The sequence below is a fragment of the Schistocerca piceifrons genome, chromosome 6, assembly GCF_021461385.2.
Source record: "Schistocerca piceifrons isolate TAMUIC-IGC-003096 chromosome 6, iqSchPice1.1, whole genome shotgun sequence".
NCBI classification, from domain to species: Eukaryota; Metazoa; Arthropoda; class Insecta; order Orthoptera; family Acrididae; genus Schistocerca; species Schistocerca piceifrons.
The window spans coordinates 408389663-408461751 of NC_060143.1; the positions used below are offsets into that span (position 1 = coordinate 408389663).

Here is a 72089-nt window from a genome sequence, read left to right on the forward strand (position 1 = left end):
AGCATTTACCTGGGAGTCGTGTGAAGCAAAAAATGTAAATTATCCAATTCACTGTTTGCACCTTTTCTTCACAGATGACAGTTTCGAAGAAATTGTTAGTGGGACTAATATTTACATATATACCATTCATTCTATATATTCCAGAGAAAGGAATATTGCAGACTATTTTTTGAGTCACCGGTCTTTTGATGCGGCCTGCCCTGAATTCCTCCCTGTGCTAACCTCTTAATTTCAGAGTAGCACTTGCACCCTACACCCTCAATTATTTGTTGGATGTATTCCAACCATTGTCTTTCCATACAGTTTTTACCCTCTACAGGTCCCTCTCGTATCATCCAGGTTATTCCCTGAAGCCTAAAAAACATTCCTATCATCCTGTCCCTTCTTTGCAGTATTTTCCATGTGTACCTTCCTTTGCCAATTCTGCGGAGAACTACCTTATTAGTCCACCTGATTTTCAGCATTCTTCTGTAGCACCACACAGCAAGCACTTCATTTATCTTCTGTTCCAGTTTTCCCAGTGGCCATGATTCACTATCGTACAATGATTCTCAGAATTTTTTTCCTCAAATTTTTGATACCGGTATTCTTCTCCTAGCCAAGAACTTCCTCTTTGCCTTTGCCAGTCAGCTCTTTATGTCCTTGCTTCATCTGTCATGGATAATTTTGCTTCCAAGGAAGCAGAATTCCTTAACTTCATCTACTTCGGGATTGCCTATTCCGATATTAAGTTTCTCGCTGTTGTCATTCCAGATACTTCTCATTACTTTCGTCTTTCTTTAACCTATATATTCAATCCACATTCTGTACTCATTAGATGGTTCATTCCATCCAGAAGATACTGTAATTCTTCTTCATATTCACTAGGTTGTGAGATAGATTTGTAAGCAGTCTCCATTGTAGAATGATTGCATTTCCCCAGTATTCTATCAATAAACCAAGTCTACAACCTGTTTTATCCACGACCGAGTCTCGTTCGTCATTCCACTTCATATTTCTACAAAATGTTACACCCAGGTATTTGTATGAGTTGGTCAATTACAAATGTGTCACTAGAATGCTCTACTATAAGGACTCCTTACCAACCTTGTGGTCTGCATGGGATCACACTGAATAGCACACATAGCTATCCCTGGTGGTCACACACCCTATTATGGTCTATATTTCACCTTTGGTAATGTCAGGCAAACATCATAATTGTGATGACTTCAGTGTAATTATTATCTTTGAATAAAATTCTCATTTCTGTTTCTCTCCTTGACTGTTTCGTTCAGTTACACCCCCCCCCCCCCTTCTTTTTTTTTTTTTTACTGTTGCAGTTCTTTCTATGTATGGTTAAAATTTCACTCAACTATGTTACTTGGTACATGTGAAAGTTACATTTGTCCCTAAGGTTTGCATACCAGTGTAATATGACCTCATGCTGCCCCCCCCCCCCCCCCCTTCCTTTTGCAGAAATTGAAAACATTATATTTGTTGTGAATGCAGTAAATGAAAACTAATCTTAAACTTTTGATGCTGATTCCATGTTTGTGTTTTTTCGTTTATCATGGTTCCAGTAGAAGTGATAAATATTTAGCATTATGATGATATTTTGCATGGTTGCAACTTATTTGGGTTACATTGGAATAAGTATTATGCTATGTCATATGAAACTACTATCACGATAAAAATCATTAAATGGGAAGATGTGGGTCGGACTTCTTTTTTCTTCAGTCAAGTTATAGTTGTTAACACTTCAGAGTCTGACCACTTAGAAGAATATCGAGCCTAGGAAACCGACCACTTATGCTGTTACATTAAATGAATTTGCAATTGCAAATAAGGACAACTATCAACTGTAGAATGAAATGATGACAATGAAAATTTGAGCTGGACCGGGACTCGAACACGGATTTCCTGATTGTTGTGAGCAGTCGCCTTACCACTTGGTTATTTGTGCAAGGCCAGACCCAAACTTCCATATGTCATCAACCATGTATCTACAACCTGTACTTGTACATCCATTATGTATATTCCCGTACAGGTCAGACGTTGTACTTGAAAGTCACTCGCCCGGTATCTGCAGATAAACACGATATTGGAGTGCAAGCATGTATGTCCAAAGGAACACACACTCGGCAACTACAGCCATTACAAAATACATTAAATGATGTATGGGAATATACATAACGGACAAAAGAGTACAGGTCGTAGATGCATGGTTGACAACATATGGAAGTTTAGGTCAGGCTGTGGGTCACGTACAGATAGACAAATGGTAAGGTAGAAAATCCAGGTTCAAGTCACTCTCCGGTACAAATTTTCATTGTCGTCATTCACTTCTACAGCTAATGGTTGTCCTTATTCACAATTGCTATACTTGCCGCAGTGCCTGTTCCTTTGGACATGCATGCATGCATTGGATTATTGTACTTAAGCTGTTATTTAAAGCATTACTGGCACATTTGTAATTGATGTATCTTCAAGAGTAATACATGCAAAAAAAAGCACCAATCCTCATGATTTATTTTTCACATTTACTTTAATTTTTTGATACATTACATATTTTAAAATAACGGTGACAGAAAGTATAATCATCCTCCTAAGAAAAAAGTATGTGGTAACTGAGTAATTACTTCCTCTTGAGCTTCCAAAATTTCTTACTCACACAACAAATGTGATGTATTTGTAATACAGTTACGCAAAATGTGAAACCTAACAAGTACATGCACAAAATTATGTCAATGCAATCGTACTGGGCCAGCCATTCATGACAGCAGCTGTTAAAGTTTGCTAATGTTCCTTTCGAAAAAATTATAGAAATTGATAACAGAAGGCAGTACCAATCGAGGGACAAGTAGCGAGATGTCTGTACATTGCTCTTACACAAAACAAGTCCAGTTTTCAAATGACAGGTGGCTCACACCTTGAGAAAGTCACAGTCCTACCTATACTCGGGCACAGTCCCTTAACACAAAGTTGTGGCCTGAGGTATGCTCAGGCCAGGTCTGTGAAGTGTTAAGTCAATGTATAACGGTCATTCATTTTGTACAGCAAATGTGTTGTGAAGCTTTATGTTGGAAATAGAAATCTGTGTGGAATAATGTTAGTAGAATAGTTTTCACTAATTATGCTACTGAAACTGATAAATATTTGTTAACCATTAGAAAAGAAAAGTTTTGTGTATAGCGAGACCATGTAAATTACTCTCATCATGATCAGGGCAAACTAAGGTTGACTATGCACTATTAATGATGAGAATGTTTTATCTGCAATGAAGTTTTCATGAGATGGATACTGATACACTAATTTCATGATGTTTCAATTACGTGAGAGGTTAAATACTGAGGATATGTTATGAGGTGATATGGTTATGATGTGTTACGGTTCTTCATGAATAACAACAAACAAGATTCTGCTGTATTATGAAAGATGACAAGGGATTATGAGTATTATTGAAGCATTGTGAGGAATATGAGGAGGAGTTTATGAAATGTAGGGGATTAAGATCATTGAGTCATGAGGAATGTATTTACAGTGAAGTAAAGACAATTTGAAAATATAAGTGACAAGATGAAATGTTACGTGATATTTTTGAATCTGTGGGCTTTGTGATGATAATGAGTAGTAATGCCTAGTTTAGACTTACATATTAATAAGTATGTGGCATAATGAATGATGATTAGACGAGTAATTAATGAAGTAATGATGTTATCTATGTTGAATACCATCCCAGCCCATCAATCTTATCACCTTAAGTAATGTAGAAACATAAGCTGACAGACAAAACAGTAACCACTGATATGTTGACAAGTGAATAAAATAATGATCATTGTTCTTTCTGTTATTAATGAACAAACAATTGTCTATTTTATTTCAGTATGTCAGCCTGTGTACTAAGATGCTTTGCAGTTTTTGTAATAATTACAAACCTATTCCAGCACTGAGAGGAGAATGTTTAAGCATGCTAAAGTGCTGTTTTACGAAATGTTTCAATTCTCATATAAACTTACATCATCTTTCAATAACGTGAATAACTTCGTGGAAAAACATAATTTGTTTGCTCACACAGTTAGTGCTCAGAAACATGTCACCCACAGTTGTATTTGTAATTTAATTATTTTATATATAAGTAAATAAATATAGCAGTACTAATGGAAAAGTAGGTGAGAACTGCTTACTTGAGTTGATGTGCGCATTCTGCTAGCACTATATGTTCATTAATATGTTTAGAGATGTAAGTATATAGCTTTGTTTGTGATCACATTTTAAGTTACCACTTACTGTATTACACAGATTGACAAAGTTTTATTCGACATTCCTGAATACATACATTATCCTACCTATACACCATGTTTATTTTATCTTGGTTTGATTTGACGCTATTTATACTGCACAATATGAATACAATTTGTAAGACTAAAGACACTTCTGATGTGAAGTCTATGTAAGATGCATGCGAAGGAGATGAAGATGAGAGACTGCCCCCCCTCCCCCCCCCCCCCCCCCCAAAAAAAGATGAAACTTAATATTTGATGTGTCATGCACACTACAAACATTTATATAGTTAGTTTTTTTAGAACAAATACTCTTTGCAGGCATACTTGTAACAAATAAAAACCCTTGCTGATTCAGTATCTACACAACTTATCTACGAGGGCCGTTCAGAAAGTAACCTCCGGTTAATTTAAAAAAAATACACCAAGTTAAATAAAAATATTTTAATATATACATCTTACAACTACATCTTTGCACTATTTTTCTACATAGTCTCCATAGCGATTGAGGCACTTATCGTATCTCTTCACAAGCTTTGAAATTCCTTCTGCATAAAAATCACCCGCTTGTGCCTGGAGCCAGCCTGTGACCGCATCTTTGAACTCTTCGTTGTCATCAAACCGCTGTGACCCGAGCCATTTCTTCAAATGCATGAAGAGGTTATAATCACTTGGCGCCAGGTCTGGGCTGTAAGGTGGATGGTTGATAACGTCCCACTTGAAGGACTCAAGAAGGGCTGTTGTTCTGCGAGCAGAGTGAGGACGGGCGTTATCGTGCAAAAAAACGATACCGGAAGTCAGCATACCACGGCGCTTGTTCTGTATAGCCCGTCGTAACTTTTTTATTGTTTCACAGTACACGTCTTGATTAGTGGTCGTACCACGTTCCATGAATTCAACCAACAACACCCCTTTGGCATCCCAAAACACCGTTGCCATCAGTTTTCTGGCAGAAAAAACTTGCGAGGCTTTTCTTGGTTTGGTAGGCGAATTTGAATGTGCCCACATCTTTGATTCTTCTTTTGTCTCAGGGTTCACGTACTTAATCCAGGTTTCGTCACCGGTCACGATTCTGTTTAACAATGGTTCTCCTTCGTCCTCATAACGTGACAGAAAGTCTAATGCAGAGGCCATTCTTTGAGTTTTGTGGTGGTCGGTAAGAATTTTGGGCACCCATCGTGCACAGAACTTACGGTAACCCAATCTTGCTGTCACTATCTCGTACAAGAGAGTCTTAGAAATCTGTGGAAAACCAGTAGACAACTCCGACATTGAGAAACGTCGATTTTCACGAACTTTTGGATCAACTGTCTGAACGAGTTCGTCAGTCACCAATGATGGTCTACCACTCCTCTCTTCATCATGAACGTTTTCTCATCCACTTTTAAATAAACGTACCCATTCACGGACAACTCCTTCACTCATAACTCTTGGTCCGTACACGGCACAAAGCTCACGATGAATAGCTGCTGCAGAATATCCTTTGGCTGTAAAAAACCTTATGACAGCACACACTTCACATTTGGCGGGGTTTTCTATTGCAGCACACATTTCAAACTGCCACAAAAACTAAACTAGCGCAGGTACGACGTTCACTCGACCACGGCTTGATGCCGACTGACCTGTTGAGTGCGTGAACGCACAGATGGCGTCGCTACTCCCCCCACAACCCGCACTGTGACCAATCGGAGGTTACTGTCTGAACCGCCCTCGTATATTGACTGACCCGTGTGCATGAATTTTACGCACAAAATTTTTGTTGGTGTGTGTAAAGTAAGAGGCAGGATTCAACTCCTGTACTATACGACACATTCAATTACTAAACATCAGAATACAGAGTCATTTTGTTATTTAAACACATATTTACGATAATGTCTTACCATACACTAATCATTGTATAACAATATTAGAAATACTAATGAATAAATAAGAAAATGTATCCACACAATCCTATTAAAATGACATAATTGTAAACATAAGGAAAGCGTTTCTGAAGAAGAGAAATTTGTTAACATCGAGTATAGATTTAAGTGTCAGGAAGTCGTTTCTTAAAGTATTTGTATGGAGTGTAGCCATGTATGGAAGTGAAACATGGAAGATAAATAATTTGGACAAGAAGAGAATAGAAGCTTTCGAAATTTGGTGCTACAGAAGAATGCTGAAGATTAGATGGGTAGATCACATAACTAATGAGGAAGTATTGAATAGGATTGGGGAGAAGAGAAGTTTGTGGCACAACTTGACCAGAAGAAGGGATCGGTTGGTAGGACATGTTCTGAGGCATCAAGGAATCACAAATTTAGCATTGGAGGGCAGCGTGGAGGGTAAAAAGCGTAGAGGGAGACCAAGAGATGAATACATTAAGCAGATTCAGAAGGCTGTAGGTTGCAGTAGGTACTGGGAGATGAAGAAGCTTGCACAGGATACAGTAGCATGGAGAGCTGCATCAAACCAGTCTCAGGACAGAAGACAACACACACACACACACACACACACACACACCACACACACACACACACACACACAATTGATTGTTGATGACGTAAACACTCTCACATTACTACAGTTTAGCGTGATTTGGAACATTTTTTGTATGGAATGATAAAAATGTGGAATTAAGAGTTACCATTACTGTGGAGAGTTGAAATACTAATTTATTTTTAGTGAAATTTTACATAATTTAATAATAATTTGTAATGTGCTATAATTTTATGAAATTCAGTATACAAACACTTTGCAATATGTAAAATAATTAATTGTATTATATTTTTCACTGTAATTTTCATAAAAATTGTAATAACACCAAAAATACATTGCATTGTCAGCATTTTATACACTGGCTGGTGTTAGGGCAAAACCATTAGTGTTAGTCTGTTAATGGTAATACGAATGTGATTGTCAGTAGTAAATGTTTAATGTTATTTTGGCTGTAAGAAGAGTATTCAAACAGAAACATTCCTACTACCACATACGAATACAAAAAGTCACCCCACGACATTTACAGTGAATAAGAATATTTACCAGTTGAATCAACAATGGTCACCTTCAATTCATCCAAGTATTTACGTGTCAATGAATTGTTCCCTGCTTCCAACCTATTACATATGGCTTTCCAGAAACTTGATATAACTGAAGAGCACAATGCCATGTGTGAGCTGTAATTTACATCATATATGTGTACAGGAATGTTTCACAGTATAGTGAAACTGATATTAGTTACAGTTCATTCTCTGTAAAGTCATCTCCCCTTTTATGTTTAGTATAAATTTCAATTTTTTTTTAGAATATAATCTCTAATCTACACTCATAGTACAGCTGTCATTCATAACTACACTTTTGTGAAGAATTTAGATCAAATTCTTATGTTGGTTGCATAGCATGTATTTAATTATTCTACTGCCAATTGGAAATATATCTCTTGAGTGTGATTGGAAACGATATGTATGAACACGACATATATTTACATGTTTACATTTTTCAGGTTTTCCTTGTGACAAATTTAAGACTGACAGTTGCTAAACACTATACACAAAATGCCAACTTGGATGTGAATCGTGCCAGTGTGTTTCCTTATGATAAGCTAGTCCAAAATGCCTGTCAAAAAGTCATTTGTACACAGATAAGATGTCCTTAAAAATATTATTTATCAAGTATATGGAAGACACAGAGTGCCAAGTGCTTGAAATGTGCAAGTAGTTCAGTAGCGCTATCCAACATAGATCCTCTCTGAAATAATAATCATTTTTTGGCTCCAAATCATCTGAATTTTTCATACTGTGTTAAAATTGTGTTTTGGTAGACATACCACATCCCCCCAGTGCTGCATACTGTCAAATTAGCTCCTACAAGTTATTTATATACTTACTTGCATCAGAAGCATTTTGTAAATAACTAATAACATATAATGAAATTATTAATGATGGTTTACAGGTTGAGAATAATTAAAATAATGGTCATATATGTTTTCAAATGAGTACAAGGGGCCAAAGAACAGGATGAAAGCTAAAATAAACATCACAACGACAAAGCAATACAGAAATTAATATTAGTACGTGAAACTATGCCTTCAAATTGTATTCACTCAGCAACGGGCTACATATACAGTGTTGTCACTTGCAATCAATAGGTCACATCTGAATGTAAGTTGCTTTTCACAGTGTGCATGAGGAAGCTGGTCTTTTCTTCTTAAGGTACACAGGGGGTTGAATCAATAGTGAAACCCCATCTTGTCAGATTGTCCTTTATTCTGCCCTCCTCACAGCCTGTTCCATGACTCCCAACAGGCCAAGATGGGGTAGGTGGTACAAATTCTTGTGAAAACTTACACATTACTGATGTTTCCCAGTTGTCTTCCATAGTTGTAAGACATACTGTAGCAACCTGAAGATACGTGACACAGGAATACTAGGTAAACTTCTTAAATTTAAAAGTGTTTCGTGGGAGTTTTTGTCCATGTTGTGTGGGCAAGAATAACACACGTCAATGTTGGCTCATTATGTTTAGTGAATACAGGTAGTTTGTTTATAATCATTAATATGCTCCTGCCATCTAATTGTTGTTTGTTTTGGAGAATTAAAATCTCATGAACAGAAAGAGGGAAATTTATGTAAAGGGCAGGATAAGTCAAGATCTAATATTACATGCGAACTACAAAAATACTCTGATATTTTAAGTTAAGTCATTACAATGTCAAGAAGTATGCACATGTATTTAAAAACAAAGATGATGTGACTTACCATACGAAAGCGCTGGCAGGTCGATAGAAACACAAACAGACACATACATACACACAAAATTCTAGCTTTCGCAACCAACGGTTGCCTCGTCAGGAAAGAGGGAAGGAGAGGGAAAGACGAAAGGATTTGGGTTTTAAGGGAGAGGGTAAGGAGTCATTCCAATCCCGGGAGCGGAAAGACTTACCTTAGAGGGAAAAAAGGACGGGTATACGCTCGCGCACACAAACACATATCCATCCACACATATACAGACACAAGCAGACATATTTTGTGTGGATGGATATGTGTGTGTGCGCGCGCGAGTGTATACCCGTCCTTTTTTCCCCCTAAGGTAAGTCTTTCCGCTCCCAGGATTGGAATGACTCCTTACCTTCTCCTTTCGTCTTTCCCTCTCCTTCCCTCTTTCCTGACGAGGCAACCGTTGGTTGCGAAAGCTAGAATTTTGTGTGTATGTATGTATCTGTTTGTGTTTCTATCGACCTGCCAGCGCTTTCGTATGGTAAGTCACATCATCTTTGTTTTTAAATATATTTTTCCCGCGTGGAATGTTTCCCTCTATTATATTGAAGTATGTACATGTCTTGACAAAACTAATGATGCGAATAGTAAGATTAAAACCAATATGGGATATTGCCCAATGGGAGACAGGACAACCAGTCAGTGTTTGAGATGCCATAATAATTACACTAAATGACAATGCTGTAACAAAGTCAAAAACTGTGAGTACTTTTAACAATCACTTTCTAAATGCAGCAGCAAAAATAGGATTAAGTGGTTACATTGGAGAAGCAAGAGAATATAGTAAAAATGTAATCCCACAAAACTTTAAGAGTCTAGAAGTATAACCAACGTCCTTCACTCAAAGAGCCCATGTGGTGGTGGTGGAATTTTAAACAGAATTCTGAAAAGTTGTTCCAACTTAATAAGTAATGTCCTTAGCATTATACGTAATGTGTCACTGGCACAGGGAAATTTTCCAAACAAATTAAAATAAGCAATTGTTAACCTCTTCATAAGAAATGACAAAAAAGACATAGTTATCATCCAATTTCTTTGCAGACATAGTTTTCCAAAGTATTTGAAACAGTAATGTACTTAAGAGGAAACTTAGCTTACTACCGTTTGAATTTCAGAAGGGTTGTCGACTGTCAAAGCTATTTATACACTCGCTCATCAAATAGTACAAGCCATAAATAATAAAATATCATCAGAAGGGATTTATTGCGATCTTTCCATGGCATTTCACTGAGTAGATCATATTACTCTCTTAGAAAAACCAAAGTTTTATAGAACTGATAGCTTTAAGCACAGTTGGTTTGAACCATACTTAACAAACTGATTGCACAAAATTGTGCTGAATGATACAAACAATAGTGGAAGACCCATTTAAAAAAATTAGGTAACAGGTGGCAGCATTACTTATAAAAATTACCTGTATAATAAGAATTGTTGAGCATACCAAAGTGTATCATGTCCATTATACACTTCCCCTTAGGACTTTTCATGGTCCAAATACAGTCTCATTTCATTTCCAAAAAGTACCAAAACCCAGAGGTGTTTAACATCCCATCTACAATGTGGGCGTTAAGAGACAGAGCACAAGCTTGGATTTGGGGAGCCTGGGGAAGGAAATTGGCAATGCCCTTTGGCAAAGGAAACATCCTGGAATTTGCCTGTAGTGATTTAGGGCAATCATGGTAAACCTAAATCAGGATGGCCAGACACGGGTTTCAACCGCCGTCCTCCCAAATATGAGTCCAGTGTGCTAACCACTGCGCCACCTTGCCAGCCAAGACCATAAAATGTATGACATGTGGCAAAATGGATTTTCCATTGTTTGACTTGTAGCAAAGCAAGTTTTAAATCTACCTAGAATAATTTCTCCAAGATGACTCATTCTATTTCATGGACGAATACCTATTTAAAAATTGGCAGTGTGTGTGTGTGTGTGTGTGTGTGTGTGTGTGTGTGTGTGTGAGACAGGATATTAGATGGGCAGCCTGCAACTAGTAGCAGGTTCCAGGATAGTTGCTTAGCTATATAGGTAAGGTCCCTGGAGTAGACAACATTCCTTCACAATTTTTGAGAGATTTGGGAGAGCCAGCCACAATGTAACTATTTCACTGTGCATACAACAGATACCAGACAGGCCACATAACCTCAAGAGTTCAAGAAGGCAGCAATTCCTATTCTACAGAAGAAAGTAGCAGACAGTTGTCAATAGTTCAGAACCATCAGTTTGGTAAGTCATGGTCCAAAATACTGAGAGGAATTATTTACACAAGAAGGGGAAACCTGGTAGAGGTTGACCCTCAGTGCGATCACTTCGCATTACGGAAAAATGCATGAGCATGCAATGCAATACTGATGCTATGACATATCTTAAAATATAGACAGAAGAAAGGCAATGCTATTGTTATAGCATAAAGTTTTTTTTTTACGACTTTGAATGGAATACCCTTTTTGAAAGAATGCTGGTAATATGGGTAAAACACAGATGTGAAAGTTGTCTACAGCTGCAGTTATGAGAGTTGAAGGAAATGAAAGAGAATCAGTCATCGATAAGGGAGTGATACTGGGCTGTAGCCTAACCCCAGTGTCATTCAATCTGTACGTTGAGTTGTGGTAAAGGACAATGAGGAAAAAAAAAATCTGGAAACTGAATTTATCCTTTCGCGGGCACATTTTTTGTAGCAACTAAGCAAAGATAAGTTTTTTGCTATCCTATTAGAATTGCAGTCAACTGGCTATATTTATTTCTTGATAATTTTGTTTTTGTGATTTAGGACCAAACACTATGGTGGTACATATGTCATCACGACACCTTTGGAGTACTGAAACTATGGTGGTAAATGAATTTCACACTACCCTTTGGAGGGCTGTTACGTGTTGTCATGACACGTAAAAAAATAATGAACAGTGTTTCTGTTTTTATTTTATGTTTTGTTTTAATTTATTTAAAAAATAATTATTACCAATATTAAAGTTTACTTACCACAATGTGAAAACAATCCTCAACACTTTATCGTGCAATAATGGCATGAGCTGATGCTGATCACAATAATGTATATTGCAGAAGCAAAGCAATGTGTTTCGACAACAGTAGTGATGCCACGACAAACAGAAACTAATTGTTGTACCAGTTTTCATACACCTGGTGCAGTATACTACCATAAGATATGAGGCGTAGACAGATGTGGTAAGATGTACCGAAAAGCTCCAAACTGGTGGCAAGTACGCTTCCCAAGGACCGCAAATGACAGATTAATTTTGTGATACTTACCAAGCCTTTTCCAGAAACTACTTTGGTGGTAACCATACTTCCCAACAACCATTAAAACACCATTGTTTGGTGGGATATGTACTTCCATCAGTCCTCATGGCTATATTTTACAAGCAGAAATTACAGCTGGTGCAGTGGGCTGTCACTAGATGACAGGAGTGTACGGACGCACATATTCCCTCAAACGTTGTAAAGGAATACATTTAGTGGGTAATATTCCCCCTTGGCCTGTGAAAAGTAGAATGTGAATTTTGCTATATGGGGAGCAAAATTAGTGAAGATGGCTGACGTACAGAGGATATAAAATGCAGACTGGTAATAACAAGAAACGCATTTCTGAAGAAGAATTTGTTAATGTTAAGAACAAATATAAATTTAAGTGTTAACAAATCTTTTCTTAAAGGTATTGGTCTGAAGAGTAGCCTTGAATGGGAGTGAAATGTGGCTCGTAAACAGTTCAGACAAGAAGAGAATAAAAGTTTCTGAAATTTGGAGCTACAGGAGAGTGCTGAAGATCAGCTGGATAGATCGAATCACTAATGAGGAGGTATTATATGAAACTGAGAAGATGGGGTGGGGTGGGGGGGAAGTTATGGCAAAACTTGACTGAAAGAAGAGGTTGTTTGGTAGGACACATGTTGAAGTATCAATGATTTGTCAGTTTGGTAGCGAGGGAGTGTTATGAGTTAAAAATTGGAGAGTAAGACCAAGAATGCAGTACGACAGACATGTTTACATGGAAGAAGTTTGCAACAGTTATGTAGAGTGGAAGAGGCTTGCAGAAAATAGACTAGTGAGGAGCACTCCAGCAAACCAGTCTTCAAACTCAAGGTTACAGCAGGATCAATGATCTTCACAATATATGACAGTAGTATCTGTTCCCGAAAGAACAGTTACCATAGATGACCATGCAGCTTTGCTAGAAATGAAATGATAATTAAATGGACACCCATATAGTTAAAATATGGCTCCCGGCCATTGACCTTCTTGTGTGTGAACGCACACGCTATGCCCGAACTCGTATGGGACTTGGTAGATTAATCTGCCACGAGTAATGAGTATGATGGGCAAACATCTATTAGGCACACTACGAATGTAATGGTGTGGACATGTTGGGAATGTAGGTCTCACGGGGAGCGTGCAAGGGATAAGTCCCTGCAGGCGCACTATCCTCTGTGTCGTTGGTGGCTCAGATGGATAGAGCATCTGCCATCTAAGCAAGAGATCCCAGGTTCGAGTCCCGGTTGGGGCACACATTTTCAACATGTCCCCAATGAAGTACATCAACGTCTGTTTGCAGCTAGGGTGTCCATTTAATTATCATTTCATCTTCACAATACTTTGCTTTCTATTGCCACGGCGATGCTTGAAAGTCAATTTGAGATTCAATGTTATCCTCAAACATTGTAGTTTTAAAAGTGTCCCAAAGTGGTGCCATTCCATTTAATGCCTAATATTCTTTTCATTTCATGATTTTTCAATTGGAAGTCCCATAGCTATTTTGTGGTAATTGTTATTCAGCAAATTTTTCTTGTAATATACTGACATTAAAACAAAGGTTTCTGGATATATTCAGAAGTATTATTTAGGATTGCAATTTCTAGACAGCTTGCTTCCTCTAGGTAACAATTTTTCACTGTGACCATCAACCACCTCACCCAAAAAGTTATTTAATAGTACACAAGTGTGCAAGCTGCACATTGTTTACAATGAACTAAGCAGGAAAAGCACATCGCACCCAGTAACTCAGAGAAGTCCTGCATTTTATGTCTTATCTGGTGACAACATATTACATTACAAAGAAATTTGTTGTGAACTGCATCTAGTCAACTTATGGCAGAATAACAATGACAGGCAAAACAAATTAGGGCATTGCTTCTGCAGCAAGCACATAAAGCTTTGACAAATCCCTATGCAGATTCAAAGATCTTCATTACCTTCATGAAAACATGTCTAAATTGCCATGTAATTAACGTAAGGAATTTGATGAAAAGGTAGCTGCAAAAGAAAAACAGAAATTAAAACCAAACCTTGGATGATACAGCAGTCAGTATGACATGCCAAAGTTACTGCCTTGTAACATTACTTTCAATAACTTCAAAATTACACTTATGTAAATGTATGGACGGCTCTTCGAAACATGTCTCTTCAAAGTGTGAGTCCAGTCTCTTAGCCACTACACTACCTTCGTTGATGGCTCTTCCCAGCATGCAAACACACAAAATTTATACCATGAGCCAGCAATCTGGACAGCTAGTTGTTACTATTAATGAACTGATCAATGTTCTCAATCCAAAGTAGTGTTGTACACTATGAAGATGAAACTGTCACTTAGTATAGATGTGGGATAAGGAATGGCAGAGTACCGCCAACTCAAAAAGTTTCTAAGTTATACAGTGTTAAAAGTAAATTCATCAGTTTTATTATCACATAAGTCAGACATCAGAAACATGAACAATTCAAACTAATGTATTTTTTGTACCAATTTGTATATGTACTCAAATATGCATCGTTCACATCCAATACACAATGTATCCGATTTCTCCAGTTACGCCATGAAATACTTAAGTAACCAAGCACTGACAATGCATTAATGCTTACAGTGCCTAAATACCCAAGTAATTCACAGTATCTCATTACAGTGAAGATGAAATTTTATTTTATTAATGTTATTGTATATAATAACTAAATTATTTACTTTGGTAACAAGAGAATAATGTCCCTTGGTTCTTAACAGCAACAGCAATCAATATCGCCTCCTCCTACTGTATCGTGTACCACCCGATGATCGATACGGTGGTGGTCTCCTCCTAGGCTGTGGTGACCTAAACACAACATATAAAATAAAATAATAAAAAACTTTTAGAACACCAGCGTTTACATAGAATTAGTGACATTCCTCAGATTCACTAATGCTTGCTGTAACGAAGAGAACTGTGAGTTTCCTCAAGTACAAAGTTCCATTAGTACTTACACTTGTGAAGCAATGTCTTCAGCCGTTATTAGAGAAGTTGATATGCAGCAGTCACTAAAACTGTACTGTTTACAATTTTAAGTGCAGACAAGTATGGCTAATACTTTACTGAGAATAATGAAAAACCTTTTAAACAGTCTTTTAAAATTGTATGGTGTTATGTTTCTACACACGGAAAGAGACAGCAACAAATGAGCTGTGGTAGCTATTTACGTCTACTTGCCATAGGAATAACAGTAGTGTTATATATCTACTTCAATGACCACACCACGTACAACACTAAATCATGATTTTTGCTGGCCTAATCATGACCATATTTACTTCCAGAATATACAGCATGGGAAGAAACCAAACACCTCTCCTACAGCTCCTTTTCCCATTCAGCATGAATAATTTATTTGTAATAGTCAAACCAATAATTTAGGAAGCAAAAATATGTTTTTTATCATTACCTATCATATATCAGGTGCAACACCATACAATTTTAGAAGAAACAACAAGAAAAAGTTCTGTAAATAATCAGGTATATAAATCATTCTGAAGGAAATCATAGCCACAAACTGAATGAATTATATTAATGACACACAAATTCTGAATGTAACATTATATTAGGGAAAATTTATGCACATAGTCCCTTCAACATATGAAGAAAAACTATGTTTTTTTCTTTAGTTATATGCCTTCTGTGGATTTTTTCTAATGTTAAAAGTTCTAAAATATTCAAAAACTACATTAGCACAGCCAGTCAATATAGTGACCAATATATACATCATTTTCTGACTGTCTTTTTTGTGCTGAAATATACTTCTGTATAGATTATTTGCACTAAAGTAATTCCCTATCCTCAAAAACTACTGAAACTACAAATAGATTGGAAAATGAACCACAAATCATGTTGGTAATGACAACCCTGTAACTACTTCCCAATATTAATAATCCTGTTTCTTCTTCTTGCTGTAATTTCCACAGCAGTTTAAATTTAAGTACAGTTACAAAAATTATTTAATACACTTTAGTAAAAAGATTTCTAACTAGGGAAAAATCAAATTCTGGAATATACGCTCTCCAGAATATACTTCTGTGTAATGGCACTGACCTACTAGAGTTTCATGTTCCAAATATAAATGTCACTGTATTTAAAATATTTTCAACTGTGACTTTTCCAACTGAAAATACCTACCATTATTTTAACAGTGTACCAAGAAACATTACCACAGCATCAACTTTGCATCAGGGAGTGAATCAAAAGCAATCAAAACCAGATTCCAGTCTTCATCTAGCAGCCGTGAAGCTTCACTCCAATCAGAAGTCAAGATAAGTAATCATCTCTTTACCATAACCAACACACACAGCCTAAAGTAAATGAAGCAAGTTGGTAAGTTTGCTATGAAAAGCTGGGGGAACACGTATTACAGTAAGTAAAAATTACAAGTGTTCAATTCTCTTTATGTCAATTGATATTTGTATCACCATCTCTGAATATTCAGTGCTACCTGAAAAACTAAAACAATGAGAATACATAAAATTACTTCAATATGCTTCTGGCACCAATACTTTAAATGTGAGCACCATTATAGGATCCTTTGACATTACTGTGTTAACATTACAAAAAAGACAATGAATATATGAAAAGAGAAGTACTGAAAATAAAAACAGTATAATAGCATGGAAACTACAAGGTGCAAATTTGTCCCAAATGTTAAAAGATAGTTTTGCATTATTTATTAATAATAAACCCTTTATTCTTCAAACGCAACAAACAGTAAATCTTCACCGTTTCATCGAAAAGATATAATGAAGTCAAGAAGTAAAACATAACTAATGTTAGCAACCTATTTTTTTTCTCTGGGAAAAAGTTCCAGATAACCATGCTGCAGTCAAAATAATCAAGCATCTTACTCCTAAAACTATAAAAAAACACTTCTGTGTAAGTATACACTAATTTAGTCCAATGAGAATACAAACTGGTATTCATAAAGAGACATGTATTCAATATCCTACTATCTGACGGACGTTTACTTTCTTCCCACAAGAATGTTTGTTTTAGAAGTAGCCTGTAGAGGTATCTTATGAATTCCACTCTTCCTACTTTACCAGTAGTTTATCCTCTGCTCTCTTATTACTTTAATTTTATGATTTAAGAAAAAGAACACTCCCTTTCCGTTTTTATTTCAGTAATTTCTATACAATTAAAAAACATCTGCAATAACTTTCTCCTGCTCTTCTTACACCCTAAGATATTTTCTGTCTACCATTATGCATTAATCTTCCTTTGTGCCAATGCTGTCTGATACACTTTTACCTCCATTCAGTAATTTCTGATAAATACCTGATTCTGATACTAAAAGTTTCATTTTAAGTGTATGTTTCTTTTTGTATGACTTATTTCCATTGTATGTAGACAACCTTGTAGATAGGGCAACCACAGCTACGAGTAATCAATCATCTTTGGTATTAATAAACAGCTTCAGCCGTATTTAATCCTTCATTTTCACATCATTACCTGTTTCATGACACTAAGAGCCACAACCTTGAAACATTCACTGAAATGATAATTTTTCTAAAATTATTTTAAGATATTTTGGAAAACTTTTGAAAAGATTCACATGAGAATATTAAAATATGCGTATGTGCAAAACTAAAACATTAGAGCTAAAAAGCTCTGAACTTGGTACCAACATTTGTCGTTTGTCAAATAAATTTCACCAAAAGGTGGCATATCATTGAATAAAACAGTTGGATACATGGATTCCAATCCAGTATGGTGGATGGGACCTAGAAAAATTGTACCACAGTGATATGTAGGCAAGGTGGAAAGACCTAATGTGCAGCTAGCTTGAAAAATTGTGGAGTGGTTGCAGCAAGACGGGAGGTGGGAGGGGAGGGGGTAGTCTAAGTAACCTAGACTAATGTGCCAAGTAGATACCTTATTAATGAAAATAAATGCCAACTGTCACTATTATATTCTACATATGTTTTTACAACAGTTTTTGTATTTGTATATCCCAACTTCAGAGTGTTAGGTACTGTGGGGCAGCAATTCATTTTAGATTGTGATGCAAAAAGAGACAGCCAGAGCTGCAATTAAAATGGATGTTTGTTTAGCCGATGACCAGTTTTGGATTATTCTTGACTGAATATACATCCAATTTAGTTGCAACTCTGGCTGTCCCTTTTTTCATCCCAACATTCCTTGTTCTCATTCACCATTCATGTGTTCCCTTAGAAGACTACTGAATATTTGGTTGTGCCCACTCATCAGTGCATGCACATGCCATTCATAGGCTAGTTGTGTAGTTCGATGCCGTCTGTAAGAAGACAACGTACATTTGCGTACCTGTTCTGTGATTGCGCATGCTCCAAGAAGTTGTAAGCATGTTTTTCATGTTCTATTTTTCTGTCTATAAGCTATTTACTTGATGCATTTGTCCCTGTTATTTAGAATACACCCATTTTGCTGCAACCATGCCACAATTTTTCAAGCTAGCTGCATGTTAGGTTTTAATAATTTTTCATCTATTCACCTTACCAGTGTTATTACTGTGGTATAATATGTTTAGGCCCTATACACCACAATGGATTGGAATCCATGCATCCACCTGTTTTTATTCAATGATGTACTGCCTTGTGAGGGTTTTATTTTGACGGACAAATGTTGGGTACCAAATTCCGAGCTTTTTAACACAAATGTTTTAGTTACTTGAGTATAAATATTTTAACATTCCTATGAGAATCTTTACAAAGATCTTTTTAAAAATTTAAAATAATTTTAGAAATAATATTATTTCAGTGAATCTTTCTGGGTTGTTATTTCTTCTTAATTTATTGTTATGCAAATGTTTACCTGACGACGTGGCTCTTAGTGCCATGAAACTGCTAATAATCTAAATACAAAGGATTAAATACAGCTGAAGTAGTTAGTAATAACAAAGATGATTCTATTTTATGGTTTCAGCAAAATATTACCTATAACTTGCAGTAAATGTAGCTACGGTTTGGTTTAATTTTATTTAATATATATTTGCTGGGGTTTAAAATTTCAACAGCGTGGTCACTGAAATGGACAGGAAGGAATAATCAGTTGCATAAGAATTACACGGTCAACTTCAAATTTCATTCCAGGGCACAAAATAATAGATCTGCTTGCTGTTTTCTGTAGACTCTTATGTATGTCATTTGAATGTTCATGATCTGTATACATCACTACACACATATAATCAAGAGAAAGTAATTACATAGCTATTGCCATAGTATAACATTAAACCCGGTTGTAATGTTGTTGTTGTTGTTGTGGTCTTCAGTCCTGAGACTGGTTTGATGCAGCTCTCCATGCTAATCTATCCTGTGCAAGCTCCTTCATCTCCCAGTACTTACTGCAACCTACATCCTTCTGAATCTGCTTAGTGTATTCATCTCTTGGTCTCCCTCTACAATTTTTACCCTCCATGCTGCCCTCCAATGCTAAATTTGTGATCCCTTGATGCCTCAGGACATGTCCTACTAACCGGTCCCCTCTTCTAGTCAAGTTGTGCCACAAACTTCTCTTCTCCCCAATCCTATTCAATACCTCCTCATTAGTTACGTGATCTACCCACCTATCTTCAACATTCTTCTGTAGCAACTCATTTCGAAAGCTTCTACTCTCTTCTTGTCCAAACTATTTATCGCCCATGTTTCACTTCCATACAAATACTTTCAGAAACGACTTCCTGACACTTAAATCTATACTCGACATTAACAAATTTCTCTTCTTCAGAAACGCTTTCCTTGCCATTGCCAGTCTACATTTTATATCCTCTCTACTTCGACCATCATCAGTTATTTTGCTCCCCAAATAGCAAAACTCCTTTACTACTTTAAGTGTCTCATTTCCTAATCTAATTCCCTCAGCATCACCCGACATAATTCAACTACATTCCATTATCCTCGTTTTGCTTTTGTTGATGTTCATCTTATATCCTCCTTTCAAGACACTGTCCATTCCGTTCAACTGCTCTTCCAAGTCCTTTGCTGTCTCTGACAGAATTACAATGTCATCGGCGAACCTCAAAGTTTTTATTTCTTCTCCCTGGATTTTAATACCTACTCCAAATTTTTCTTCTGTTTCCTTTACTGCTTGCTCAATATACAGATTGAATAACATCGGGGAGAGGCTACAACCCTGTCTCACTCCCTTCCCAACCTCTGCTTCCCTTTCATGCTCCTTGACTCTTATAACTGCCATCTGGTTTCTGTACAAATTGTAAATAGCCTTTCACTCCCTGTATTTTACCCCTGCCACCTTTAGAATTTGAAAGAGAGTATAATGTATATTCAAGAAATATAACAAAAAATGTATTTGTTGCCATTAATCATGTTTGTGTACGACAATACATTTACACGCCGCCTGTGAATGGATCCATCTATTATTATTCAATAACTGGTTTGGCAAAATGATACTGGTCCGTAAATATGTCGAACTAACGACTCAAGAAACTGGTATGTTAATCTTGTATATATGCTTTGATGAAATAAAATTCCTCACACCAAGTGCACTCTAGCCAAAATTTGGTCCAATTCATCTATTATTAAAGTAGGAACACACTGTTTTGACCCTCTGCCACTCGTCACGTTAATAACAAGACAAAAGTACGTTGCTGTTGTGCTCTTCAGTCCAAAGACTGGTTTGATACAGCTCTCCATGTTATTCTATTCTGAGCAAACCTCTTCATCTCCGAATAACTACTGCAACCTACATTCACTGAAACAATTATAAGGAATGGAAAAATAAAAAGTTACAGAATAACGTTCCATTGGGCAGTAATGAGGAAAGATATTCATTGGAGAAAGTCAAACAACCTATCCTACCTTTTACCTCAAGTGATTAAGTCAAGGCAAACTTAATTCACGATGCCCTCAGAGATTTGAAACCCCCTTACCCCAAACGCATACAGAGGATAAGCTGTTAACAGCAGCAACAGCCAGAGCAAGTGGTATATTATTGTGCAAGACTGAGCACATCCCCTGCTTCATTAGCTTATCCAAATGCATTTGATCTCATTGTGTCAAATTATGTCTTCCTTTATTCAATATTAACTGTACAAATGTTTTTAGCACTTCAATTTCCAATGAATTTAGTGTTGTTAGCCTGTAAAAATGCTAGTCTGACCTACGGGCTAGTACTAGCCATGGCTCCAACTATTTGATGTTACTGTCTCGACACTGATGTCACCAGTTTAGCAAAACAGATTCTCCTGGAACTAGTATTCTTGAATATGGGGTATTACAGCCCCCTGGTGCCCATGGGCAATCATGTGGCCAGTCATGTCTGATGAGCTTTAAATAGAGTTTTTCAAGAAGAAATTCAACTACTCAGAAAACCACAGAATGACCTATTCAATGATCTTTCCCAAAGTGAAACACACGAAATGGATGTTCTGCCACCATAACAGTAAAATACACTTCATGATATGAAGAAATTGAGAATACTGTCAACACAATTAAGCATACTTAGACCATCTGTGTGATACACATCCACAGATCTTTGGTGTGACGTCACATGTGCTGCACTGCTGTTGAAATTGCTCATTACTATTTTATAAAATTTTAGACTTCATTTACATATTTTAAAGTTTTATTTGTGTTAATATTTGCCGTAAAAGTAACTTATTAGTGGCTTTTCATTAATCTCAGTCCTTCTTCCTGTGTTATTGACTGGAGTGGTCTATTATTCGTGAGAATGCTTGCATCATTCGTCTAAGCCTCGCGCCTCAGTAGTGTGTTTACATTTTGCGGCATGCACTGCAGCTGTAGCGGTTATAAAGCTAAGTACTGGCAAACTTATTTGTGCTCTGTAATACAGATATTACATTTAATAGTTTTCAGCGGTGTGTGTGCCGTGGCGAAATAACGACTTTTTAAACTTCTGTAATCGTTCGCTCTGTGTTTCTTTAGCGTTTTCTGTGTGTCGAAGATGTTTAGTAAATTTCGTGCTTTAGTTTTCAACCGACGTTTATTATTGTTTCTAGTGAAGTATTTCAGTAATATTTTCATTTAGTGTTTTAACTTCACTTAGTGTTCCAGTGTTCGTTTGAATTTTTTGGTTTTAGCTAATAATTTTGTGAAAATTTGTTGGTATTGGTATTAGTTGTGGTGTAGTAGTATTAATACGAGTAGCTGCTTTCTTAATAGGCAGAGAATTTCGAGACCATTATTGTTAGTTCTTATATAGTTCTACTGGTGTAACTGAATTTTGGCAACGTAGACGTACAGTTTTTTCAGTAATTGTAAAATTTTACCATGAGTGAGAAGTGTGGGCTCTGTCGTACGTAAGTTTGTGAGTAGTGGGTTATGGTGTGAGATTTGTTCAAATTTTTTTTCATTGGGGAGAATGCAGTGGGGAAGCCAGTGGTCATTTTAGTGAGATCCTCTCCTGGGAATGCAGAATCTGTAGTAGAAATAAGTTGATAGAGGAGCAGGAGCGTAAGATCTGTACCCTTCAGCTGCAGTTACAATGCGCAAAGGAGGAACTAGATAGGTTCATGAGGGTGAAGGGTGGTAGGGAATGGGAACTGGCAGTTCGCAAGGAGGCAGCTAGGAAGAGGAGGTATTCAGACAGTTTTACTTTGCGTACACGCAATAGATATGACCAACTGTCAGAGTTGAGTAGACAGGAGCCTTGTGTAGCTGTAGATGTAGGGAACATGCAGCAGACCTCAGCAATCAGGAGGTCTAGGTTAGTCACAAAGTCTGGCAGAAAGAAGAAGGTTCTGCTGCTAGGTAGTTCCCACGGAAGAGGTGTGGGCCAGCAGTTACAGGAAGTGTTGGGGAGCGAGTACCAGGTCACCAGCATTGTGAAGCCTAGTGCATGGTTGGCTCAGGTGACTGACAGCATAGGCGAGTTATGTAGAAATTTTATGAAGGAGGATCAGGTAGTGATAGTGGGTGGAGCAGGGAACAGTCTCGATAGGGACGGGGAATATGATGTAGGTGGCGACCTGGTAAAGATAGGTACTCAAACTGGTGGCACTAATGTGCATTTCATACAACTGTTTCAGCGTCATGATAGACCTCACCTTAATGCGGCTGTTAGGCGAGTTAATGTGGGGTTGGAGAGGGCGCTGATGGCAGAGGGCATGGGTCACATCTCAGTGGTGCCAGTTGGGTCTATCAGTAGATCGGGTTTCACTAGGCATGGCCTGCACCTCAATAGGTATGGGAAAGGGATGCTGGCTAAGCTTATAGGTGACAGGGTAGTGGGTGGTGGTGGTGTCACTCATGGAAAAATTCCTGTAGCAGTTGGTGTTAGAGGTGCACCTTTTTTAGATTGAAGACAGCTGATAGGTATACCTGCTAATAGAAGTCCCTCTAACTAAGGGCTCACCTTCCGAGGATGTAATGTTTCCAAGTAGAGAAGGAATTAGCATATTCATCAAAATATAAGAGATATTAGAGAAAGTCAGTTAACTGCTTATAGATGTTGACTATGAAATTATTGGTATATCAGAGGCTTCCTTTGCCAGGCTACAGATTAGATGGCTGTTTCTCAAGGAGTTCCTTGCGGGGTGGAGGAGTGGCTCTGTATGTAAAAAACAGTATTCCATTTGAGTCCGTAGGTGTATCACGACACTGCATTGAGCAGATATTTGAATGTTGTGCAGCGGTAGTTGAATTTAGTAAAACTAAACTTCTAATTGTTGTTGTTTATAGGTCCCCTAACTCCGACTTCAGAGCATTTCTGCTCAAGCTGGAGAGGGTTCTTGATTCACTTGGTGGGAAGTACCTGAAACTAGTTAAATGTGGTGACTTCAATATAAATTTTGTATATGATGGTGCAAGAAAAAGGATGCTGGTATATCTCCTAAATTCATATGATCTGACAAACTGTGTTTTTTCCAACTAGGGTGCAGGGGAACAGTAGCACAGCCATAGACAATATTTTTATTCATTCTTCGTTACTAGATGGACATTCTGTTAGTAAAAGTGTGAATGGCCTTTCAGACCATGATGCACAAATTTTAACCCTAAAAGGCTTTTGTACTCAAACCAAGGTCACATTTAATTACAAACTATGTACGAAAGTTAATCCAACAACAACAGAGTGTTTTTTAAACCTTGTCAAGGACAAGAGTGGCAGGATGTTTACAGTGCAGATAACATCGATGATAAATACAATGCTTTCCTCAGCACATTTCTCATGCTCTTGCTTTCCATTAGAACATTCTAAACAGGGTACCAGCAGTAATGGGCAGCCTGGGTGGCTGACTTGTGGGATAAGGATATCATGTATAACAAAGTGGGAATTATATCAAAATGTTAGAAGTAGTCACAATCAAGCTACAGTAGCCCATTACAAACAGTATTGTAAGGTGCTTAAAAAAGTTATCAGGAAGGCAAAGAGTATGTGGTATGCAAATAGAATACCTAATTCACAGGATAAAATTAAAACCATATGGTCTGTTGTGAATGAAGTGTCTGGTCAGCAGCACAAGATTGACGATATAAAGTCAGTTTGCAGTAAAAATATTTCTGTTACTGATAAATCAGATATATGTACAGTATTTAACAATTATTTTCTGAGCACTGCTGGTGAATTAAATAAAAATTTAGTTTCTGCAGGAAATCATATAACTTTCTTGGCAATTGCCTTTCCAAGATTGATGTCTGAAATACTCCTTTGTGATACAGACAAAAGGGAGATCGAGTCAATAATTAAATCACTGAAGACTAAGGTCTCTCATGATTATGATGGAGCGTCTAGCAGAATATTAAAGTACTGTGCTGCACATGTTAGCCCTGTATTTAGCCATATTTGTAATTTTTCCTTTAGGAATGGTCAGTTTCCTGAGCGATTAAAGTACTCAGTAGTAAAGCCGCTTTATAAAAAGGGAGAAATGGATAATGTAGATAATTTAGACCTATTTCTATGCCATCAGTGTTTGCTAAAGTTATTGAAAAGGCTGTGTATATAAGGATAATTAATCATTTTATATCAAATGATTTGCTAACAAATGTAAAGTTCCACTTTGGAAGTCATTTAACAACTGAAAATGCTACATTCTCTTTTCTCTGTGAGGTACTGGATGGGTTAAACAAAAGGTTTCGAACACTTGGCATATTTTTTGATTTAACTAAGGCATTTGATTGTGTTGATCACAAAATATTGCTCCAGAAGTTGGACCATTACGGAATATGGGGAGTAGCTCACAATTGGTTCACCTCTTACTGTAGCAACAGGCAGCAAAAGGTCATTATTCACAATGTTGATAATGGCTGTGATGTGGGGTCTGAGTGGGGTACTGTCAAGTAGGGGGTGCCCCAGGGATCAGTGTTGGGGCCACTCCTGTTCCTTATTTATATAAACGATATGCCCTCTAGTATTATGGGTTACTGTAAAAGCCCACATTCAAGATCTTGTTCAAAGACTTAATACTGCCATTTTTGCTATTCGAACGGTATCAGAAGTGATTGATCGTTCGACACGAAAATTAGTCTACTTTATTTATTTTCATTTGCTACTGTAGTATGGTACTATATTTTGGGGTAACTCTTCCCATTCTAAAAGGATATTTTTGGCTCAGAAACGGGCGGTTCTGGCAATAAGTTGTGTTAGTTCATGAACCTCTTGTCGACCTCTGTTCACGAGTCTGGGTATTTTGACACTGGCCTCTCAATATGTATATTCCTTTTTGTCATTTCTTGTTACCAATATTAGTTTATTCCCAAGAACAAGCAACTTTCACTCGGTTAATACTCGGCAGAAATCAAACCTGCATTTGGATTGAACTTCCTTAACTCTTGTGCAAAAAGGTGTGCAGTACACTGCTGCATCCATTTTCAATAAGCTGCCACTCAAATTCAAAAGTCTTCGCAGTAATCAACGTGCTTTTAAATCAAAACTGAAGAGTTTCCACATGGGTCACTCCTATTCTGTCAAGGAGTTACTTGAAAAATTAGCTGATTTTTATTGTATTGCTGATAGCGTTTACTTAAACTTATGGACTGAATTTTTTAAGGTTCCTGAACATTTATTTTTATCTGTTATTACGTTTATGTTGTATTGCATGTACTGACACGTTCCATGACCTTGGAGATATGCTTCTCAATTTGGTGCTACTGAACTTGACGAGTAAATAAATAAATAAATAATAAATAAATAAGCACAGAAACACAACTTCCATACGCAGAAGCAAATAGGAAACATGAAATGATTCAGATTCACTAAAGTCTTTAGATATGGAACAAATCAAATTTCAACATTCAACTAGAAATGGAAAAAAAATAATTAAAAATACATAGAGGCAAGGAATGCCAAACTTTTACATTAATTCAGGGCACCAATCTCCTCCTTTTAATTCCACCGACAAAATTTTGCAAGAAAATTGTTCTCTTCATACTGCTGTCCACTACCTGAGCTCTACATCGTACAGAACTGGTCTAAATTATTGCACAGAACAAGATCCGTAGTCTTAAGTCAAGCATCTTGCTTTCTAACTTGAAAAAATAATGGTGAATGCCGTTGCTGCTAGTACATAGATGCTGAGTGTCACCCAGCCTGCTGGCCCTGATGAGGAAACTTAAAATAAAATAAAATCAACTGGCACAAATTTGGACGAAGGGTTGGCATTATCATCTCTGAATGTTACAGCAGACACCGAATGAACAGACACAACTGTGGAAAATACAGGTATCACCGAGGAAGGTAGTTCTGCGGATACTGCTAGTGAAAAGTCATGTGCGATATAGTGTACATCCTGCTACTCTACTTGTTCTAAGCGAGCACTTCCTTCCGCGACACACACACAAATGTGTAGCATATAGCAGTGCTCCATTTATAAGACTACTGGAGTGTATGCTACTACTATCTACACTCCCTGCTTCTTGAACATATGCATTTATTTTGCTACTACAATTTCCGCGACCATAAGATCTGACATCATATTACAGAAAATGTACACATATATCAAAAAAACATGAAGCAGCAAAAGTTACACTGAATGCATATGGGCTTGAAAATTCTGATGCCTATACTTCTACAGATGTAGAAGCTTTTTATAACTTGGTAATGATTGCAGTTAGTTCAAAACTCTTGTCAATGAATGAAGACTGAGCGACTGGTGGTGCTTCATGTTTACTTTCCTTAATGGCTTTGCCTTATCGTAAATTCACTGACACAGACTGATTGTTTTTTTCTATATGCTGAATCCGTCCTTCCAACCTTTTTTTTTTTTTTTTTTTTTTCCTCCACATTTTTCACGAAGCCATTTTACCTTAGCTTCCTTCCACTTCCTATTTATTTCATTCCTAACTGACTTGAATTTCTGTATTCCTGAATTTTCCTTAACATTTTTGTACCACCTCCTTTTGTTGATGAGCTGAAATATTTCACCTATTATCCATGGTTTCTACACAGTTGCCTCACTTGTATCAGTAGTTTTGTTTCCAACTTCTGCATTTACCCTGTTTAAACGTGTTCGTTCCTCTCGAACTGTACAACCAACTGAGCTATTCATTATCGCATTGTCTACAGCCTCACAGAACTTCAAGCGTATCTCGTCATTCCTTGTACTTCCGTATCTCATTTCATTGTACATCGACTGTTCCTGACTTGTCCTAAACTTCTGTCTGCTCTTCATCATTACTAAATTGTGACCTGAGTCTATATCTGCTCCTGGGTACAACTTACAATCGAATATCTGATTAAGCAGTCTCTGCATGACCATGATGTAATCTAACAGAAATTTTCCTGTCTCCTGGTCGTTTCCAATTATACCAACACCCCTCGTGACTCTTGAATAGAGAATTTGCTATTACTAGCTGAAATTTACTGCAGAACTCAATTAGTCTTGCTCCTCTCTTGTTTCTACAGGGTGTATACGTGGACAAGGAAAAAAAATTCCCCGGTTTTTCTCCAGATCTCCCGGTTAAAAACACATTTTTTCTCTGGTTGAAAATAATATTTTTTTCGTGTTGCGTGATACTATATTTTACCTCGGAACCGTAAAACTTATCAATCCTTTGAGTAGTTAAGGTTTTATACGTCAGCATAAAACATCCCGGCACTTTAGAAAACAAACCCCAGAAAAAAACTGCGTTTTGCAAAGATCTTTGATGCACAGCAGCATGTACACTGCATATTTTCGTATTATGATACGCTGCATACTTTAGTATTATGAAATTTGAATTCCACCAAGCACAGCATGTTAGTTCCTGAAGCATTGAAATCAAGGTTGTGATGTGCTTTTGTAAACCAATCGTAGCTCATGTCACATTTTCTCGCCAGCCAATGATAGCAGACATTCAGAGCATAGGACATATGATGTAGTTAGCCAATAGCAACATCATTTTTTAGTAGTGCGAACACACAAACAGGAAAAGTTAATGTTTTAAATTAATTTACATAGTACAGGTATAACGAAAGTTAAGCTTTCACATATAATATTGGTCTTGTTTTGCTTGTGGTCCACTTTAAGATACATCAGACAAATGTGCCAGTAAAATTTTAAATCATGACATAAATTTTTGGTCTTCTGAGTTCAAAATTCTTCTAAGTGGTTGGTTTTAAATGAGAAAAAAACATTCTGTAATTGAATAAATTCAAAGCACGTTCGCACATGTAACGTAATTCATCTTGTGTAAAAAGAAATTTACTTTGAAAGTAACACTTTTCAAACCACCATTTACAATATTTTTCCTGCAACCTCTTAGTACTCATTTCAGCATTTGTCAGAGAGCCAAAGAAAACGTCGTTACAGTGTGTGCGTAGCTACAATGACATAGGAAGCCCATATGTTTGTATGTTATAGCATGAAGTGATCTCACATTACGTCATAAATGAACCAGGACGTCTGAGATTACTCCAAGAGCATCAGAATTTCGTAAACCATATTGAAAAGCATAATTCACCTTAAAGTGGACATTCATATGTCCAGATTCACAAAGAAGTGGGCCCCAACCTGATATTAAGATTTTCAGTGTGGTTTCCTGGATACAAATTTTCTTGGAGTACCAGTACTGTATTATCTCATTTTGGTTCTTTATTATGGCATAATACCATGTGTACCAGAAGATAAAAATGTGCACTTGAAATAACAATTGACACTCGCCAATATCGTATTAAATAAATTGACTGCTTCTGTGGAAAAGATTTATAAAAGCCAAACTTCTTTAGCAAAGACAGAGAAATAAATTCATTGTTCTGCAGGGCAACTAATGCCTGACTGCCAAAAGCCTGGAAATACAATAAAATCAGAAAATTTATACTATTAACATATTTTAGCTTCCCATAATTATGGGAATGTATTTTAATTCACTTGATGGCTCCCGACCACAGAAATCCATTTTGTTTCCATTTGACACAAGAGCTGTAAACGAAGTGGAAACAGCAAAATCACTAAACATAAACACGGGTCACATGGGGACTCCCCCCCGCCCCATTACAACTCAAACTGCTCTGCTCATGCACGAATCTGGCAGCTTTTCCATGTAGCATCTGGCTGTTGCTACTGCTGATATGGTTAATAGCTGCACTTCAAGTGACCAGAAGCAGGAGAAGGTACTGCCCATACATGACATAACTGCACATGCGCCTGAGCCTGCTGTTAACTGCCCAAACAAAATTAATGTAAACTGTTGTGATATCACAGCCATCAGAAGCAGTGTCTTGTTATAAAGTATTGCTCAGTCTATGTCCTGCAGCTTTTGGTATATTTTGCTGTTGGCAGACACCTGTGTGTGCACTATGTTTTGTTATGGTAAATGACAAATCTTTGCAACATTTTGGTTTTTTCCCCTCGTTTATGTTTTACTGCTGTGGTATTATTCGGCAGTAGTGGGCTAAAGTAAAATTCTTTGTTATTGTATCAGTTCTTACCAGTCAAAACTACAAAAATTTAACTGAAAACTAAAACAATGAAAAATTCCCGGGTTTTTCCTGGGCAAGCACCATATTCTATTATCAAGTCCATATTCCCCCGTAACATTTTCTTCCACTCTCCCCCCTTCAACAGCATTCTAATCCCACACGACTATCAGATTTTCATCTTTCTTTATGTACTGAATTACCTGTTCAATATCCTCATATACTTTCTCTAGCTCTTCATCCTATGCCTGTAACATTGGCATATATACCTGAACTACTGTTGTTGGTGTTGGTCTGCTGCCGATTCTGAGGAGAACAACCGTATCACTGAACTGTTCACAGTAACTCACTCTCTGCCTTTCTTTCTAATTGTTACACCATTTCCTGCAGCTATTGAGATTATCCTACACTCTTTTGACCAGAAATCCTTGTCTTCCTTCCATTTCGGTTCACTGACCTCCACTATATCTAGATTGAGCCTTAGCATATCCCTTTTCAAATTTTCTAGTTCCACTACCATGTTCAAACTTCTGACATTCCATGCCCCTACTCATAGAATGTTATGTTTTGTTGGTCATTCAAACTTTTTCGCAGATCACCTCCTCCTCTGCAGTACCTTCCCAGGGATCTGAAATGGGTAGTAGTTCAGAATCTTTTTCCAATGGAGAGATCATCATGAGACTTTCTCAATTCAGACCACATGTCCTGCGGACAGACATAGTGTGTCTTTAATGCAGTGGTTTCCATTGTCTTCTGCATCCTCATGCCATTGATCATTGCTGATTCTTCTGCCTTTAGGGGCAGTTTCCCACCTCAATGACAAGAATGTGCCCTGAACCTCTAACTGCACCTTCACCCTCTATGACAAGTCCATTAACTGAATGAGAGTAACTTGTAACGCTAGAGCTCTTCAGCTGCTATTGCTGACGATTTTTATTCAAAATCTATGTGGTGGCAGGGTTCGAAGCTGGGACTGAGGATGCTTTGATTACTAATCAAGGATGCTGTCCCTGTACATACCTGTGCATTAAGACGTAGTTTCTTGTTACCAGTAGTGATGCAGGATAGGAACAGTCAGTGTGTTTCATGAGCCAGCTGATGATGAGCAAGAAGAGATGCGCACAGAAGGCCACCCACTAATTTTTGTGTACTTGGTAGCACCTATACACCCAATTTTTGAACTTTTCCCACTGCCTGCAAATGTCGCATGATGGTGGAATGATCACAGTTCATCATGTTAACCAGTTCTCAAATACACTGACTTGGATCAGTGTGAATTAATGCTTTTAAATGATCATCATCAAACCCCGAAGGTCTTCCTGAACACAGAGTGTCACTAATATCAAAACGGTACTCTTTAAAACGCGAAAACCATTTTCTTGTCATGCTCTGGCATTATTCCCATACCAGCACAAATTTTCTGGAGCCCTCTGTTGCTGTCACCTCTCTATCAAACTGAACAAAAGGATATGTTGAAAATGTTCGATTTCTCCATTTGACACTTATTTTTCTGGCATCCACAGCTTCACTCACCATCTCCAAATGAAAATGTGACGATGTGTACACACAAATAGCAACAGTGAACTACAAATAATAAATGAAGCAATAAATAAACCTACAGCAAATGGAATACCAAAATACAAAACAAAAATCCTACGAACATAAGCACCAACCTAATACTTTACTCACGAGTTACTAGAATGCAAGTCGGCTGTTAATTCTCACTAAATATTATTACCAAGGGGCAAAGAGCAAAGTAATAGTTCAACTGCTAATAAAGATCCTACTACAGTGTTCACATTCCAATTCGTTTTCCAGTTTTCCCTATTTCATGAATTATCAAATGGACATTTCATATTAGCAGGTTCCATACTGTATTCTGGAATGCCACAATAGAAATCGATATGCTTGCACACAACTCCTTTAGAAGTCAGTAAATGAACTCTCAGTCATTCCTTTAGCAAGGTTAAAACAAATCTAATTGATAACAGTGCACTGCAACATACAAATAATTCTCAATACTAAATGGAATGATTTCAGGTAGCATCTTTGACAAATGAAAGATTTTGATGTTACAGAACGAAATTCATTTAAGGTACTATGGAAAATCTGACACTAACTGACTAAGCTGGTACCTAAACAAGCTTCATAAGAGGAGTTTTATCATTTACTAAAGACAGCACCTTGTTCATGCAGCCAACTTCAACTCTATCTGCCTCCACCATTTGGTTGTAGAGCTTCAGCTCATTCCACAATTTGCAGTATAATTGTTTCAAGCCTGTTTCTTGATTTTCTTTTCTTCAATTTGTTTCCTTCTTCCAAGAGTTCCTTTATGAAAGTGCTATGATAAACAAGTGCCTAGTTAACTTACAAGGGTGTGCTGGGAAGTGTCTCTGAATTTTTTTTTGTCAAAACTCTTGAAGTTTTTAAAATAAAACAACTGTAATTAACATTCTAGATCTTTATTCTTTCTGTCACTAGACGGCTGCAAATTGTAGTGTGTAACATGGTGATGTTTAACATAACTATGTTGGTGCCTGAGAAACAGCGTACTGTAATCGAATTTCGAATTCGAAGAGTTGGGCCACATGTGGAACACCATCTTCTTCTGCACGACAATGGCAGACTACACATGCGCACTGTGACATCTGCAAAAATCTGATACCTTGAGTTAATTGTCATTTATCAGTCTTCATGAAGTCTCTACTTCGTCCCCATCCAATTTTCATCTGTTTCCAAAACTTTAAGAACACCTTCGAGGTCTTCACTTTGACAATGACGAAGCAGTGCAAGCAGAGGTGAGGTTGTGGCTCTATCAACAAACGTTCTGCAGCGATGGTATCAACAAACTGGTCTCTCAGTTGAAGAAATGTGTTCATCACCAGGGCGACTATGTTGAGACATAAATAGATTGATATGAAGAACAGAGATACAGAGTGTTAATGACATTTGCTTTATTTTTTTGTTTTTTTAAATTGAGGTTTTTCATATTAAAAATTCAGAGGCATAATTTTGCAGAATGGCCTCTTAACTTCCCTTTTCTGTGTTTTATTAATATCCATTTTATGTTTCATTCTTTTGGTGTATGATCAATGGTTTTGCTTTCAATCCAGGATTCTGACTTCCTGTCAATGTTTCCATTGCTTAAAATTTGTGTCAAATAAATTACTTTATTTCTGGATATTTGCTTGGCCACTGTGGTTCTTGTTTTATATCCATCAGATGCCTGATACCAATAATTCTACTAATCTAGTACAGAATTCATTTACTCACTTTAATTGTATTTCCTCTCACTTGCCTATTCAGTGTCATTTCTGCATTATTATTTTTATATTTAATTTATGTATGGCTAGCAGGTAAGTCAAAGTAATTAATATACAGAGTATAACACAAAGGTATAGCCAAACTTTCAAGAAACATTCCTCACATATAGAAGAAGAAAATGTGTTACTGGACACGGGTCCAGAAACACTACTTTCATGTTGGAGCTCATTTTCTACTTCTCTTCACAACCACATTAACCATGGGAAACATAAAGGATATGAATATGTGAGCACAGTATGAAAAGCTTCCCCAAGTGAAATGTTCAGTATGCCATCTGTTTGCAAGGATACATGTATCAACCCATCATTGCATTGAATGCCTGATGCGCTGAAGTATCCTTGGGGAATTGAATAGTACTTCACAGCCTTCCACGACATGGGTACGTACATTCTGTACACATCTTATACTGGGGTTTCATACACAAGAGCTTTCAAATGCCCCCCCCCCCCAAACAAACAGAAGTCTAAGGTTCATAGGACCTACACATGTCAATAAAAGCAATGAAGTTATTCACGTGTCACCATTATCTTGTTCAATTAAGCAAGAAACAATGGCAGTGACCCTAGGAATTATAACGTATTGTACATTCTAACCAAATGTAATGAAGAGTGTATTTTAAACATTTCACATTAAAAAAGTGTTTAATTTAATGCTGGTATGTTCTGTTTCTGTGTGTTTCCCATGATTAATGAGATTTTGAAGATAAGTAGAAAATGAGCTCTAACATGGAAATAAAGAGGTGTGCGAGGAGAGTTTACTGAAAGTTTAGCTATACAACTGCTTACAGAACAATTTCATTGACCAGTATTCATTTAAAATTACTTTTTAACTCTTTAGGTGATGTTTCATTAAATTTATGTCTATTACTGACTTTTAGATTCCACCCAAACTGAAGATCAGTCTTATCTCTCCAGGCTATTCCATTTTTCAACTTTCTGAGCTCTCCAGGTCCTTTGTCAAATGCTTTTTCCATGCCAACAAAAGCTATATAAGTATTTCTGTTTACTTCTAATATAATCCACATTTTTTCCTACACCAAAAATGATCAACCTAAACGTTGATGAATCTTTGTTATTAATTCTTCAATATTTAGCACAATTTTTGGAGCATAGGATGGGCTCCGCAATTTGAACACATGTTAATCTTTATAGGTTTCATAAATTCCGTAGGTATAGTTCCCTTAATGTAGTAACATGCACACACAAATTATTTAAGCAAGTAGTTTTGATGCTTAATTAGCACTGCAACTGGTTGCTTACAATATTTAAATTTTTAGGAAGGAATACAGCTGGTGACATACTTTTTCTACGAGTTATTGATCAGCCACAGTCCAGCACCCATATCTGTATGATGGATCTACATTTCTGTAGATTATTTGTATGTCACTTTGTAATCGATGAAATCGTTTAACATACTGACCAATTCTGATCTCTTACTCTGTTGCCCTATGAATTTATTTCTCACTACTTCTATGCGCTTGTGAAATCTGAACCACATCTAGGCTCACCTGAAGCATATAACTCTCCATGAAACAGCACGTAACTTGATACAAAACGAAGGCCTACTGCTAGTTTGCAACTGAAGCAAAGGTTAACACAAATAAGGGCAACTGCCTATGTTTATGGAAAGTTTGAGCAAGTCAATAATAAAATATGTGGTTAGTGCCACATATGACTGAACACATGATCAACTGCAGTTCAAGAATAAAAACAATATTCACTTAAGCAATATTTAACTTACATGTCAAACAGTTATTTAAAGAAGCACAGATTCAGTTCCAGTAACACTACCTTCCAAGCTATGTTGTCTGGTGGTAACAGTTCACAAGCAAATTGAGGATTTCCTTAGAATACACTGCAAGAATTGTATGACATCAGTCTCCAGAACTTTCCTGTGACAGATTTGGCTGTTTTGTGTAGCCTTAGAACATGAGGTCACTTAAGACATATAGTGCTGTGCCACATCAAATCTGCTATTTCTCCAATAAGAAGTTTCTAAACATGTGCTCAACCTAATAACTCACCATATCACAAGACACATGAGATAGTGATCCACAACATATTTGAACACCATCTGAAACTATGACATTTCAGAGTCTCATATCACTGTTCATATGATTACTAAAATCCATAATATTAGTAGCCAAATTTCAGAACGTAAATAATTTAGGAGTAAAGGAGACCATTCAGCAAACATCAGAAGCACTGGCACTCACAGAAAGAGAGAGAGAGAGAGAGAGAGAGAGAGAGAGAGAGAGAGAGAGAGAGAACTCTGCTAGCTTTTGCAAAAATCCTTTTACAAGTTCTACAAGCTGTGCCACAGTGACCTCATCCCAGAAGTCCAACATAACCTCCTATTCTTACTGGAATCCTTAGGCCCATCCCAGAACCTCTCCCCTGAGTCCCTCTCCCTCCTCATCCCCCCCCCCCCCCCCGAAATGGCCGCTTTCTACATGCTTCCCAATGGCCACAAACCCAAACAAATCATGGATGCCCGGTTGTAGATGGTTATTGTGCTCTCACTGACCAACATCTCCAACCCGTTGCCCGAAGCCTAGCCTCTCTCATCAAAGATACAAACCACTTCCTTCACCAATTCTTGACCTTGCCCACTACTACATACTACCCAAGTCCCTACTCCTCACTGTTGATGCCTGTTCCCTATATACTAACATTCCTCACGCCCATGGCCTTGCTGAACACTATGTCTCCTAACATCCTTTCCACTCAAAACCCACTATCTCATTCCTCATACACCTTATCAACTACATCCTCACATCCAACTACTTCTTCGTAAGGATAAATATAGAGCAACAATGTGAAAAAATTCAATTTTTTAATTGCATAATTTATTAGATTGTGATGTTATTCTTAAAGAATCAAAGTTTCATAATCAAATTATGGCTAGAAATATGTTTTAAAGAGATTAGTTTGGGTATCTGTGCTTGCCATGCCCCCTCTTTCAATGCTGTGATCCACAACTCTAAACTAGAAATTTTTTGTGCATTAATTTTTCGTTCACACAATCGAAACGAACTGGAGACAAGTCTATAAGGCTGTGAGAAAGATTATCTTTGCTTTTTCCTTTCTTCACAACACGGTTTTTTTGAATAGTACATGCTATAATCTTATTTCAGTTTTTAGTTTTGCACATACCAACCTGTTTTGCTCGAAATGGGTCATAACTGTGGTCACATATTTGAAAAAGTGAGTAAACGTCGAATTTCATGTGTAAAAGGTACAGGAAATTTAAATAACAGTGTTACACATGCTGCTCCTAAGCGTGAAAAAGAATTATCGACAAATTCACTGAGTTCATTGGAGAAGAAAATTAGTGAAGAAATTGATGATGCTGTGCACAGTGCCACAGACAAGTTTTCCAGTGATTTATGTTAATTGACTTAGAAACGCTTGCTCATATGATTAATGTTTCATGTGCATGTGATAACCATGGGTGAAAGGACCTTACACTGTATAACAACAGTGACATCTGATCAACTGGGTTTCGTGAAAACTATACATACAAGCAGATGATGATATCACTGGCCAGGTCTCTACCAATCCATTAGACACTTTGTAAGCCACTTAAGGATTAAATGCTTGTAGAGACTAGGCTTCCATCCAGAAGCATTCATGATGAAGATACTCAGAAGCATCGATGGAGTACAACTGGAAAATGCTCAGGCAACAGCAGATAAATTGGAAAAGTTGGCTAGGCAAAGCAGGCAGGGGAAGAAATTACTCTAGGAAGATTATGGATATGGGCAGCTTTAGTCACTAGCGATATAGCAATACTGTCAAAAATTGAAATAAAAACTTCAAATTCAAACAGTCATAAATTGACTTTTTTGAGCTATAATGTACCTTTTCTCAGGAACTATGAAAGCTAACATCCTGAAATTTGGCGTAGTTCTAAAGAATTACTTACTGAATAATCCTGTGCAGCACTTTTCTGTTATCTTTTCTCTGAGAAAATTTCTCCTTGAGAAGTTGAGAAAAATAGATCAGAAAAATAGCCACACAGTAATGCAAAACTGAAAGAAATTAATTTCGAAGCAGCTATGACCTTAAACACAAATCTCTTATACGTTTTATTAGTCTCTTTTGCATATGTAAACTGTGAAATTCCTATTTTATTACTTGATTTGTTACATGGAAAAGGTACTTTATAGAAACAAAGGTAACAAAAAATTCAAATCCTTATAAAATGTATGTCGATACGCATTTTAAAAAATGACACGGAATATCAACCATTATTATGTACATAATAATCTCAAGCTTTACTCTTTTAGCTGTAATACTTTTGAGATGTATATATTTATCAGTATAAGAATGCATTTTGCCCTACATTTGCCCTTAAGGGGAAGGTATATAAACAAATCCACAGCACAGCCATGGGCACCAGCATGGAACTCTCCTACGCCAACTTGTTTGTGAGGCAGCTGGAGAAAACCTTTCTAGCCACCCAGAATTCCAAAACTCTTGCTGGTTCAGGTTCTTTAACGATATCTTCATGACCTGGTCTCAAGGCCAAGATACTCTATCCTCACTCCTCCACAATCTCTACACCTCTCCCATCCATTTCACTTGGTCGCTCTCAACCCAATGTGCCACCTTCCTGGACAAGGATTTCCACCTCTCTGATGGCTCCAGCCACACCTGTGTCCATATTGAACAAACTAACCACCAACAGTACTTGTGTTCTGACAGCTGTCATCCAGTCTACAATAAAAAGAAAAATCCTTGCCACACAGTCTGACCGCCCAAGGATAGTGTACCTGCAGAGATGAAAGTTCCTTTGAGTGTTTATTAACGATTGTGTCAACAGTTGCAGTATTTATATTAGGCAACTAGTTTCAAATCTTGATTACAAAGATGCCTGCACTGCAGCACCTGATCTTAAAAATAAACACCAAAGTGACAGCATATGCTTTATGAATGTTTGCAGAATCAACGCCACAATCCACATGTGCCTCTTACCACGTCAAAACCAAACTGGAGATCAACATAGCCAACAGCACCAGGAAACTTTTGATGGCGCTAATGTCACACCTCACATACAAATGCAAGTCCACACTAATGGGTGTGTTGCATCTTATATGTGGATGTGTCTAAGCACCTTCATTAAACCTGACATCAATGCAGTGAACGACAACAACAAATGTACAAGTATTACACAACTACAAATCCTAGTGTCGCATTCACCTGTAACATATTTGGACATAAGACAAGCATTTCATGTTCTTGTTACATTAATGGCCAATGGGCGCACAAAATTAAAATAGGGGCCATCACTGCACCTTTATTAACCAGTGACATTTAATATAATGTACAATTAAACAAGTAAAAATCACATTTGTTGCTCCATCACACATTATGCATCATACATATAGATGATTGTCTTCCAAAATTCTACATACATAAATAATCTATGTACATAAAACATTTAAAAAATAATATATATCATTTAAATGATTAATGGAAAATCTCATATAAAGATGTGAAACAAATACTAACAAAGAGATAGAGGGGCTGGCCAGTACTTACCTCAGCTCAGTACAGTCAATAGATACACAAAAAACAGAACCGAAAATTTACCTTCCTAGCTTTCGGAACAAATGTTCCTTCATCAGGGAGGAGAGGTGAAAGAAAGGGAAGAAGGGAAAGTAGATTCAGTTACTCACAACCCAGGTTATGAAGCAACAGGGAAAGGAAAACAGGGAGGGTAGCAAGGATGGAGGCATGGTTGTCAGAGGGAAGGCAAAGATATTCTACTGTAAGTACTGTGCCAGCTTCAAACCAAAGAGGATGCATACAGAAGTAAAGAGGTATAAAGATAAACACAACTATGTAGGATGAAAAGACGTGTGAATGGCTAAAGAGGAAAGGGAAAGAGGAGAAGACTGAAGAGTAAATGGGAGTGAGGTGGTTTAACGTAGGTTCAGTCCAGGGGGATGGCGGGATGAAAGGATGTGTTGGAATGCAAGTTCCCATCTCCACAGTTCAGAGGGACTGGTGTTGGGTGGGAGAAGCCAAATGGCACATACGGTGTAGGAGGTTCCTAGGTCCCTAGAATTATGCTGGAGGGCATGCTCCGCTACTGGGTATTGGACATCTCCTAGGTGGACAGTTCGTCTGTGTCCGTTCATGCGCTCAGCCAGTTTAGTTGTTGTCATACCGATGTAAAAGGCTGTGCAGTGCAGGCATGTCAGTTGATAAATGACATGTGTAGTTTCACATGTGTGTGTGTGTGAGGTTTACGGGCGCTAAACAGCGTGGTCATCAGCGCCCAGTTTCACACGTGGCCCTGCCTTGAATTGTGTATGTTTTACCAGTAGCGGGGCTGGAGTAGGTGGTTGTGGGGGGATGCATGGGGCAGGTTTTGCAGTGGGGTCAGTTACAGGGGTAGGAACCGCTGGGTAGAGAAGGTAGTCTGGGAATATTGTAGGGTTTAACAAGGATGTTATGGAGGTTAGGGGGGGTGACGAAAGGCAACTCTGGGTGGTGTGGGGAGAATTTTGTCAAGGGATGATCTCATTTCAGGGGTTGACTTGAGAAAGTCATATCCCTGGCGGAGTAATTTGTTGATGTTTTCGCGCCCAGGATAATATTGGGTGACAAGGGGGACGCTTCTGTGTGGTCTGGGGGTAGGAACATTGTTGTTGGACGGGGAGGAATGTATTGCTCGGGGGATCTGTTTGTGGACAAGGTCAGCAGGATAGTTGCGGGAGAGGAAAGCACTGGTCAGGTTATTGGTGTAATTGTTGAGGGATTCATCACTGGAGCAGATACGTTTGCCACGAATACCTAGGCTGTAGGGAAGGGAGAGTTTGATGTGGAATGGATGGCAGCTATCAAAGTGAAGGTACTGTTGTTTGTTTGTGGGTTTGATATGGACAGAGGTGTGGATGTGAGCTTCAATAAGATGAAGGTCAACATCCAGACAGGTGGCTTGGGTTTTGGAGAAGGACCAGGTGAAATTCAGATTCGAAAAGGAGTTGAGGTTATGGAGGAAATTAAGGAGTGTTTCTTCACCATGAGTCCAGACCACAAAGATGTCATCTATAAACCTATTGTTTAGCCAACAAGTTTTGTAAGAAGCAGATACATAGTCCTACTAAAACAGTGTCTCGTGGCACAAAATCGTTTATGATACCTCGTCATGCACAACCACACTGAAATCGCCTTTTCCTGTACTGTGTGTATCTGTTTGTGCGAGTCCTGTTGCCGTAAATCACAGTGGGTGAATACTAAAATACAGATACTCAAGCGTTTTACTTAATTCTAAACAATTTTACGTTACTGCTCATGCATGCAACATGAACAATCTTCTCCCAATAGCGCCTCTATGAATACACCACCAGTCAGATACAAACATCATGACTTGACATAATTTACTAACTACACATGCTAATCCAATTACAAATGCACATAAGTGTTCTCCGGTGAACCACTGTTTCAAATTCAACCACAATGATCTAACATATTTGTTGGCTTTACATGCATATCCAATTATGGATTACATTTCAATGACATAATACCCACTACAAAGTGCTCTTGTATGAAAGACTGTGTTGTGTGTCACACAGTGAGCAGTATGTACGATATATTTGCTGTGAGATCATCTTATGCTATTCTGGGTACCTAATGCAGTAATTAAAAATTGAAAAAGCCATTAGGCGTTGCTTGCATTCAAAAACCTACATACCCTCAACTAAAAATGAAATAAAGAAATAAAATTTAAAAAGTCAAGAAATAAAATTTAAAAAATCAGGCCATTGTGTCCGGCCTCCGTGCATGAGCACTTTTGCACGACATCTGGACACATTATTTATAAACCATTTACTCCTAGAGTTCCTGCCACACACACCTTAGAGCCTACTAATATCTTTGCATTACTATCTAGCAATTATACGGAAACGGCATTGGCATCCCAGAACGCATGATGAAGACGCTGGTGACATTACACGGCCATTCAACCATTCAATGAAATGTCCATGCATAACTAAACACATGAGTAGGTGAGGAGATCTCACATTAAGTGATATTGCCCATATACTCTGTATTAAGGAGACCAAGTAATCACAAATACAGAAGTCACTACAAGCCCCAAGTCAACCTGGGGTGTATGATTAATTTGAAACAATGTTTTTTAGGAGAGCACTTAAGTGCATTTGTAATTGAATTAGCATGTCTAGTGAGCAAATTACGTCAGGTCATGATGTTTGTATCTGACTGGCGGTGTAATCAAAGAGGCACTATATGGAAATGTTGTTCATGCAGCATGCATGACCGGTAACACAAAATTGTTCAGAATTATGTAAAAAGCTTTGAGTATCAGTATTTAACTATTTGTCCTCTGTGATTAACGATAACGAGACTCACATGAATGTACACGCACTTTGAATACAGGAAAAGGCAATTTCTATGTGGTCAGGCATGATGGATTCTGTGTGGTGAGACACTGTTTTAGTAGGATTACGTAACTGTTTTTTACAAAACTTCTTGACTAAACAAACCCTATGTATTGTTTTTAATTGATGTACATAGACTTTTGGAAGACAACCATCTGCACATATGATGCAACATTTGTAATGGAGCAACAAATGTGATTTTAATTTGTTTCATTGTACTTTATATTAAATGTCACTGGTTAATAAAGGTGCTCTGATGGCCCCTATTTTAATTTTATCTGCCCATTGGCCATAGATGCAAACATGAACATGAAATGCTTGTCTTATGTTCAAATATGTTACAGGTAAATGTGACACTAATATTTGTATTTGTGTAATACTTGTACATTTGTTGTTGTCATTCACTGTACTGATGTCAGGTGTAATGAAGGTGCTTAGACACATCCACATTTAAGAAGCAACACACCCATTAGCTGTGGACGTGCATTTGTATGTGGGTGTGACGTAAGCAGCATCAAAAATTTCCTGTTGCTTTGGATATGCTGATCTCCAGTTTCGTTTTGACTTGGTAAGAACCACATGTGGATTGTGGCATTTATTCTGAAAACATTTATAAAGTATATGCTGTCAACTTGGTGTTTATTTTTAAGACCAGGTGCTGTCAGTGCAGGTATTGTTGTGATTCGTGAATTTCTGTGTAAATGCTAGAACTACTTGGCCGTCTCCTGTCTCGAAAGCACGATATTTTAGATATGAGTGCGAGAAAGTGGAATCCTACTTACTACATGTCACATGTTTGTGTGTGCAGGTTGGAAATGAGTCGTGAGCAGAATGTAGACACGGCGGGCGAACTGCACCAGGCCCACTTGCTCTTCTAGCACAATATTTTCAACAATTTACTGTGAGTCTCTGCATTACAGTATTGGAATATGTCTTAAATCCCATGTTTAGCAGAAAGATACCTCAGTAGTTTTCACAGTTACTTCTGTCTCATAAATGGGTATTATTGTAGCTAATTTCTAGTCCCCTGGAATTTTCTTGTGGAGTGTTTATGCTACTCTGTTCTAATTGTGTTTTGACCATTGTTATAGTAACAGGAACAATGAAGAAGAACCAGTAAAAACTTTTGTCTTAGCCTTGGTGAAGGGAAGATGTGTTTTCTGATCTCATATTGAGAATGGACATGGTTTTTAAGCCAACTTTCTCTCTTATGTAACTTATTTTGTTTCTAATGCTTGGAGACACAAGAGGCTTATGAAACAGTATTTATATATGTGAAGTGTGGAATTTGTAAAATGTCTGAAGTTAAAATATACATTGTTAATTGAAGCAAATGAAATTTGGTATGTCTACTTATTTTTATAAGCAGAAAGAGTCTTAAGAAATTCCTGTACCTAGCAGCATACTTCAGAGAAGAAGTGAAAGAGAGTTTGCAGCAACAGGCTAGCCAGCAGGAAAGTTTGGCCGAACATCTCAAGTAAGTCGTCTCATAATAGAAGTAGAAGTTTGCAAACATACTTCAACACTTTAAGTTGTACAAACTGTTAAGAGTTTATCTCTGTATTCAAATAATTTCTGTTACATTTGAACTATCTGTTGTTAATTCCACTTTTGCATTCACTGTTCATTGACAACTATGTACCGTTTTCGTAGCCTCAGTAGGCCAGACTTGAAAATTAACCTGTAAGGTATGAACTTCGACGCCTAATTTTTTCTTGCCAACAGAATGCTGAAACTGGAAAAATGAAAAAACTGAAAATTCCCTTGCCCAGTATGCTGATGATCTAACAAAGGCCTTCACTGACTGGCACTACACTCCCAAGCCTTGTCTGCAAACAGATTTCCAATGTCATATCTTCACACACATCTACTCCACCCACCATACCCATTTATCAGCTGCAAAGCAGCACTTCCTTGGTCATCCAATAGCACCCTGGAATTGAGCAAGGTTTTGTTTATCTGTAATCATACCCAGAAATGACGAACAACCTAACAAAAATCCTTCCAAACCTTCCTGAAGCGTTATTCCATTACCAGCCCAACGTACACATCATTAACGGTCCATCTTTTTGCCATTCCCACTACTAACACCTTGCCACAGGTTATATACCTGTGGAAGACCCAGGTTTCCCATACATTCACTCACCACACCCTACTCCAGGCCTGTTGTGGTCTTATGCTACCTCTTCAGAGACAGGGGCAGTTGTGAAAGCAGCAATGTCACATACCAGTTCTGCTGCAATCACTGCATGGTATTTTATGTGGGCATGGCCAACAAACTGTCCACCAGAACCATCAGAATGAATGGCCACCACCAAATTGTGGCCAAGAACAGAATGAAGTTGACCACCAATACTGCTGAGCACAACATGGCTGGTTCACAAACTGTGCCACTTTGAACATCTCTTCCAGCACCAGCTTTTCTGAACTATGTACATGGCAGTTACCTTTGCAGCCCATCCTTCACTCTCATAATCCTCCTGGTCTCAATCTCTGTTAACCCACTCCCCCCACATCCTCTATCCAGAAGTTTACCCTTTCTCTGTCCTTCCACCCCCTCCCAATTCAAACTTCCATGTCATCTTCATTGTAAACTGCATCTCACCAGCTCCTGTACCCAGGCATTACATGCCTAGCCTGTGCACCTGCCACACCTCCCTCCTGCATTCTTAAGGCATACACCTGTTTCCTCCCTCTGAGCTACACAGTAATTAAAAACTCCTCCACTGAAAGGGCTATGGAATTACGGATACATAAACTCACATACCTATACAATACTGCCAAATTTATGAAAAACACAGTTATACAGTCTGCAGTCACTGTTTTGAAGAAGAGATATCTATAGCTCTTTCATTTCTTAAAATTATGTGGTATACGGCCAGATTTCATGCTGAAATGGCTCAACACAGCTCAGTCTCCATACAAATGTCGAACTCTTGGAATTACGAATCGCCTGAGCTACGTTCACAGCATAGAATATGCCTTCAACATACATGCGATTTTTCTCCCATTAAAACCGTAACATTTGCTTGCACTGGTACAGTTATTTGCATGAGATACTGTGACCCATAAGCTTTAGTCACGTATCTCATTCCTGGCGCTGGGAACCCCGTAAACGTGAGTTTAAATAGCATGCAACTTTTCTGTATGAATTACTCTGAAGACTGTACAAATATCCTGTGCAGAGCTTGTGTGAAAAAAGAGAAGGGAAAAAATGTACAAAATGACAACCACTCTGTTAACTTTCACAAAATGTTGATAGGGAAACTTCCAAATTTTCAGAAGACATATGTCATAAGAATCTAAACAAATTAAAGAACACTAAGTCACACTGACACAAGTAAACTGCTGCTATCTTGTATGCTGAAACTAAATAGCTGGAAAATGAAAACTGATTTGAAACATACAGTATAAATGACAAGTGAAATTTACTTGCAAACAAGACTGAGTAGGTCCCCTGCACAGCAATCAAACTCACAGTCCTACCATTATTTAAAATGGTTTGATTACTGTCTGTAAATTTCTCTAATCTATCAAATAATGTCTAGTGTGTGTCACATTTTCCATTAAAACAAGAAAAATCAAACAAATAGCAGCATTTCCCCTTGTGCATACTCTAAGCATAAGTACCACCCGCCAGCATTGTTGAAATTGCTTAAACAGAATAATACTCTTACAGATGCAAAAATGTTTGCTGTTTGGAGTTAGTGAAATCAAATAACTTCCACGTCACTTATGCCTTCAGAGGTGTAATGCATCTTAGAAGATCACAGATAAAATTTTTAATCAAGGTACCACAAAGTTGGAGTACTGAAATTCATTTACTGGGTGAAAAGACATTCCCAACTCAACTTAAATCTCTAATTCAAATAGATGTAACTGTAAGGTTATTTCATTTTTTGCAGTACATTAACTTTAAGAGGCTACTATTAACAGAAAAGGAAAGAATTTTAAAAGGGTAAACATTATAAACAATTATTACTGCACCTGGATGGTGGGCGTTTATATCCATATGGAGTGTCGGGGCAATCCCTGGAGAAATGTCCCTTATCTCCACACTGATAGCAGCGCATATTGGGATCAAATCCCCTGCGACCTTTCCCACGAGTCCTTGGCCGAGCGAAGGTGACTCTAATACGACTGCCATGAAGTGTTCTGGCAATTGCACAATTAAAATTCAAAAGCTAATACAAAATAATGAGATATAATGGAACAAAAAGTCTCTAAATATCTCAAGTCCTATTACAATTATTAACATTTAAACTTACATTCCATTTGTAGCTTTGACAGCATCTTCGGCATCATCTTTCTCATGGTAAACTACAAAACCAAAGCAAGGTGGAGCTTTGGCCAACCAGACTTCCTTGAGACGCCCATATTTTTCAAAGAGACGTTCCAAGTCTCTCTTTGATACACTGAGCCCTAAATATAACAAACTGGTTATTACATATCCTTGAAACAGCTTACACAGTACCTAGATTTCATATGATCATTGAGTTTGATGCAGCATGCCTCCATCAAATAAAACAATCAGAACACATCAGTATTGATTATATACTATACAGCCACCTTCTGCATGCCTTTTCTCATCCCACCAATGCTTCCCTTCTCCTGCCTTGCTCTCTGAAATAAACCATCACTACAAGTGTACCATTAACACATCACACAACAGCAGGGAAACTCTGCCATCTATTACATTCTAACAGCCTCATAATGTAAGTACATATGTGAAAGATAGAAGTACACAATGAAATTGCTATGCCAGCTCAATATGAATCTTGTTTATGTAGTAAACAGTCAGTGCTTTGACTATGAATTGGTTAATTTCCCTCCAACATTAACCATCTCTGCTCCACCATGATCGTTCATAACCTAAAGCTGATCGAGATCACCAAGCGTCTGGTTTAATAAAAATGAAATAACTGGCATCTACCTCAACGTGACCTGTAAGATATAAAGTCATCTACAATAACATACAATGCTTTTTGAACAAACATTTTCTCTGAAGTAGAAGGGGAGAGATTGCAATCAAGGGTCAAATATTGGATGCACGAAAGGGGGAGGGGTACCAGATACCAAATACAAATCTTTTAACACTAAGGATTTCAAATTCTAAAGGAGTTAAGAATGAGATGAAGTATGGAAGCAAAATGATTAACAGGAGAGGGTGAATGCTGAAATGAAGTGTAAAAATAAATATAAACACAGAGGAAGCATAGATGAAAAAGAGGGAAGATATTAGAATACGATTTTTTACTACCTCACAAATACATGGCATAGTTATAATTATTGTTTCCTAACATAGTGTGTACTCATCGTCAGCAGTCAACTCTGCTTCACAACCCACATTATATGAATTCATTGCGTCTGTCAATGAGCCTAGAGGAGCATATCACATGCCATCCAGAACAATAATTTCTCTGTCAGGATCCATCATAGAAAGTGCTAGACCATCTGCAATAAGCCATTCAAACATTCCATACATCATGAATAGGAATGAAGTCATGAGAGCATGCTGGCCAAGGCAGCTGAATGATAACCTCACCTTGCGTACAACATGAGCTGCACAGTGATGAAACCACAAAATTGGAAGAATTTACAACACACAAGCATAGTTGCCTTGTATTTTTTTTCAATTTATAAATTAAAACAAATCCTACACTAAAACCCAAGTGTAGGACTGGCAATGTGTTGCTGCAGATGGGCAGGTAAGTCTAGGACCACCAAAATTACAAAAAATGGTTCAAATGGCTCTGAGCACTATGGGACTTAACTGCTGTGGTCATCAGTCCCCTAGAACTTAGAACTACTTAAACCTAACCAACCTAAGGACATCACACACATCCATGCCCGAGGCAGGATTCGAACCTGCGACCGTAGCAGTCGCACGGTTACAGACTGTAGCACCTAGAACCGCTCGGCCACTCCGGCCTGTACCAAAATTACAATAATGTTCTCAAACAACTAACACCAACAGTATTAACAACTTAATGCGCAATTTCAAGTAAAATTGTTGACCTCGGGGCAAGTCAGTTTTGACTCCGGAGGAAAGCAGCAAGACAAGACTTGTGATTCTTGAAGATTTCCCAGCGTACTGAATGTTCAATGAGGTTTTGGGATTGCAGCCGGATCATATTCACTTCTCGCCACGATATTTCGGCAAGAAGTCAAGATGACCCGGCTGCAATTCTGAAACCTCATCAAAAAAGACAAGACTTCTCTTTAAAGATATGTTAAGGAAAAGCAAACACACATTTATAGCATTTGTATACTTTGAGAAACCTTTTGACAATATTGAGTGGAACACACTTTTTGAAATTATACACCGAGGAGAGAAAAGTCATGGGATCCCTCCTAACACCATGTCAGACCACCTTTCGATCAGTGTAGTGCAGCAGCTTGGCTTGGTACGGACACAACAAGTTGTTGGAAGTCGACTGCAGATATACTGCGACATGCTGCCTCTGTAAATTGCTAAGTATTGCCGGTGCATGATTTTGTGCACAAACTGACCTCTCGATTATGTCCCATAATGGGATTCATGTAGGGCAGTATGGATGACCAAATCATTCACTCAAATTGTCCAGAATATTCTTCCAATCAATCACGAACAACTGTTGCAGAGTGACATGGTGTGTTGGCATCCATAAAATTCCATTGTTCTTTCTGAATATGAAGTCCATGAATGGTTGCAAACGGTATCCCAATAGTTGAACGTAACCATTTGAGTCAATGATCGTGCAGCTGGACCGGAAGACCCTGTCAGTTCCATGTAAACACTACCCACACCATTATGGAGTCACCACCAGCCTGTGCAGTGCCTTGTTGACAACTTGGCTTTGTGGAGTCTGCATCACACTCTAATCCCACGATCAGCCCTTACCAACTAACATCGGGATTCGTCTGATCAGGCCACAGTTTTCCAGTAGTCTAAGGTCTGACAGAGAGAAGCGCAGCAGGTGATGATGTGCTGTTAGTGAAGGTATTCGCATTGGTCATCTGCTGTCACAGCCCATTAAAACTGAATTTCTCTGCACTGTCCTAATAGATATCTTCAGCATACGTCTCACACTGGTTTGTCTGTCAGCAACGAAAACTGTACGCAAATTGTCGCTGCTCTCAGTCATTAAGTGAAGGCCGTAGGCCACCGTGTTGTCCATGGTGGGAGGTAATGCCTGAAATTTGGTATTCTCGGCACACTCTCAACACTGTGGATACCGGAATATTGAATTCCTAATGATTTCCAAAACTGAATGTCCCACGACTATAGCTCCAACTACCATTCCACGCTCTAAGTCTGTTAAATCCTATAGCAATAATGATGTCAGGAATCACAAGAATCACCCGAGTACAAATATACTACTGCCACCTGCATATGTGCACACTGGTACCCCATGACTTTAGCCACCTCAGTTTACTGGGAGTGAAAAGCTATTTACAACTTGTACAGAAACCAGAAGGTAGTTATAAGAGTCGAGGGGCATGAAAGGGAAGCAGTGGTTGAGAAGGGAGTGAGACAGGGCTGTAGCCTATCCCTGATGTTATTCAATCTGTACATTGAGCAAGCAATAAAGGAAACCAAAGTAAAATTTGGAGAAGGAATAAAAACTTCTGAGGTTTGCCAATGACATTTTATTCTGTCATAGACACCAAAGGACTTGGAAGACCAGTGGAATGGGATGGACAGCTTCTTCAAAGGAGGATGTAATATGAACATCAACAAAAGCGAAACAAGAATTAAGGAATGTAGTCAAATATGATCATCAACCAAAGCAAAACAAGAATAATGGAAAGTAGTCAAATTAAATCAGATAATGCCGAGGAAATTTCATTAGGAGATAACACACTAACAGCAGTAGACGAATTCCGCTATTTGGTAAACAGAATAACTGATGATGGTTAACGTATGGGTGATATAAAATGTCGACTGGTAAGGCAAAAAAAGCATTTCTGAAGAAGAAAAATTTGTTAACAGCAAATATAAATTTAAGTTTTAGGAAGTCTTTTTCTAAAGGTATTTGTTTGGGGTGTAGCCATGTATGGAATGAAATATGGACAATAAACAGTTTAGATGAGAAGAGACTAGAGCCTTCTGAAATGTGGCACTGCAGAAGAATGTTGAAGATCATACGGGTATTTGTGTTATAGACACGCGCTGAGACATCAAGGGAGCACCAGTGGGCAGAGCGTGTGTGTGTGTGTGTGTGTGTGTGTGTGTGTGTGTGTGTGTGTGTGTGTGTGTGTGGAGGGGGGGGGGGTGCTGTTGCAGTACGTGATGGGCATACTTCTCACAGCAGGGGAAGGAAACAGGTGTTCCTTCTGCCTAAACAATGAATGGTAAATACTGTGAAACATTCTGGAATTGGAAACAGGTGGTGACAGTGCTTGTCCACATACAGTTCATCACAAAATTATCTATAGGGGGTTGCTACTGGGAGTTTTAACCATACATCCCATAGTCTTGATCTTGCTGCAGTATCTTGTACCTGAAGAAAATTTTCAATAAGCGAAAGAGATGCTTGTGGTTGTCAAACAGACTGAAACCATACATGGCAGGCTTCTACGATACAAGAATACAAAGGATTGTTCCCAATATGATCAGTGTCTCACTTCCAAAGGTGAACATAATGAAAAACAGCTTAAGAGCTGCCTCAATGTAAATGTCAATTATGCATATTCTTACCTTTCTTTAGAGACAGTTAGAAGAAAAATATTGTCAGCATTCATGCGCAATATCAAGTTTAGTACAAAATGTGATACAGTGTTGACTGTCAATGATGACATTAACATTGTGGAGTTATGTGCTGTCAATGGATGACATCATTAAAAACTAGCAAACATTTGCAAAACAAAAACAGACAACTAATGGTTTCTCAATGGGACTAGGGTTTTTGGGATGGGAGATGATGATATTAATGCTTTGAACGATATTTAAAACTTGAAACTATCAATACCAGAATGGAGCAAAAGAGGTTTTCACACACCACATAATTCTAATTATGGAAAACACAATGTGTGTGTGTGTGTGTGTGTGTGGGGGGGGGGGGGGGGGGGGGGTGGATATATTGTTCACGACATTTACTAACTCAGAACTGAACTGTCAGCTTCTTCCAATCTAACCTAAGTTTTCAGCTACGGTAAAAAAAAAGGTCTGTCACCACTGCCTTCATGAAGAAAATCAGGAATGTCCAAATCACATTTGTTGGCATCCACCTACTCTCAACCAAACTACGACCTTCCAACCTAACTTAGACTCTGGGCTACAAAACAAAACAGTGTCGCTACAACCACCATTACAAAAATTTTCGAAACAGAATGACAGTATTACAATCTTCAACACACTCACTGGCTCCGCTAGACTTACAGAGGTCTACCACACAATACAATCTAAGCTACCACCCAGAATAAATAAATCACATTGTTTAAAGAAAACTAAAGCATGAAATAATGTGCAAACACCAAACTATTAGGTGATTATCAGCTGCTAAATTTTTCAAGCCTTGTGAAACCTCCCTTATCATTATTCACCATGGGAAAGGGGAATGTTAACCTACAAATACTGAACAATGGCTCTGACCTGTTGTATGGTGACAGGTAAAAAAGTGCTCTTTCACTAGAATATCGCACCGTCCCAGACACACAAAAAATCTTTTAATTACGGCAGGTAAAGAAAGCTTTTGTTAAGCTGACACGTTCCACATCATTACAAAGTGCCGCGTTCATGATCAATGGAACAAGCATTAATCTAATCTAATATCAGCGATAACAAAGGGAAAAGTGCAGGAATTGGGCTTTGAATTGGTCCCTAATCCACCCTAGTCACCAGACTTTGCTCTAGACAATTTCTTCCTGTTCCCTAAGCTAAACCTTTGGTTTGCTGGAAAGAAGTTTTCCTCAAATGAGAAAGTGCTAGCTGCAGTCAACAAGCACTTTGCAGAGGTTGACAGAACCTATTTTTGCAATGGGATGAACAAGCTGGAGGATCACTGGATCAAGTGTATATTCCTCAAAGGAGACTATTTTGCGAAGTAAGGTGAATTGTTTATGAAACAAACTTTTTTTTCCCTGACTTATCAAACCACTTTCATATGTTCAAGGAATGAATTCAAAAAGTAAGAAGCAGTATTCCTGAAGCCACTGATCCAGTTCCACATGGAGAGTATTTGTATTTTCTTTCCCCAACTCATTTAAAGAATGTGGGAGAAAATGATTTCAAAAGCAAAGGAACCCTAAGACAATAATGATGTTTACAATCCTGAACAAGACTGTGTGATGTCAATTTGCTGAAGCAATCTGCTGCAGTAGTTGGTTCTTGTCTGAAAAGTAAAAATGTTCTAGCACCAGGAACAAATTTCTTCAGTTTCCTGCAATGACATCAAAAAGTTAATCTACAATTATGAGGTGAGCATGATCCTGCAGAGTGGAGACATTTTACTGATTCTCCTGCACTAAGCCTCAAAGGTGTATTACTTCATAATGAGTTCATATACAGATCCCTTCCTATAGACCATTCAGTTGAAATGAAAGAGCCATTCAGATTATGACTGTGTTAACAAGTATTCAAAATGAGGAATACAAATAGTTTATTTGTGGTGCTTTATTTACAGGAGCAAGCTAGGTACTCTAAAATGCCATGCTTTTTAATGTGACGGGGTTAACTGGGCAAAGTAGAAGTACTGGTGTTTAAATTTTTGGATAAACCACTTCTGTGCATAAGATAAGTAACATATTGCATGGACATCTTGTAAAAAATCAATAGTAGTAGTAATAATAATAATAATAATAATAATAATAATGTTGCTTCCATTACTACGCATCGCAAGCTGGAGTTCATGAAGCAGTTAGTAAGGTATTTCTCACAAGATGGATACCACTCTAAGTACCTTTGTACAAAATTGTTCATTATCACTCAAGAAAATTGAAAGTTGGGGTTCTGTTTTCCTCAAATTCACAAATTGATGAGGGACAATAAATCTGAAAACATGGTGAATATTAGAGAATAAGACGCATGGTGCTGAAAACTTTCTAGGGAATAAAAAATATTCATATTATACTGCAAAAATCATGATGGGAAATTTCAAGAAATTAGGTTGTAACTCGAGTGTGAAAGTCATTTCCTATACCCACATAATGATTACTATGCACAAAATCTAGGTCATTATAGCGAAACACAAGGAGAGTGGCTCCAATGGGACATTAAGGAGGTATCAGGAAAGATGGGATGAAAGTATGACAACTGACTATTGTTGGACATTAAAGAGGGTTCTGTGAAAAAATAAAAAGTGAAAAAAGTTTGTATATAACAGAATACTCACAATGTCACAAACACAACTATTTGTAGTTCTTTTATGTAGGCTTGTGCAATTTTTATTTGTTCACAAATATGGCTGTAACCAAGGTGGCAATTATGGTTATTTTTTACAACACATAATTATATTACATTCTTAGTACTACTGTACAATAATTTACTATAAAAGTAAATTTACCCTTGTCCAACTGACCATAATCTTGATGCTTTGCCATTATTGGCCCATGTATTTAAATCTGATGACACTTTCTGTAAATGGACTAAGGATATCTTCTACATAGATTTTTCTTTACTGTCTGACCTGTGTGCGCCCCCTAATTTAATTTCTCAGCACTCAGTGTCACATCCACATATCAGTTTTGTTGTCCTATTGTAATGCTGTCAGGTCATAGCTTGTAGTCTTGTCTTATAGCACAAGTGCTATCTGAGAAGGTGATAACTTTACTCTTCTTTAGATTTACCAACATTTCACTTCTTTGGGCAAGTTTCTGATGACTTCTAAATCATCCTGTAGAATCTCATAGCCTCCCACATTATTATTTTTCCTTCTCTCTTCTTCTTCTTCTTCCTCTTCTTCTTTTACTTCTTCGTAGCAAACAGTTTCAATTTTGACTTTATCACTTCCCCTGAATCATTCACATGAACCACACACAGCAATGGCCCTAATTTATAGCTTTGTGGCACAACTCTATTATTGTTAAATTTGATGTGAAGTCTCTCATACTCACAATTTATGTTCTGTCATAGACTTCTGGGCACCAACATAATATGGTTTCATTAGGACCCATCCCTTGCAGTTTTGTTGGCTGTACGACGAGATTCATTCTAAAATACTTCGGAAAGATAAATGGCTATACAATCAACTGCCTTCTCCTGCCAATCTGATATACCCTGCTGAAAACTAGCTAGCTGTTAGAGTCATGAAAACCTTGCTCTGAATCCATGATGGCTTCTACACCATCACCTCACTTTCTGCAAAGATTCTCTAATATATTTATCAATCATCCCTTTAAATATTTTACTTACAATACAAGTAAGATGAAATGCCCTGTAATTTTTGATATTGTCCCTTGGTCTTTCTACCACTTCTTTCCATTATCTGGCATCTCACTTATTTGTACAGAAGTTGAACAACCTGCATAAGCAGAAACGTTTTAGGAAGAATGAGATTTTAAAGTTAAATAGGGATCTTTGATAAGGCACAATGGTGAAACCCATGAGTTTTTGAATTTCTCTATTCTGTCCTCTCCTGCTTGTTTACTCCCTTGCTCCTATGGTAATATATACTTCTCTGTTATTAAATGTGGACCCTTTGACAGCATTCCTCCATTGTTCCTGTACCACTACTCCCCTGGACTTTCCCAGCCACACCCACAATTCTCTTGAATTCATGGTTAAATAGCTCAGCTTTTACTGTGTTCTTTATTACTTGACATTTGCCTTTGTGTTATTTTATGGCTTCTTATACTTCCAAACATGCTGTTCCACCTCTTGGTAACACTCCACCAATGGCATCAGCTGTTCCAGGAAGCAATTTCTTCTTCTCTCTCTACCTTACTTAACCATTCACTAGGGCCTACTGACAAGCATTGCTACCCTTTGCTTTAGTGATCTAATTCTTCTGCGCTCTGACCTTACTTTTTACTATTATTACATATCTAGTGTAATAAACAGGGTTTGACAATTCCTTTGTGACTCTTCATGGAACAGTCTTTGCTTCAAATTCTGATGTAACATGTTTCAATTCTCACAACAGTGTCTTAAACACCACGTGGTGTCCTAACAGTTTTCTCCTGTGTTTAAGCACTGACTGAATATTTCACTTAAGTACATTATTTCCTCCACATATGGTATGTGATATTTCGCAACTGTTCTTTGTTTTCTGTTAAGACTTGTGCTCTCTAACAATACTTTGACTACTAACGTCCTAGGGTTACTTACTCCTCAATAATGTCTTTTCTACCATTTATAACCTCACTATAAGAAAAAACATCCATAAGCTATCTTTTCTGTTAACCTTCTTCTGAGGGCAGCTTGTATAATACAACTTAATTCTTGCACTGTGAGTACACTTTCCCTTCCCATTGTGCTCCTGGCTGTTTAAGTCCATCCGAATGACTATACATATGTCTATCCTTCTGTTCAGCCAAGCTCCCACAGTTGAACAATTTTTCTACTGTACTGTAAACCCACTCCTCATTACATTTATGTCTATTACATCTAACTCTTCCTCTCTACTAGTACTGAGTCGTAATCTCACTATTTTACTGACACAATCATGGTAAGTCTGCTGGTATGTATATGCTTCATGCATTAAAACAGATACTTCTCCATCCCAAGCCATTCTGAAGACATGGTATCCTTTTTTTTAAAAAAAAAAAAAAACCCTTTCCATGCCCCCCCCCCCCCACTCCTCGTCATGCTAGATTCTACTCCTACATCATAACACTCTGTTCCCCAACTAAAATAATGCACTTTAGTGGGAGACACCTCAGTGCTAACTTGTTTGACTTATATTCCGTTTTCTTTAATTTTACCCATCCTCGTATCATCATTTATATTTTTCCCTTTTCTAATCATTAGTTTCCATTTAATGTGTTATAGTTTTAAATATTTGTAAACATTTTACTATTGGTCAACATTTCTTTTCATTTTATCATTCCTGAACAATTATTTTCATTATAATGCCTTAGCTTTTATTACAAAAAACAGCCCTCAAAGCACACAGACAGTAATTCCAAAAAATATTAAAAAGCTGACAGTAACCCACTCAGACTGTCACAATTCACCTTTGTTTCACCTGGTGAAACAGCTTGGTACATTAGATTCTCTCTCCAAATTCAGGCTTACACATTAGAAACTGAGCAAACGGTTTTGATGCTGAGCAATACATCAAATGGATGTCTCAGTATTCAGGAACTTTAACTCAATAGAATGTGTCAACATTATGGTGTGTGATACCATCAACTCTGTAACCATCATAATTTTCTTGATAAATAATGAAAATTTCAAAGTAAATTAGAAAACCTAGACGGACAACAAAAGAAGTTAACAGAAGATTAACACTGACCTAGATTGCCTTTGGTAAAGTAAATACAGCACTTTCACACCCAAGACACTGGTGTGCCTAAACAAAAAGGGAAGTTTACAACTGGCACACATTACCTGTTTTGACCTATGACAGAATGCAATGGAAAGAGACAAGCTGGGAGTTGGCAGGACAGCCAGGAGAAAGGGAAAAGACTTAAGTCGAAGATGCTTAATTACAACTGTAACCAAACTGAGATGGATGGAACATGGAACAAGGAAATACTTGGCTCGATTCTAAAAGGGGGAAAAAAAAGGCTACGACAGTGAACTCAGAAAACTTGCAGAAGCAATGTTAATTCACATAGCTGAAGACCATAATGTTTAGGCAAGTGTGTTGGCAGCCTTTACCCAGCAGAGGATGTCAGAAGGCTGTTGATTATGAGCTTCTGTCGCACAGCAATATTAATATGAAACTATGCCACTTTCCCTCATCTACCTCTGCTACACATCTAATCAAAGAAAATAATTAATTAAACCAACCCTACGCACATTTTAAAGTCTTGCATGTGAATGACGAGTTTTGGGCAGTCTACCTACACAAAACAAGAAAGTTTCCAAAGTGTACATGTGCTCTCATACATAACAGTTTCTACAAAATTTTGGTCTAGCAGTATCTTTGTCCTTGTTTGCTGAACTTACAGGAGACCTTCATAAACCACGTACTGCTTGCAAAATCCATTTCTCTGTAAACCTCCACCAGTTTTCATCTGACAATGTAGCAGTGAAAATTCCTCTCCAGAGTGCTGCATGCATTTTTGCTGTAACTGTCTGTCAAATGATAGAGGACATTAAAGTGAATACTATGTTTGTCTATCCCTGACACTTAACAAGAGTGAATCACCATGAAATGTAGGGTTCACTGGTAGTGAATCAGTAGACGAAAATTATATTACATGATAAACACAGTTTTGATTTTTTTATTAGTTCAATATTAATGATCAGCAATAGGTGCCTCTTTCTTACAATATCAATTATGTATGAATTCCTCAGCTTTTTGTGGACTGAATAATTGATGTTATACACCTTTAAACTCGAGGAAAATAATTTATAAATATGGTGGTACAATAAATACAGATGACTATGAGCATGAGAGACTAATTATTACTTTGGCACATTGTTGCCCATTGACTTATAGGAATTTAGTACATTTTCCATTCTTCATTATTACAATTCAAAGCGGCTTTTCTAGTAGCACGAATCAGCCATACACAGTGCGAAAGGATATGGAGCTACCAACATACTGTAAAAGCTACTAGTTACTCCCAGAACAAGATGTATGACTAATTTAAAGGGAACTGAAAATTGTTGTACAACTGCCTAAGTAATACTATGCAACATGCATCCCATCAATTTATGTACAATTTTCTGTAATTACGACGTTATGTAGTTATATCGCATACCAACATCCGCTATGTGTAACCGATAGCCTTCTTCTTCTTCCTCAAAATCGGCATCGTCGTAATAGCTTCTACTGCGTTTGCTGCCTTCACTCGATACTGAACTAGGGCTCCGTTTTCTCGCTCTTCTGCTCGACATTTCTGGCACGCTTTTGCCGCTGGCAGTGATATGGAGTAACACACACCTTTACGCTGCAACGTCTATCCCGACCTCCAAATCTGTAAAACCGCAGCTATTTTAAGCACTCAATATTTCACTATGCATGAATATATTTTAGCTGTACATCCAGGCATAAAACGTAGAAGTGAGGGAATCGTGCAACAACACTCAACAGGGAAATAAGTACAAATTATCAGAAATTCGGAACGGAACAACAGGTTCGGAGTGTCTACAAGACGTAACACAGCCACTATAAACCGGAACTTCCAGAACATTTACAATCCGTTGCTAAGTGTCAATAAAAAGCGCTGTAATTTTCCAAAAATCTAACCTTCGCTCCCCCTACACAACGCCGCACAACAAACACCTAAACACCCACACCTACAAACCCTATGACACCACACAAACTCATTTAAGTGATCTCCAAAGATGTAAACTGACAGAGCCATAGATTTACTTCCCTTGAACTGGTCTTCCACAAGCCACAGCAACGACTACAAAACTAAGGCCGTTTTGAACTACTTTTTCCACACGCTGCAGTCAGAATTCTAGTGGCATAGTATTCAGTATGGGCTCATCTGAAATGATATGGGCAGACATTAATTAAATTATTATCAACCAGTATCGTATCTACGTCTGGCGCACAAGGGGCACAAAGCCCAAGGGCCCCGGCTTGATGGGTTATTACAGTTGGTTTTCTTAAGTGAATTTTTGGAATTGAAGAACAAATAATTAAAATTTATTGCCAAGTTACAAACATTTCTCACATTTCCGAAAAGTTAATTTCAAAATTTAAACCGTCCTACTTACTAAAAAGAAAAGAACAAGAACCCATGACTGTCACTGAAGCACTCGCTAGTTTTCAGAATTTAATACCTTGTGTAATCCTTAAATTAGTTGGGGTATTTTCTCGAGTAAGTCAGCTTCTCCGTCAAAAATTACATCTATAGTCTTCTCAGTGATTAGATAGGAATTCTCCTTATTGTTTTTGAGCACAATGAGAATACAATTGTTTTCTATAAGTTTAACCATAGCACCTGACTTAACACACGTAATTCGTTCCTGAATCTTACTCGTAACACGAATCATTCATAAAGTGAAAAAAAAAAGTTTCAAAAGGGATCCATGTACAATGAGACAATGCATTACATCCCAAAATTAAAATTCAAAAAGATTTTTAATGGACTACACCACCTGTAATGTAATTTTTATGGTAGTACCGTATTATCATAAACTAAACTTGTTGTGAACATAGAAACTGTCTTTTAGGTACCTTCACTGGCATTGTGTTAGCTAACTTCGACAAATTAGAATTGGAATTCATGATCAGATAGTGCAAGGCAATAAGTCGAGAAAAGAAAAAGAGTACAACATCATTAGAGAGAGTTTGCAACATTGCCATGAAGTCTGGCACGCTGGTACAATCGCGGCGAAGCACATTGCCACCAGTCTAGCTGAATTCGGCAGTGTTGGAATTCCTATCTTACAAAGCATTAGTCCGATATTGGGGGTGCTTGTTAAGTGACATTTTACTGAACATGATTTGCTTTACTTAATTGTCTATTTATTAAAAAGTTACCTAAAGTTTATGTATCTGTGTGGTTTTGTAGATTAATAATGTCAAAAAGGACATACTCAAGTCGTTCATAAGAAAGGAACAAAAATTGCAACTCAAAAAGAAAATATCAGCTGACTACCTGAACTAACTTCACTTTTGGCAGTTGAAGAAACTAACAGGCAGTGTGACTCATCGAGCTCATCATCTCAAGATATCTCTGAAGCTCAAAGCTTAGAAATGTGACCCACATATCACACAGTGGATGACATTTGTGTTTCGAGTTCATCAGTTCCAGTTATGAAGACAGTTACATGCACATCACAGCTTGGATCTTCGACTCAGGTCACCTTGACTCACAAGCAGATGTACTTTAGAAAATATATCGCATGGCCCTGGTAAGTACTGTGATGAAATCTGAACAGTTACGCAATATTTGGGTTCACAAAAGGCCAGAGTATTTCCAAGAAAGAAATAGTGACTTCTCCGAAACTTCTACATGTTTTTTCTTATGTAGGTGATAAAAGAAAAACCAGAAACTTAAATCGAAGTGTTTTCTCTCGCAAACTGACGAATGGTGGGTGTTTGGGAAGAAAGGGGCTTTTATATTCGCTGCCGAAGAAATTAGTGTATTGTTATTCTTACCATCTATTTAATAATACTCTGGGCAATAATTTGAGTTCTTCCAGTGGATACAAAGATTGGAAGCAAATAAAAAACTTATTAAAGGAGCATGAAAACAGTTTACAGCACAGGGAATCTATGATGAATTATGTCGCAAGAAGTAAAATTATTGGACGAGCGCACGTTAGGTTGTTTTCCAAAATTAATAATGTGGTGAGCTATTGGAACAGTGTACTAAAAAGAACTGTTGCAGTTGGGTTTCCTGAAGTTCTCAAAATAATGGAAATGATTAGGGATGCTTAGAATTAATAAATGAATTTGATCCTTGTGTTGCTGATCATATACAAAACTATGACAATTGTGGCAAAGGAAATATGTCATATTTGTCTGTGGATATTTGTAATGAATTTATTAATGTAATGGGACAGAATGTGTTAAGGATGATTATCAGCAAGCTAAAAGCAGCCAAATACTACTCAATAAGTGTTGATTCCTTGCCAAATCTCTCCCATGTTCATCACTTGGAGTGCATGTTGAGACATTTTTGCGATTTTTGTTTGAGGAGGAGCATAGTGCTCAAAATATAGTAGATACTGTTTGTAATTTCTTGGATAGCCTTGACATTTCAATGAGAGACTGTCACCAACAGAACCATGATAATGCAGCAAAAATGAGTGGAACGTATTCTGCTCTTCAGGTAAGATTAAAAGAAAAACGTGAATTTGTTATTGTTGTCCTGAACTGCTCTTAACATTCTGAATAATGGCTACAATCATAATTTTGAAGCTCTAAATCAATCGCTAGAAACAGGAATCAACCAATAGAAACAAAAAATGAATCTCAAAGCCTTGCCACAGAAATGGAAAACTGGAGACCATTCTCCTAATGGAGATACAGAATGCCCTTTTGAGCATTATCAATAAGGAAAGCATAATTTTACAGAATAGAACCATCACATAAGACATTGCATCAAAAAGTTTTGCATCTTTGGCTAATTTTATCAATAGTACTTGCAGTAGATTCAATCAGCACAAACTGTTAATCAAAAAGAAAAATCACAGTGCTGATTATAAAGATAACCCCAAAAGGAATAGAATTTACAGCATGCATGATACTATCTTGAAGTATCTTCAGAGTCTGTGTGTGCATCTCGATGGAAAAAAATATTTCATGTGTAAAATTTTCTGTCTATAATCGACACATTAGGTGCTCATTTAAAGCAACATTTGGAATCACGTGAGGAAGTTAAAAAAAGGTTTACTTTCTTTTCTCAGCTATAAAGAAACGATTCAGACGAATTGAGAAATAACTGCAAAGAATTTGCAGAGTTCTATTGTGAAGACATTAACGATAATGAGCTCATATCAGAAACATTTCATTGAAGGTAATACGTGAAAAACATTCCTAATGAATCTCCAGAATTGAGTATTTCAGCCTTACATTCTCTAATAAAGGCAGATGAAACACAAGAAATTTTCTAGAATGTAGAAGTTCCTACCAGGATATTTCTTTGTCTAATGGTAATCAGTTGAAATGGAGAACATTCAGTTTCACAACCAAACAGAATAAAAAATGAATTATCAATGACTATGTTACAGGAATGACTCATTAAGTTATGTGTCATGGACATAGAAAGTGACATCCTTCAACAATCAAACTTTGAAGACGTTACAGAAGATCTTGGGCTTCGGAAATCTCGAAAGAAACCATTATCATTAATTTAAGTCCAATTTGCAAAACAGTAATCGCTTGTATTTGATGTGTATAGTATTAACTGTAATAACCAATGAAGTCAATTAACAGAAGCACGTTTTTATGAGTTAATTCGAATTAAACTTCTTTTTTGTTACTGAGCCCCATACTCTGCGTGCCAGTTGGGTGCTTAGAAAGTGATGTCCTTCAAAAATTAGATGTTGAGGTTATAATTGAAGATTTTGCATTTCATAAATCTCTAAAGAAAGCATTAATTTGAACCTAAGTCAAATTTGCAGAGCTAACCACTTGTATTTGATTTGTATAACGGTAACCTGTATATAGTCACCAAAGAAATGTACACCATTATGATGATTTCATATAATTTTTTGAAGGGCTCCCTACCCTGTATAACCAAAGACACTATACTCTGTGTGCCCAAGGGCCCCTGCATTGCTTAAGATGGCCCTATTCTTCATAGCCAACCACAATGTTCGTTTGTGATTGTGGGCACAGGTTCAAATTGAAGGGGTCAGTGGAAAAAAATGCTAACCCACAATATCTTTGTATTTGAATACACATGCCTACACCAGTTTCTTTGGCGCTTCAGTTTGGTACTTTATAGCAAAAAACGTTCCAGAAGTTATTTTAGTACTGGAATACTTTATAAAGATTCTGATAGCTGACATTAATGTCACTTATGATCATATTTCTCTGAAATTGTACTTCATCAACTCGTGGCTACAAATGTGAATATCTTTTTTTCATAAATTCTGTTGACAATAACAATGCCTCTAAGACATTTCTTATTTCCAGAGCTTTCTAGCAAGTGAATATGGTAATAACTAAGCACAACACAACAACAAAAAATAGTTTCAAGAAAAATACAGATTGTATGTTAAAATTAGTACTGAAATTAAGATAATTTTAACACTTCATTCATCTTCTCCTTCAATATTGTGAGCTTCCCCTTGCTTATGATAGAGTTCATGGTACCCTATTGGAACAATGTTCTTCTTGCATGGGACCATCAGATCAGAAAACTTTTTCTCTGAAATTGATAGCAATGACGAATATGATTCTTCCTTCCTCATGATTATTACCCTGATCTCAATTCATCTTACCCTTTCTCCTATTTCAGCTTAAGTCCAGTTTCGGACCATCAATGAAGCTCCTTTGAAATCAAAGAAGTCCTTCTTTGAAATCCCATATGATTTTCTCCATTTTGCTTCGATCTGGCTGCTAGTGTGCACCACTGCTGTGGCACATTAACATACATGACTTTTTTTGGCCCTCTCGATAACACTGTGCATGCTGCCTCCTTCTCAAGGAACTTGGGTAATTGAATCAATTTCTAGCATACTTACATCGTACATGTACATGAAACATAAATCTGTTTCGGGTTTGACAACTGAAATTATCAGGAAAGGAAGAAACATTTTTTTAGCCATACTCATTTTACTGTTTTAGGAATTTTTAGACTTACCTCTCTATGTCTATGCTTCCTTTATGCCCAATTCCCTCATGCCACATGAAGCACATTCCCTTTCATATTCCTATGTTGTAGATAGTCAGACTGCAGGTGTCCAGCTTTCTTTGTAATAGAGCAACGATACCTCACAATGTGGAGTATTGAACATCTACTGTAAATCGAAACCAGTGTATAGAAATATACTGTCAGTTTGCCTCATCAACTTATCAGCATCTTTTTCTGCTTGAGTCATGTCTTTGTTTTTCATATGTGCTTGTACTTTTTCCTCTAAATCAGACTTATTTTGCCGGCCGAAGTGGCCGTGCGGTTAAAGGCGCTGCAGTCTGGAACCGCAAGACCGCTACGGTCGCAGGTTCGAATCCTGCCTCGGGCATGGATGTTTGTGATGTCCTTAGGTTAGTTAGGTTTAACTAGTTCTAAGTTCTAGGGGACTAATGACCTCAGCAGTTGAGTCCCATAGTGCTCAGAGCCATTTGAACCATTTTTTAGACTTATTTTGTGCTTCAGCATTCTTGTAGACCTCACACTCATCACATGCATCCTTTTTAGGCCCAAACAACCCAAGATTTTTTTCTGTATTGAAAACCTTTTCATACATCCGAACTCAAGCATGTTCCTGTCCCTCCTCTTGGCACTTCTGCATGTACAATCTATGCATATTTCGAACGCTGAAGGTGATATCTAGGTATTGGTATGAACTATAAATTATAATTTAATGTGGTTTTAGTTTATCAAATGAATCTATATAATTTATTATACCTTCCATAATGTCATCTGGTGTCATTTATGATTATTGTGCTTGTCCCATTTGCTCTCACGCACTACACCTTTTTCACTAGGTTTCCCTAAAATTGTTTTTACCGCCAGATCGGTAGTACCAATGTATGCAAAAGCAAAAGCATTTCCAAATATAAATGTCAGGGGCAGTTGCAAGGAGGGAGGGATATGAGGGGCAATGGGGGATACAGCCCTCCCCCCACAATGCAGTATCATATTACAATGGATAAAATGACTTCAGAAATCAGTGAATATATTACTTCAACAGATTCAATCATTCTTTTATATAATTATGTAGCAATATAGGTTGAAATGTATTTCAAACACATTTTAGCAAAAGAATAAGAGCAGCAAATAGCTTACTATCTAAACCAATATCATTTAACTCAAAATGAGCGTCTTGTTATTTATTAATACACATTTTTTACCCTGAACTCCAAAATGGTTACCAAAAACTACTTTATGCAAAACCAAATTTTACAAATTTTTCGGTGGAGGACCCAAACTTTCCTTTTGTTAAGCGATATTCCATTCCCCAAAACCTCTCCCCCCATTACCCCCCCCCTTGACTTTCTTCTAGAATTGCCCTGCTAAATGTATACTATAATATACAAGTGCATCTGGACATAGTGCCATCTTCCAGTTTGCTGCAAATTCATTTTCTTGGAATTTATCAGTTAATCAGGTCTCTTACCTGTTCTTTGAAGCCATAAAATGTCTCATACAGTTTCTGTCTTTGATCTAATGATACTTAGTCTTTACACTTGCTCTCTGCAGTTATTTCGCAACCTTAACCCATCCACTTTTTTTGCACTTTTTTTGTGCTTGAATTAATGTATGCTTATCCTTTCTGATAAGTTTCTTTTCTAATGTCTGTCCTTCATTTCCATTCTTCATTTTTGCTTTTGCAAGTTGTTCCTGAAAAATAAGTTACCATCCAGCATATCTATTTAAAGAATCCAAAAGGCTGATTCAAATGTAGCAGCCTTATTATACTTCTATAACATCATTTGCCTGTGTTTTTATTTACAGTTGTTTCAGCTGTTTCATTAGAGTTATCTGCGGACTGCCCATGAGCACTATTATCTATCCCATCCGAATTCTCAGTTATGAAATCCTGCACTTTTTGACAAGCATTTGGCATTCCTATAATAACACTAATACTAATAATACTATTACTCATAATATTAGTAGTTTCTCAAGCATATCCACTATGTTACTTTGCCATTATATTTTTTTGCAAGACCTCTAAATTTATTACAGTGGACCAATAAAATAAGCTTACCTGTCACTATTGGATGACTATCCTCACTCTCAGAATTATGTGACGATTCATTCTCAAATGAATAATTTGACACTGGAATGTCTTCTACAGAGGGATCGTCACTGTTGCCATCATCAATATCTAAATAATAATAATAATAATAATAATAATAATAATAATAATAATAATGATAATAACAATTTTAGCCCAATCTGTGCAGTAATGCTTAGCCTACAAACTGTATTATTATCTTATTGATAAATAATCCTGTTTAGACGAATGACCACTCTCATGTGATACATGTTCATGTCTTACGTTTTCTGATAAAGAATGTGTTCCAAATAACAGTCCTTTCTTGGAGCTCCAATATTAGGAGCGTTATGTGGCCCCTTAGGGACATGGCTGCCAAAAAAGGGAAGAAAGCCATTGTGCACTCTGTGTGCATACCGGATGGTCATTTCAGAAATGGAGCGGGTCCTTCCAGATGCCATGAAGAGCACAGGTTGCAGCTAACTGGAGGTGGTGGCTCACGTGGGAACCAATGATGGGTGTCGCTTTGGATTGGAAGAGATTCTCTCTGGTTTCAAGCAGCTATCAGAAGTGGTAAAGGCTGCCAGCTTCGTTTGCGAGATGAAAGCAGAGCTGACCATTTGCAGCGCATTCAACAGAACGGATTGCGGACCTCTGGTACAGAGCCAAGTGGAGGGTCCGAATCAGAGGCTCAGACGGTAGTGTGACCATGTAGGCCGCAGATTCCTCGACGTGCGCCACAGCGTGGTTGGGTTTCAGGATCCGCTGAATAGGTCAGGAGTCCACTACATTCAGGAGGCGGCTACACATGTAGCAGGGGCCATGTGAAGTGGACTGGGCGGTTTTTTTAGGTTAGGGGGATCTCGGAAAAACACAAAAAGAGCTTCAGTCACAAATGGTGCAGGCAAGTCATAAGAAGAGCGTAGATACAGGAACCATCGGTACAACAGTTGTAAATTGTCATACCTGTGTTGAGAAAGTACCAGAGCTCCATGCGCTAATAGAAAGCACTGATGCTCAAATCGCTACAGGCACTGAAAGCTGGCTAAAGCTGGAGATAAGTTCAGACGAAATTTTTACGAAAAACCTAATTGTATTCCGAAAGCTTAGGCTAAACACAGTCAGTGGTGGCATGTTTCTTGCTTTTATAAGTAGTTTATCGTGTCGTGAAATTGAAATAGATAGTTCCTGTGAGTTAGCATGGGCAGAGGTCATTCTTGGAAACCGGAATAAAATAATAATTGGATCCTTTTACTGAACTCCCAATTCAGATGATATAATTGCTGAAAGGTTCAAAGAAAACTTGGGTTTGATTTCAAACATGTACCTGGCTCATACCATAATAGTTGGTGGTGACTTTAATTTGCCTTTGTTATGCTGGCGAAAATACATGTTTAAATCCGAAGGTACGCATACAATATCATCTGTTATTGTGCTAAACGCGTTCTCTGAAAATCATTTCGAGCAGTTAGCTCATGAGACCATGCGAATAGTAAATGGTTTGAAAACACACTTGACCTCTTAGCAACAAATAATTCTGAGTTAATAACGAGCCCAAAACCGATACAGGGATAAGTGAACACAGGGTTGTCGTAGCGAGACTGAATATTGTAATCCCCAATTCCTCCAAAAATAAGCGAAAAATATGCCTATTCAAAAAAGCAGATAAAAATTAATTTGACGCCTTAAATTCAAAGAAATAATATCGGCAGCAATTGAGAGATTTATACCAAATAAATTAACAAACGCTGGAGCTGAGCACCCAGGGTACACAAAATGGGTCAGAACACTGTTGCAGTGTTTAAACAGACGCAAAATCTCCAAAATTGGCGATCTTTTAAAGACGCTCGTAGTTTAGAGCGGACTTCAAAGTGAGATTCTTATGATAGTTTCCACAATGAAACTTTGTCTCGAAACTTGGCAGAAAATCCAGACTGAATACCAATTACGTTCCTTTCAGAGTATGCTGATACAATAGCTCCATACTTAACAATCATATACAACCGCTTGCTCGATGAAAGATCAGTACCCGAAAGACCGGAAAGTTGATCAGGTCACACCAATATTCAAGACAGGTAGTAGGAGTAATCCATTAAATTACAGGCCCACATCATTAACGTCGATTTGCAGAAGGTTTTGGAACATATATTGTGTTCGAACATTATGAATTACCTCGAAGAAAACAGTCTATTGACACACATCCAACACGGATTTAAGAAAAATCGTTCTTGTGAAACACAACTAGCTCTTTACTCGCACAAAGTGCTGAGTGGTACTGACAAGGGATTTCAAACGGATTCCGTGTTTGTGGATTTCTGAAAGGCTTTTGACACTGTACCACAAGAGGCTTGTGGTGAAATTGCGTGCTTATGGAATACCGTCTCAGTCATGCGACTGGATTTGTCATTTCCTATCAGAAAGGTCACAGTTCGCAGTAATTGATGGAAAGCCGTCGAGTAAAACAGAAGTGATTTCTGGTGTTCCCCAAGGTATTGTTATAGAACCTTCGCTGTTCCTTATCTATATAAACGATTTGGGAGATAATCTGAGCAGTGTCTTAGGTTGTTTGCAGACTAGTAACGTCATCAGAAGATCAAAACAAATTTCAAAACGATTTAGATAAGGTATCTGTATGGTGCAAAAATTGGCAGTTGACCCTAAATAACGAAAAGTATGAGGTGATCCACATGAGTGCTAAAAGCGATCCGTTAAACTTTGGTTACGCGATAAATCAGTCAAATCTAAAGGCTGTAAATTCAACTAAATACCTAGGAATTACAATTATGAACAACTTAAATTAGAAGGAACACGTAGAAAATGTTGTGGGGGAAGACTAAACAAAGACTGCATTTCATTGGGAGGACACTTAGAAACTGTAACAGATCTACTAATGAGACTGGCTAAACTACACTTGTTGTCCTCTTTTGGAGTACTGCTGGGTAGCGTGCGACCCTTACCAGATAGGAATGATGGAGTACATAGAAAAAGTTCAAAGAAGGGCAGCACATTTTGTATTATTGCGAAATAGGGGAGACAGTGTCACTGGAATGATACAGAATTTGGGATGGACATCATTGAAACAAAGGCGTTTTTCGTTGTGGAGGAATCTTCTCATGAAATTCCAGTCACCAACTTTCTCCTCTGAATGCGAAAATATTTTGTTGACGCCTACCTACATAGGGAGAAACGATCACCATGATAAAATAAGAGAAATCAGTGCTCACACGGAAAGATATAGATGTTCGTTCTTTCTGTGTGCTGTACGAGATTGGAATAATAGAGAATTGTGAAAGTTGGTCGATGAACCCTCTGCCAGGCGATTAAATGTGATTTTCGGAGTATCTACGTAGATGTAGATCTTGCTTTCTCTAAAGCCGTTTGTAACATTAATCTAGAACCATTCATTTCATGCTGTCAACCAAATGACAAAATGTATGTACTGTAATCTGATTCATTGATTACAGTACCTTTAATATGATCATTCAAATACAATAATCTTACTTACACCACTGATGACTGTGTGATATTAGACAATAAATGCAACACAAAATAGCTGTCTGGATGAAAATCTTTTCCCATGCATTACATTGACAAAAGAGTGCAGTGACACCAATGTAACTGTGCCATGATATATGAACTTGTTTTCTTTTTTTTGTTCGGTGAAACAAAATTGATGAAAGGCCCCACAAACTCCCAAAGATACGAGTGCAAAAGGATCGTAACAGCACTGTGTTACAGTATTCGAACATCTTCTTTGTGCAATGGATCAGTAAGTGGAGCAGTTACAATTTAATTTCACAAACAAAATAATGACTTGAACGACTCAGTTTCGTTGTAACTTCAAATTCTCTCAGGGTATAATTACAATAGTAACGCTCTGAACTGTCGAACTGGGACTACTTGTTAACAACATGCACTGGATTCAAAATTGCAACAGATAATCCTTACTGAAATGAGAGTTATTATTTTCTGCTAGCAGTACATTCAATTCACGTAATAACTTTGTAGAACGAATTACAACAGGCCAGTGACGTTTACTCAATGGATGCAAGATGAACACTGCTTTGTCAGAATGTTGCATAACTGGAAACAATGGCGGAACTAATGGTTGCGTTAAAGTTTCAGAGGACTTTTCACATGGCTTGCGAATCGCTACATTATGCAATTTTTACCTTAGCGCTACCAGTTGTTGATGATTATCAGAAAACTTTGTTAGACTGTGCCCGTTGCACTGTACAACTGAAGTGGGGACTGATTTTTTTTAAATAGACTGTACAGACGAGTTCCAGGAAGTGTAGCTGCCTCCTATTTCCAACCATGAGGTACTGCAGTCAGACAACCGTGGCCTTTGGTTCAAGATTAGAAGAAGTAAACGTTGCATTTTCTTTACTGATACTACGGAAATAATGTTTGTGGTTAATGTAAATGACTACACATTTGGTACCGGTACATAGTTTTATGTTGTCCCATCTCCACAAACAGGTGTAACGGTTTATAACAAATCTCGCAGTGTATATTGTAGATAGCAGGAAGGTAAGCAGCAGAACTTGTTGCACATCGTAGGGTGGTGCAGCGAAATCATGAAAACCCAAGGAAGGTAGAGCCATTGCGAAATCATGAAATGCCAAAGAAGGTAGAGCCATCGCGAATTTGCAATCTGTGGTATTCTGCTGCACGATTTTGCCACCCGTAGTTTTCAAGGGAAGAAGCAAATAATGCAGTGGGCTATACCTGCACCTGAACTATTACGCTTGCAACTAAGCTGAAATCTTGCATTTGGCGTTTCAGTGCACAACTTCACAACAGCAACGAGTGGCTCGCAGGATGTTCTAGTAGGTGAAAGCTATATTGTCATGACATTTGTTAAAAATTGCCTGGATTCGCACACTCATGAGTCTGTACAAACTTATGTTTATATATGCAGAGATTCATTCATTCGAGAAATCGAGAACCTCAAAGACTTTTGCGTATTACCGACATTGTTACTGGCAAGATATCGGTTCCAGGGATTCTGAGACGTTTGACAATGTTTTGATCTCAAGTGTGAAGTCGGATAACAGACGGCAAAAGAAATATTTTTTTCAAGTGATTTAATTACAAATTAACATCTGCCAAATTTTTCCCTTGACTATAGTGTGAAACATTGCTGCTTGGCAAATTTCGTGTTTCTGGGCAACGGGAAGTACCACATAAGTTTTCATGAGTGAGTTTGCGAGTATCAAAATATTCGTCATAAATGGCTGTACTTTTTGATTACAGTGACTTAGAAGCTTCGCTTTTTCATATTCCCAAGGAACAGTAGACCGTAATCTGTGACATAAATTTAAACTTGATATGTCAACCAGTTCCTGATGTGGCGTCCCCTCTCCGTCACGTTTTGGTATTGTCGACGCCGTGGAGCTGTTACTGCTACAGCTCAGTCGGTGGAGTCGAGATGCGATGCGCGATATGGATGTCTCCTTCGGTTAATGAGAGACAAGATCTGAAAAAGCTCTTAAGGAATCGTTCCTCGCGTAATGATTAAAGTTTGATTGCGAGTCCACGCAGTTTCCTTATTAATGCGAACTGCACACTCTGATTGTCTCTTATGGTTTGAAGTTGAATTATTATGTGCCCGGTTAACACTTTAGTGCAGTAATTGATGAATCTTCCCTCATGCGCATCGTCCACATCACGAAAAGCGAGGAAAAAGTTCAATTGCAGATCGCATTGGTCGTTGTTTGTTCGTGGCTAAGTAAAATTATTCGCTCTACATGACGCGAGATCTACAGATACTCTTTAAAAATGTCTTAATTATCTTGCGTCGTAATATTATGTATGCCCAAACCTTCCTTGTCACAACTAACAGTCCACGAATTTACTTACAAGTAAAATAGTCACTGTTCATTAACTTTTGATGAGCAATTACCAAATATTCATAGAATGATGGAGGCGACACGTTGAATTTCCACTTTTGATGAACAATTTTATTGTTCCTTTTCGCTAAATACTTTATAAAAATCACGCCACACGCACACACGGTTAATTAGCACTGGCAGTTCTGTTAGTTTCAAGTATCGTGACAATTACGACAGCTTTAACGCTCGGCGTAATTGTATTTTCTTCAAGTATTCGTGTCAATGTCTCCTATTCGAGACTAAACGTGTATTATAGTCTTTTGAAACTTTGTCCATTCCTTTCTATAAGTTCACTTATATGAATGTTGAGTCCAATATTGCCTACTTCCGTTAATAAAATCCAAAAACTCGGTATACACAGTCAGCATACTATCTCGGTTCAAGTCTCTAGTCTGAATATCAGTTCACAAAATCCGTGCCTCTAAGTCACACAACAACGACTTTTGAAAGTAAAACGATCTTGTCGCGCTCCGTTCGCTCAACTATGGCATGAGCTGCTCTCGTATGATTTGACAGCACGATAGCTAGCAAGCGACTTACTTTTTCCGTGAATGAGTATTGTAGACGCATTGAATTTCTTCGTTGCATTTACAACTCTCTTCCACATAAAATTTATCTCTGACCGACATTTATTTGGACTTAACTGTCATGGTACTAATTTGCAGTTATTACTCATATGTTTGGCAAATAACTAAAGATGAACTTTCTTTCTTCTTCCATTCTATCAAAACACACTCTGCAATGCTTAATGTTTGTGTTTATCAAGACTTTCTGGTGTTGACTCATCGGCAAAGTTGTCGTACCTGTCAGGATCTTTCCCTACTTTACATCGTGACGGTCTTTCCTAATTGGTTTTTGGGGTTCATTAGGGTGTCACACTGAGAATTAGGTCCTAAACAGTTGGACAGACAGACAGACTACAAAGTGATCCTATAAGGGTTCCTTTTTCTCTGCTGAGGAATGGAACCCTAAAAA

The 72089-nt window shown here is 37.7% G+C and overlaps 1 protein-coding gene across 3 annotated transcripts; it reads right to left on the reverse strand.

The window, feature by feature from the left end:
• Window positions 1–14677: 14677 nt before the first annotated feature.
• On the reverse strand, window positions 14678–58238 carry LOC124802730 (serine/arginine-rich splicing factor 7-like). Of its 3 annotated transcripts, XR_007017149.1 has the most exons (6): window positions 58115–58238; window positions 57627–57842; window positions 46097–46250; window positions 45816–45983; window positions 16433–16605; window positions 14678–15103 (listed from the first exon to the last, which is right to left on the reverse strand). XR_007017149.1 is itself a non-coding variant. In XM_047263698.1 (5 exons), exons 2-5 carry the CDS (start codon window positions 57760–57762, stop codon window positions 15025–15027), a joined length of 537 nt encoding a protein of 178 aa, XP_047119654.1. In that variant the 5' UTR covers window positions 57763–57842; window positions 58115–58238; the 3' UTR covers window positions 14678–15024. The 3 variants fall into 3 exon arrangements, 2 of the variants coding, with proteins under 2 accessions (XP_047119654.1, XP_047119655.1); XM_047263698.1 differs by lacking the exon at window positions 16433–16605; XM_047263699.1 differs by lacking the exons at window positions 16433–16605; window positions 57627–57842; window positions 58115–58238 and adding an exon at window positions 53315–54946.
• Window positions 58239–72089: the final 13851 nt, after the last annotated feature.

Excerpts from the sequence above, each read along its gene's own strand:
- LOC124802730 (XM_047263698.1), bottom strand. The coding sequence starts at position 57,762 with ATGTCGAGCAGAAGAGCGAGAAAACGGAGCCCTAGTTCAGTATCGAGT. Across the intron at positions 45,984-46,096 it reads GTCAAAGCTACAAATGGAAT|AACACTTCATGGCAGTCGTA; the intron begins GTAAGTTTAAAT and ends TGCAATTGCCAG. Across the intron at positions 15,104-45,815 it reads TATAAACGCCCACCATCCAG|GTCACCACAGCCTAGGAGGA; the intron begins GTGCAGTAATAA and ends TGTTGTGTTTAG.